Source organism: Protomyctophum bolini (assembly GCF_963924005.1).
Source record: "Protomyctophum bolini genome assembly, chromosome: 18".
Taxonomy (NCBI): Eukaryota; Metazoa; Chordata; class Actinopteri; order Myctophiformes; family Myctophidae; genus Protomyctophum; species Protomyctophum bolini.
In genome coordinates, this window is record NC_137879.1 from 15,871,263 (window position 1) to 15,943,351 (window position 72,089).

General features: G+C 40.7%; 2 long non-coding RNA genes across 2 annotated transcripts; both read left to right on the forward strand.

Moving 5' to 3' along the window:
• Positions 1-14,143: 14,143 nt before the first annotated feature.
• Positions 14,144-14,721, forward strand: LOC308332836. Its single transcript, XR_013965753.1, has 3 exons — positions 14,144-14,197; positions 14,351-14,505; positions 14,644-14,721. It is a non-coding gene; the product is annotated as an uncharacterized lncRNA (long non-coding RNA).
• A 9,986-nt stretch (positions 14,722-24,707) lies between these two features.
• Positions 24,708-25,285, forward strand: LOC308332782. The gene is made up of 3 exons (XR_013965743.1): positions 24,708-24,761; positions 24,915-25,069; positions 25,208-25,285. It is a non-coding gene; the product is annotated as an uncharacterized lncRNA (long non-coding RNA).
• The last annotated feature ends 46,804 nt before the right edge of the window (positions 25,286-72,089 follow it).

Below are 72,089 nucleotides of genomic sequence, written 5' to 3' on the forward strand. Positions count from 1 at the left end.
GGTAAGAATTGTCGACTCAACCGATAATAGCTCACAGTGTTGTTCTTTAATGACCTGTTTAATGGTATTTTTTCTTCCTTGTTATTCATTATATATCATGGCCTGCGTTGATATTGATATGAAAGTTTTATTTTTACAGTGGTTTTGCCGCCAACTCAAGCACCCACTACAGCAGCACCTTTAACAACAATCACCACAGATTCACCAGCAGGTACAATTTCATCAAAGCAAATTGAAACTGTACTTCCAATGTATAAAACTATAGGTTACTTTAGTAACCCCAGTTATTTAAACGACTGAGCGAGGTGAATCGCCCTATGGGGAGTGCCATCTCTGGCATGAACACACAGAATTAAACCATATACTTCACGAACAATTTCATTGGTCGGGACTTCTACCCGCCCATGGCATGATCACCCCTCCCACCGGGGTGATGACGTTCCTCTCATGCCACACGGGTCATTCCATGTTAACCAGATTGGCTTCTGCTTAGTTAAGTCAGAAGGGTAGTCTTTCGGGCGATTCACCTCGCTCAGTCGTTTAAATAACTGGGGTTACTAAAGTAACCTATAGTTATTTTAAACTCCTTCACTCAGTGAATCGCCCTATGGGGAAATATAAACTCCCGTATAGCTACCTACCAGTTGAACAAGTCCCAACCAACGTCACAGGCTTTTTACCTGTGACGGCCAACCCAACCCACCTCTTACCTGGAAGCGACGTCTAAAACGGCATGAGCCATTGCAGACGGCACCACATCCAAGTTATAGTACGTGGCGAAAGTCGAAGGGGACGACCAGCTCGCCGCCGTACAAACATCCTGAATGGGGACACCCTTAGCGAGCGCCCAGGATGCAGACATACCCCTAGTAGAGTGAGCCCTCAAGCCCCCTGGGGGCTCCACTCCTCTCTCGGCATATGCCAAACGAATGGCTTCCACAATCCACTGTGAAAGTCTTACCTTCGTTATCGGTTTTCCCTTACTTTGGGAACCCCATGACACGAACAATTGATCCCCATTCCTGAAAGGAGCAGTTCTGTCCACATAGTGTCTCAGCGCTCTGACCGGGCATAGGCAATTCAACCTCCTCTCCTCCACAGAGGAGAAAGGTGGCGGGTGAAATGCCATCAGATCGACCGGGGCGCAGCCAGAGGGGAAATTCTTAGGCAAGAACGCGAGGCTCGGCCTAATAGAGACTCTAGAGTCGTTCCCGCTGAATCTCATGCAGCTCGGGTTGACCGAAAGCGCATGTATGTCGCTGGCTCGCTTCGCAGTCGTCAAAGCGACCAGCAGAGCAGTCTTTAGTGTGAGGAACTTCAAGTCCACTGTCCCCAGTGGCTCGAAGGGGCCCTGTGAAAGGGCGTCCAGTACCAGAGTCAGGTCCCATGACGGGACCAGAGATCTGGAAACTGGACAGGCTCGCCTAACGCCCGCCATGAAACGACGGACTAGCAGGTTCTCACCTACTGTCTTGCCGTCTACCCCCACGTGGTACGCCGAAATGGCCGCCAGGTTGACCTTCACAGAGGATTGGCCTAGACCTCTGTCCAGGAATTCCTGCAAAAAGGTCAGAATGTGCCTCACCGAAGCCTGAAACGGGATAACCCGTACAGGTCTGGCCGCACACCAACGTTCGAACACGGTCCAGGCCGTGTTGTATCGTTGTCTAGTAGACGGGGCTCTCGCCCCTAGAATCGTCGTGATGACGTTCGGGGGCAGGCCTTCGGCATCCAGGTTCAGCCCCTCACGGGCCAGACCCAGAGGTCCAGGTCCTGTGGACGTGGATGGAAGATCTCCTGCCCCGCTTGGGTGAGCAGGTCCCTCCGCAGCGGGAGCTGCCAGGGCTGGTCGTACAGGAGTGGGACTATGTCCGACCTCCAAGACCCCCAAGCCGGGGCCACCAGTAGCATGCATAGGCCCTGAGTCCTCACCCTGGCCAGGGCGGGGGGGATCAGGGGCAGAGGAGGGAATGCGTAAAGCAGGCCCCTCGGCCAAGGGTGCGCCAACGCATCCATGCCCAGAGACGGGGACCCTGTCAGGGAGAAGAAGTACTGACACTTCGTGTTCTCTTCCGACGCGAACAGGTCCGCCACCGGCGTGCCGTATCTGGCCCATATCTGAGCTGCTACTTCCTTGTGCAGCGACCACTCGTGGTAGCGGAGTGGGCCTCTGGACAACAGGTCGGCTCCTGTGTTCAGGAGTCCTGGGACATGGCAGGCCGTGATCGACAGCAGATGCTCGTGGCACCATGTCAGTAGCCTGTGTGCCAACGTGTGCAGGCGCAGGGATTTGAGCCCTCCCTGCTTGTTGATATAGCACATTGTCGTGGTGTTGTCGGTTCGAACCAGAACGTGACACCCCTGGATAAGCGGTTTGAAGTGCCGCAGGGCAAGGAAGACCGCCAGGAGCTCCAGATAGTTGATGTGTGCACGCCTCATGGCTCCGTGCCACACTCCTCTGGCCGTCCTGCCGTCGTGGGTGGCCCCCCACCCCGACATGCTGGCGTCCGTGGTGACGATCTTCCTGGTAAGGGTCTGTCCCAGGGGAACACCCTCCACCAGGACACCTCTGTTCGACCACCACTTCAGGGCGAGTACACAGCCTGCAGATACCGTCACTCGCCGTGACAGGCACCTGGTGGGCACACCTAGGGACCTTATCCATCTCTGGAAAGGTCTCATGTATAGCCTGCCCAGCCGTACTAGGGAGATGGCCGACGCCATGAGCCCGGCCATCCTTAGGCAGGTTCGGAAGGGGACCCTCTGTCCCGTCCTGAACAGCGTCACGCACTGTAGGAAAGCGTCCATCCTCGCTTGGCTCAGTCGAGCCGTGTAGGAGACTGAATCCAGTGCTATGCCTATGAAGTCTATCGACCTTGTGGGGACCAGAACACTCTTCTCGTGATTGATGGTGAACCCCAGGGAGGTCATGTGGAGCACCACTTGAGTGGTGTTCCGCATCGCCTCTCGTGCAGAGTCTGCGCTTAGTAGCCAATCGTCGATGTAGCTCGCTACGCGGAGACCCAGACGCCGCAGCGGGGCAATCGCTGCCTCGGTGCATTTCACAAAGACCCTGGGGCTCAGGGACATCCCAAAGGGGAGGACAGTGTACTCGTACACTCTCCCCTTGAAACCGAACCTCAGGAATTTCCTGTGAGGTGGGTAAATGGGAATATGAAAATAGGCGTCTTTCAGGTCTATCGACGTGAACCAGTCGTTCGGACGTATGGAACGTACGAGGGACTTGGCCGTCAGCATTTTGAAGTTGAAGGTCTTGAGGTACCGATTGAGAGCCCGTAGGTCCAGTATCGGACGTAGCCCCCCCCCTTTTTTCTTGACCAGGAAGTAGCGGGAGTAAAAACCGCTGCGACTCTGAGTCAATGGTACCTCTCTGACGGCCTTCTTCTCCAGCAGGGACTGAATCTCTGTCTGGAGCACTTCTGCCGCCTGCCCACGAGCTTCGGAGAAGAGGACTTCTGCGAAAGCGGGTGGTCTCATAGCAAACTGGAGCCTGTAGCCCTTCGCTATGGTGCGTAGGACCCAGGGGGATGCCCCGCACAGTTCCCACTGCGGTCGGCATCGAGCCAGAGGGTTCTCTGTGGCCATGGGAGCCTCCACTGTGGCAGTGGAGCTCCCTGGACGAGAGAAAAATTGGGCATGACCCGTCCGGCTCGTGACGAGTGTGCCCGTCGAAACGGGTGCACTCGGCACCGGAAATAGGTCCCGTCTCATTGTGTCGGGAAACCCAGGGGTTTCCCTCCACAGCGAGCTCATGCCCCCCCGATATTGTTGTTGTTTGTGTTTTTTGGGCAAAGCCTTTATTACAGAAACATGACAAAGTGCATTTGAAAAACAGGGTGCATTTATGTGAACAATATCTGCGGTCTCCGTGGAGAGCCTCATCCGCTTCAGGGGCGGCCCGAGTGTGAGGTCCGAGACCACTACATCTTGGCGGAAGCCCGGAGCGTGAGGGGGGCTGGAGAGACGTCTGGTCGCGTCCCTCCGAGGCCAGGCGTCGGTCACTTGCGCGACCCAGAGCCGCGGCCCCGTCCGCGCTTGGTGGCGGCTGGAGGGCCGTCACGGCTGTGATCACGGTCCTCACGCTTGTGGGGGCGTGATTTGTTGCGGCCTGGGGGGGGCTTGGAAGAGCCCTGTGAGGCGTCCTTGACCTGACGGGGCTTGAAGCTGGCGCGGTCGCCCGGTTTCCCGGGCGGACGCTGAGGCTGGCGTGGAGGTTGGCGTGGCGGAGGCTGACGTTTAGGCGGCTGCTGGATGTCCCTGAAAGCGTCAACCTTCTTCTGACTGTCCGCCAGGAGAGTCAAGACCTCCATGTAGCCCTCGAAGAGGCCTCCCGGTAGGATGGCCAGCTTCTGGAGCTTGCCCCTTACTTCGTCCTGCAGGTCAGGTGAAGCGTTGAGCCATCTCTCGCGCTCCTGTAAGATGGAGGACGTCATGGCCCTCCCCACCTGCTGTGTGACAGTACGGTTGAGGAGTACAGACTCATTGTGCAGGCGGCGGATCTCCGCCATCTGCTCTGCGTTGGGAGTATCTCCCACCTGCAGAAGCAGTGCCGTCATGGACCCCTGCAGTAGCGCTCCTGCGTTAAGGTGCTTGCCGGCACAGGCAAGGCTGGTAAACGCCTTCTCGTTGAGCAGGGAGGCGTCCCTGTCGATCTTGAGGGGTAGAGTAGGGGCCTTGGTCAGCGGGGTGATGCGGGGCGCGTTCGGGTTGAGCAGGAACGCGGCCAGGGTCCTGTCCATGACCGGCATCCCGGACAAAGCCACGGAGGCCATGTGCTCTGTCTCGAGAGACAGGCCTTCACGGCTCCGAGGCATCGGAACGGGTTTCAGCGGTTCTTCCCACTGGGCTGTAAAGAAGGATTTAAAACCCTTAGCCAGGGGGAGGACGGTACGAGGAGTAGGTTCTGGACCGTCTTCCACCACACCCTGCCACTCATCGTCCTCATCCACTGTGGGCAGAAACTCTGCCGGCCAGGCGCGGTCGCACCTGATGCTTGCCACCTTGTAGATGGTGAGGAGGGAGGACTCATCCCTCGGCAGGGGAGGAGCATTGACTGCTCTGGCTCGACCCTGGAAGCCTCCTGGGGCAGCCTGGTCTCCGTCCGTGAAGGTCACACGGAGGGGGGAGGACGCAAGGCGGGCAGACAGGTTGTCTGCACGGTAGTTGCCCTCGTAGTCCGGCTCCGGGGAGTCATCATCGTACTCGTAGACGGTCTGCTCGTACACGGCTTCATCGAGAACCCTGTAATCCGAAGGGGAGCCCTGGAAGGGGAAGTCCAGGGGATCCACGTCGTCCATGTCGTCGGCCCACTCGTCGTGCCGTCGTTGCAGGGAAGCCTCATAGTCAGGATAGTAGCTGGGCCTGTCTGCAGTGTAAGGTGCAGCAGGGTGGCGGAGCATCGGGGGGGGTCGCTGACCTGCTGTCGGTGGGGGCCGGGCCTGTCTCACGGCAGGCTGCGGCGCCGCACCAAAAGGGTTAACGAAGGAGGCCGGAGCCCGTTTTTCAGCGGGCTTAGGTACCTTCTTAGCCGGAGCGTAGTCGTGCCCATCCCCCTGGTTCCAGGTGCAGGCTGCTGCCGGTCTGGTGACGGTGGATGTAGGCTTAGGACGAGCCCCCGTATTGGGGCGCTGGTCCAGAGTGGAGAATTGTGTTCTCAGATCAAAACCTGGGTCGTCCAAGTTGGCATCGCGCTGGGCGATGCGGGCCTCGACCCGCTGAAGACGCCGCTGCTTCCGTCGGAAGGAAAGGGGAAGACAGCATGGACAGAAGCCCGGAGCAAGGATGGCCTGGCGAAGATGTTCGGGGCCCAGGCAGAAGGCACAGCTTGTGTGGAGGTCATCTACAGCCAGAAGGTTGGAGCATGACCTGTGGAGACAGACCCTCTGTGGAGTAGCTGCTATGCTGCTAGCCTTGGTGCTAGTGGATGCCAGGTTCTTGTCAGTATCCATGTTAACTAGAGTGGAGTTTACACAAACACTCAAGATAGCAGAGAAAACCAATTTTTTGAAAATTTCCAAAAAAAAATTCAAATTACTAGAACCCGGGTTACTTTCGTAACTTTCGGGGAAAGTACTACAACCAGAGTTACTTCAGTGACTACTAGAAAGTGGTCACTATCCGCGGGTCGTCACGTGGGTCAAGTGGGTTATTGTTTACACTAATAAACCCAGTGGTGAGGCCTCGTCTTTCGGCGATGGCCTGGAAGATGCACTCCGGTCTTTACCGCGGGAGCGTGTAAAAAGTCGGAGGCGGAGAGTAGCCTCGGCGGCGAGTAAACTAACGTCTTTCGGCGGCAAGTAAACAAGGTCGGGCCGCGTCGGCGATGTGTATCCAGCGGCGCGGAGCGTAGCGGCGAGTTAGCTAGTGTCTTTCGGCGTCAAGCTAACAAGGCAGGGCCGCGTCTAAGGCTCGTTGTGTATGCGAGTGCAAGCTAGCAGACAGCCCGGTCTTACGGCGCGGGAGGAGGCTAACGTTGTGTACTAGCGAGGCTAAGTGGCGTCTCTCGGCGCTGCACCACCGAGCTAAGGCTAGCCGAGGAGGGCCGCTAGCTAGAGCTAACGACCGGAGGAGGAAGCTGGCTAGCAGGCTAACAACTCTACACTGCACAAGACCTTTGTTACGCTTCTCAGCGGCCGGTAAACACTTACGTGGTCTTTTGCAAGAGACGTTTCGTCGTGAAGAGGGCTACCGGAGGGTTTGCAGAACACTGTGAATCTCTTGGTACAAGCCGATGGCCCGTCTTGGTGAGATACGGTTTCAACAGGTAAATACAAACAGGTAGCGTGGCTTAACGTGCGTTCAGCAAGCAGAAGACAATCGGAATGACCCGTGTGGCATGAGAGGAACGTCATCACCCCGGTGGGAGGGGTGATCATGCCATGGGCGGGTAGAAGTCCCGACCAATGAAATTGTTCGTGAAGTATATGGTTTAATTCTGTGTGTTCATGCCAGAGATGGCACTCCCCATAGGGCGATTCACTGAGTGAAGGAGTTTAAAATAACATCTAATGAATTAACTGGATTATTATAATAAAATAATTGAATGTTCCTATCTGTGTGCCCAGGTATTGCAATCACAACAGAAAGTGAAGGCATTCGTTCAACCACACCTGTTCCAGAGCCAGATTCTACAACTGCAGATATTTCTAGTCCCACAAGAAGTACGGCACCAAAAGTCTTTCTCTGGTTTATTTTATGTACTGATCTGAAACGTCTGAACATATTTTAAGTGCTTATTTGAATTTCATCAAATCTTGTATCTGTGGAGTCTGTGTCTGTAACAAAATATGTGATAAGAAATGGTTCCATTAGAATACTAATTGAATTTTCCTATCTGTGTCCCCAGGTATTGCAGTCACAACAGAAAGAGAAGGCACTCGTACAACCACACCAGTTTCAGAGACAGATTCTACAACCGCAGTTACTAGACTTCCTACTCATCCCACAACAAGAAGTACGGCATCAGAAGTTTATCTACATTTTATTTTAAAGATTAAATCTAGAATTGTAGAGGCATTTTCATATTGTACATGTGAGTCCAGGTATTGCAACCACAACAGTCTATGCTGGTCCCACAATAACAAGTACGGCAAACGTTTATCCCTATTTTTATTTTAAGTTTTATGTGCTGGTTCAAAGACCAGAAAGTCCATGTCTGGCTACAGCCTGTAAATTTGTCAGTGAGTATGTTACAGACCATTAGAGAGAGGGTCAGGGCAGGTGCTCAAAAGTCAAAATATAAAGTAAAACAGCATAACCTGTTGAAATATGCTCACTTTGGCTGTGGACGGCTACATTTCAAGGTCTGGTTTTGTGCTAGGAGTGTCAGGATCTCTAACTAGAGCAGGCGTCTTCATGTTTTTCTGACCAAGGACCCTTTAGCTGAGAGAGAGATGAAGCAGGGACCCTCACTACATAATATTGTATCAAATTGTGTTGCAGATTAAACATTGTATAGGTAACTTCATTGACAACACTGTGTTCGTGTTGTGTAAATTAATGTTTTATTGATTGTTTGTTTACACAATATTTTCCATTTACAGTATATGTTGGATTCATGTATGTGTAGCCTCATGTGCCTGTAACAAAATAGGATATCAACATTGTTCAATAGTAATTGAATGTCTCAATCTGTGTGCCCAGGTATTGAAATCACAACAAAAAGAGAAGACATTCGTTCAACCACACCAGTTCCAGAGCCAGATTCTACAACCGCAGATATTACTCATCCCACAAGAAGTACGGCAGCAAAAGTTTATCTCTAGTTTTATTTAAGTACTGATCTAATAGGCCTGATCTTATTTTAAGTCTTTATCTGAATTACATAAACTCTTGTTGTGCAGTCTGTGTCTGTAACAAAATAGATATAATTTTTTCAATTAGAATAAAATAATTGAATGTTCCTATCTGTGTGCCCAGGTATTGCAATCACAACAGAAAGTGAAGGCATTCGTTCAACCACACCTGTTCCAGAGCCAGATTCTACAACTGCAGATATTTCTAGTCCCACAAGAAGTACGGCACCAAAAGTCTTTCTCTAGTTTATTTTATGTACTGATCTGAAACGTCTGAACATATTTTAAGTGCTTATTTGAATTTCATCAAATCTTATATCTGTGGAGTCTGTGTCTTTAACAAAATATGTGATAAGAAATGGTTCAATTAGAATACTAATTGAATTTTCCTATCTGTGTCCCCAGGTATTGCAGTCACAACAGAAAGAGAAGGCACTCGTACAACCACACCAGTTTCAGAGACAGATTCTACAACCGCAGTTACTAGACTTCCTACTCATCCCACAACAAGAAGTACGGCATCAGAAGTTTATCTACATTTTATTTTAAAGATTAAATCTAGAATTGTAGAGGCATTTTCATATTGTACATGTGAGTCCAGGTATTGCAACCACAACAGTCTCTGCTGGTCCCACAATAACAAGTACGGCAAACGTTTATCCCTATTTTTATTTTAAGTTTTATGTGCTGGTTCAAAGACCAGAAAGTCCATGTCTGACTACAGCCTGTAAATTTGTCAGTGAGTATGTTACAGACCATTAGAGAGAGGGTCAGGGCAGGTGCTCAAAAGTCAAAATATAAAGTAAAACAGCATAACCTGTTGAAATATGCTCACTTTGGCTGTGGACGGCTACATTTCAAGGTCTGGTTTTGTGCTAGGAGTGTCAGGATCTCTAACTAGAGCAGGCGTCTTCATGTTTTTCTGACCAAGGACCCTTTAGCTGAGAGAGAGATGAAGCAGGGACCCTCACTACATAATATTGTATTAAATTGTGTTGCAGATTAAACATTGTATAGGTAACTTCATTGACAACACTGTGTTCGTGTTGTGTAAATTAATGTTTTATTGATTGTTTGTTTACACAATATTTTCCATTTACAGTATATGTTGGATTCATGTACGTGTAGCCTCATGTGCCTGTAACAAAATAGGATATCAACATTGTTCAATAGTAATTGAATGTCTCAATCTGTGTGCCCAGGTATTGAAATCACAACAAAAAGAGAAGACATTCGTTCAACCACACCAGTTCCAGAGCCAGATTCTACAACCGCAGATATTACTCATCCCACAAGAAGTACGGCAGCAAAAGTTTATCTCTAGTTTTATTTAAGTACTGATCTAATAGGCCTGATCTTATTTTAAGTCTTTATCTGAATTACATAAACTCTTGTTGTGCAGTCTGTGTCTGTAACAAAATAGATATAATTTTTTCAATTAGAATAAAATAATTGAATGTTCCTATCTGTGTGCCCAGGTATTGCAATCACAACAGAAAGTGAAGGCATTCGTTCAACCACACCTGTTCCAGAGCCAGATTCTACAACTGCAGATATTTCTAGTCCCACAAGAAGTACGGCACCAAAAGTCTTTCTCTAGTTTATTTTATGTACTGATCTGAAACGTCTGAACATATTTTAAGTGCTTATTTGAATTTCATCAAATCTTATATCTGTGGAGTCTGTGTCTTTAACAAAATATGTGATAAGAAATGGTTCAATTAGAATACTAATTGAATTTTCCTATCTGTGTCCCCAGGTATTGCAGTCACAACAGAAAGAGAAGGCACTCGTACAACCACACCAGTTTCAGAGACAGATTCTACAACCGCAGTTACTAGACTTCCTACTCATCCCACAACAAGAAGTACGGCATCAGAAGTTTATCTACATTTTATTTTAAAGATTAAATCTAGAATTGTAGAGGCATTTTCATATTGTACATGTGAGTCCAGGTATTGCAACCACAACAGTCTATGCTGGTCCCACAATAACAAGTACGGCAAACGTTTATCCCTATTTTTATTTTAAGTTTTATGTGCTGGTTCAAAGACCAGAAAGTCCATGTCTGACTACAGCCTGTAAATTTGTCAGTGAGTATGTTACAGACCATTAGAGAGAGGGTCAGGGCAGGTGCTCAAATGTCAAAATATAAAGTAAAACAGCATAACCTGTTGAAATATGCTCACTTTGGCTGTGGACGGCTACATTTCAAGGTCTGGTTTTGTGCTAGGAGTGTCAGGATCTCTAACTAGAGCAGGCGTCTTCATGTTTTTCTGACCAAGGACCCTTTAGCTGAGAGAGAGATGAAGCAGGGACCCTCACTACATATTGTATCAAATTGTGTTGCAGATTAAACATTGTATAGGTAACTTCATTGACAACACTGTGTTCGTGTTGTGTAAATTAATGTTTTATTGATTGTTTGTTTACACAATATTTTCCATTTACAGTATATGTTGGATTCATGTACGTGTAGCCTCATGTGCCTGTAACAAAATAGGATATCAACATTGTTCAATAGTAATTGAATGTCTCAATCTGTGTGCCCAGGTATTGAAATCACAACAAAAAGAGAAGACATTCGTTCAACCACACCAGTTCCAGAGCCAGATTCTACAACCGCAGATATTACTCATCCCACAAGAAGTACGGCAGCAAAAGTTTATCTCTAGTTTTATTTAAGTACTGATCTAATAGGCCTGATCTTATTTTAAGTCTTATAAAGCTTCTGAGTTGTAAATACTTAAAGAAGTGTGTACGGGGTAAATTGTATTTAGCAGCTAGTTCATCAAAAGAGAATAGATTCCCCTTTTTGTCAAAAACATCCTTCCATTGTTTAATCCCTTGCTTGGCCCATATCTTGAAGCCCCCATCCGCCCTTATTTTAAGTCTTTATCTGAATTACATAAACTCTTGTTGTGCAGTCTGTGTCTGTAACAAAATAGATATAATTTTTTCAATGAATAAAATAATTGAATGTTCCTATCTGTGTGCCCAGGTATTGCAATCACAACAGAAAGTGAAGGCATTCGTTCAACCACACCTGTTCCAGAGCCAGATTCTACAACTGCAGATATTTCTAGTCCCACAAGAAGTACGGCACCAAAAGTCTTTCTCTAGTTTATTTTATGTATTGATCTGAAACGTCTGAACATATTTTAAGTGCTTATTTGAATTTCATCAAATCTTATATCTGTGGAGTCTGTGTCTGTAACAAAATATGTGATAAAAAATGGTTAAATTAGAATACTAATTTAATTTTCCTATCAGTGTCCCCAGGTATTGCAGTCACAACAGAAAGAGAAGGCACTCGTACAACCACACCAGTTTCAGAGACAGATTCTACAACCGCAGTTACTAGACTTCCTACTCATCCCACAACAAGAAGTATGGCATCAGAAGTTTATCTACATTTTATTTTAAAGATGAAATCTTGAATTTTAGAGGCATTTTCATACTGTACATGTGTGTCCGGGTATTGCAACAACAACAGTCTCTGCTGGTCCCACAATAACAAGTATGACAAACGTTTATCCCTACTTTTATTTTAAGTTTTATGTGCTGGTTCAAAGACCAGAAAGTCCATGTCTGACTACAGCCTGTACATTTGTCAGTGAGTATTTTATAGACCATTAGAGAGAGGGTCAGGGCAGGTGTTCAAAATATAAAGTAAAACAGCATAACCTGTTGAAATATGCTCACTTTGGCTGTGGACGGCTACATATCAAGGTCTGGTTTTGTTCTAGGAGTGTCAGGATTTCTAACTAGAGCAGGCGTCTTCATGTTTTTCTGACCAAGGACCCTTTAGCTGAGAGAGAGATGAAGCAGGGTCGCAGGGACCCTCACTACATATTGTATCAAATTGTGTTGCAGATTAAACATTGTATAGGTAACTTCATTGACAGCACTGTGTTCGTGTTGTGTAAATTAATGTTTTATTGATTGTTTGTTTACACAATCTTTTCCATTTACAGTATATGTTGGATTCATGTACGTGTTGCCTCATGTGCCTGTAACAAAATAGGATGTCAACATTGTTCAATAGTAATTGAATTTATCAATCTGTGTGCCCAGGTATTGAAATCACAACAAAAAGAGAAGACATTCGTTCAACCACACCAGTTCCAGAGCCAGATTCTACAACCGCAGATATTACTCATCCCACAAGAAGTACGGCAGCAAATGTTTATCTGTAGTTTTATTTAAGTACTGATCTAATAGGCCTGATCTTATTTTAAGTCTTTATCTGAATTACATAAACTCTTGTTTTGGAGTCTGTGTCTGTAACAAAATAGATATTCTTTTTTCAATTAGAATAAAATAATTCAATGTTCCTATCTGTGTGCCCAGGTATTGCAATCACAACAGAAAGTGAAGGCATTCGTTCAACCACACCTGTCCCAGAGCCAGATTCTACAACTGCAGATATTTCTAGTCCCACAAGAAGTACGGCACCAAAAGTCTTTCTCTAGTTTATTTTATGCACTCATCTGAAACGTCTGATCATATTTTAAGTGCTTATTTGAATGTCATCAAATCTTGTATATGTGGAGTCTGTGTCTGTAACAAAATATGTGATAAAAATGGTTCAATTAGAATACTAATTGAATTTTCCTATCTGTGTCCCCAGGTATTGCGGTCACAACAGAAAGAGAAGGCACTCGTACAACCACACCAGTTTCAGAGACAGATTCTACAACCGCAGTTACTAGACTTCCTACTCATCCCACAACAACAAGTACGGCATCAGAAGTTTATCTACATTTTATTTTAAAGATTAAATCTAGAATTGTAGAGGCATTTTCATACTGTACATGTGTGTCCAGGTATTGCAACCACAACAGTCTCTGCTGGTACCACAATAACAAGTACGGCAAACGTTTATCCCTACTTTTATTTTAAGTTTTATGTGCTGGTTCAAAGACCAGAAAGTCCATGTCTGACTACAGCCTGTAAATTTGTCAGTGAGTATTTTATACACAATTAGAGAGAAGGTCAGGGCAGGTGCTCAAAATATAAAGTAAAACAGCATAACCTGTTGAAATATGCTCACTTTGGCTGTGGACGGCTAAATTTCAAGGTCTGGTTTTGTGCTAGGAGTGTCAGGATTTCTAACTAGAGCAGGCGTCTTCATGTTTTTCTGACCAAGGACCCTTTAGCTGAGAGAGAGATGAAGCAGGGACCCTCACATATTGTATCAAATTGTGTTTCAGATTAATCATTGTATAGGTAACTTCATTGACAACACTGTGTTTGTGTGTGTAAATGTTTTATTGATTGTTTGTTTCTACCCATTGTGCTTCATCTGTAGTTACAACACCTGCACCACCAATAGAGCCAAAGGTCTTGTTAGAATTCAAAATAACGCAAACCTTCACAAAAGACCTTGAAAACACATCCTCAGTCGCATTCCAGAACTTAGCAACCGAAGTAGCTTCAGTGGTAAGTACCATTATGATGATCCAACACCTACCAATACATTCTCCATAACTTCAGCGATTCCTCCTATCATGCATATTACTATTATATTGATCTCTGGCAAATGTATAATTATGATCATTAAAAATAACCATACTTTATGGAAATGTTTTGCTTTAATTGTAAAATTACCAAATAACTAAACAAGTTCAAATTAAATGATTTTTAACAAATGACTGCCTCCACCTTTCAAAATGTTCTCTAGAACATTGTTATTAATTAATCAAATCTATTAATCATGAACGATGAAATTAACTAGGTGGGATACTAAGTTTTTTTTTTACAGTTCCTGTGTAATTTTTTTTGTAATAATTTCAATGACTGAATTTCTGTTTACAGATGGACATCGTCTATAACGCAAAGTTTTCTAATTTCAATCGCACTGTTATAACCGGCTTCAGGTATGCACCAATGGAGTTATACTGTATTAAGTATATATGTTTTTAGTACATAAATATTAACGTATCATTGATTTGTACCTTTAATGTACCATAACATTTGGTAATTATTATAACATAAATGTTATAATTAATAATAATGAATCATTTTTACAGCTCGGGATCAGTAAATGTGGAGGCTGAATTAATATTCAACCAAGAGGAAAATGCAACTACACCAGATGCCTCTTCTGTGGCTAGTACTCTTGTTGAGGCTGCATCCAGCTCTAATTTCTCCCTTCCTGTGAACACGTCAACTATTGTTGTCACGGGTAAGAATTGTCGACTCAACCGATAATAGCTCAAAGTGTTGTTCTTTAATGACCTGTTTAATGGTATTTTTTCTTCCTTGTTATTAATTATATATCATGGCCTGCGTTGATATTGATATGAAAGTTTTATTTTTACAGTGGTTTTGCCGCCAACTCAAGCACCCACTACAGCAGCACCTTTAACAACAATCACCACAGATTCACCAGCAGGTACAATTTCATCAAAGCAAATTGAAACTGTACTTCCAATGTATAAAACATCTAATGAATTAACTGGATTATTATAATAAAATAATTGAATGTTCCTATCTGTGTGCCCAGGTATTGCAATCACAACAGAAAGTGAAGGCATTCGTTCAACCACACCTGTTCCAGAGCCAGATTCTACAACTGCAGATATTTCTAGTCCCACAAGAAGTACGGCACCAAAAGTCTTTCTCTGGTTTATTTTATGTACTGATCTGAAACGTCTGAACATATTTTAAGTGCTTATTTGAATTTCATCAAATCTTGTATCTGTGGAGTCTGTGTCTGTAACAAAATATGTGATAAGAAATGGTTCAATTAGAATACTAATTGAATTTTCCTATCTGTGTCCCCAGGTATTGCAGTCACAACAGAAAGAGAAGGCACTCGTACAACCACACCAGTTTCAGAGACAGATTCTACAACCGCAGTTACTAGACTTCCTACTCATCCCACAACAAGAAGTACGGCATCAGAAGTTTATCTACATTTTATTTTAAAGATTAAATCTAGAATTGTAGAGGCATTTTCATATTGTACATGTGAGTCCAGGTATTGCAACCACAACAGTCTATGCTGGTCCCACAATAACAAGTACGGCAAACGTTTATCCCTATTTTTATTTTAAGTTTTATGTGCTGGTTCAAAGACCAGAAAGTCCATGTCTGACTACAGCCTGTAAATTTGTCAGTGAGTATGTTACAGACCATTAGAGAGAGGGTCAGGACAGGTGCTCAAAAGTCAAAATATAAAGTAAAACAGCATAACCTGTTGAAATATGCTCACTTTGGCTGTGGACGGCTACATTTCAAGGTCTGGTTTTGTGCTAGGAGTGTCAGGATCTCTAACTAGAGCAGGCGTCTTCATGTTTTTCTGACCAAGGACCCTTTAGCTGAGAGAGAGATGAAGCAGGGACCCTCACTACATAATATTGTATCAAATTGTGTTGCAGATTAAACATTGTATAGGTAACTTCATTGACAACACTGTGTTCGTGTTGTGTAAATTAATGTTTTATTGATTGTTTGTTTACACAATATTTTCCATTTACAGTATATGTTGGATTCATGTACGTGTAGCCTCATGTGCCTGTAACAAAATAGGATATCAACATTGTTCAATAGTAATTGAATGTCTCAATCTGTGTGCCCAGGTATTGAAATCACAACAAAAAGAGAAGACATTCGTTCAACCACACCAGTTCCAGAGCCAGATTCTACAACCGCAGATATTACTCATCCCACAAGAAGTACGGCAGCAAAAGTTTATCTCTAGTTTTATTTAAGTACTGATCTAATAGGCCTGATCTTATTTTAAGTCTTTATCTGAATTACATAAACTCTTGTTGTGCAGTCTGTGTCTGTAACAAAATAGATATAATTTTTTCAATTAGAATAAAATAATTGAATGTTCCTATCTGTGTGCCCAGGTATTGCAATCACAACAGAAAGTGAAGGCATTCGTTCAACCACACCTGTTCCAGAGCCAGATTCTACAACTGCAGATATTTCTAGTCCCACAAGAAGTACGGCACCAAAAGTCTTTCTCTAGTTTATTTTATGTACTGATCTGAAACGTCTGAACATGTTTTAAGTGCTTTTTTGAATTTCATCAAATCTTATATCTGTGGAGTCTGTGTCTTTAACAAAATATGTGATAAGAAATGGTTCAATTAGAATACTAATTGAATTTTCCTATCTGTGTCCCCAGGTATTGCAGTCACAACAGAAAGAGAAGGCACTCGTACAACCACACCAGTTTCAGAGACAGATTCTACAACCGCAGTTACTAGACTTCCTACTCATCCCACAACAAGAAGTACGGCATCAGAAGTTTATCTACATTTTATTTTAAAGATTAAATCTAGAATTGTAGAGGCATTTTCATATTGTACATGTGAGTCCAGGTATTGCAACCATAACAGTCTATGCTGGTCCCACAATAACAAGTACGGCAAACGTTTATCCCTATTTTTATTTTAAGTTTTATGTGCTGGTTCAAAGACCAGAAAGTCAATTTCTGACTACAGCCTGTAAATTTGTCAGTGAGTATGTTACAGACCATTAGAGAGAGGGTCAGGGCAGGTGCTCAAAAGTCAAAATATAAAGTAAAACAGCATAACCTGTTGAAATATGCTCACTTTGGCTGTGGACGGCTACATTTCAAGGTCTGGTTTTGTGCTAGGAGTGTCAGGATCTCTAACTAGAGCAGGCGTCTTCATGTTTTTCTGACCAAGGACCCTTTAGCTGAGAGAGAGATGAAGCAGGGACCCTCACTACATAATATTGTATTAAATTGTGTTGCAGATTAAACATTGTATAGGTAACTTCATTGACAACACTGTGTTCGTGTTGTGTAAATTAATGTTTTATTGATTGTTTGTTTACACAATATTTTCCATTTACAGTATATGTTGGATTCTTGTACGTGTAGCCTCATGTGCCTGTTACAAAATAGGATATCAACATTGTTCAATAGTAATTTAATGTCTCAATCTGTGTGCCCAGGTATTGAAATCACAACAAAAAGAGAAGACATTCGTTCAACCACACCAGTTCCAGAGCCAGATTCTACAACCGCAGATATTACTCATCCCACAAGAAGTACGGCAGCAAAAGTTTATCTCTAGTTTTATTTAAGTACTGATCTAATAGGCCTGATCTTATTTTAAGTCTTTATCTGAATTACATAAACTCTTGTTGTGCAGTCTGTGTCTGTAACAAAATAGATATAATTTTTTCAATTAGAATAAAATAATTGAATGTTCCTATCTGTGTGCCCAGGTATTGCAATCACAACAGAAAGTGAAGGCATTCGTTCAACCACACCTGTTCCAGAGCCAGATTCTACAACTGCAGATATTTCTAGTCCCACAAGAAGTACGGCACCAAAAGTCTTTCTCTAGTTTATTTTATGTATTGATCTGAAACGTCTGAACATATTTTAAGTGCTTATTTGAATTTCATCAAATCTTATATCTGTGGAGTCTGTGTCTGTAACAAAATATGTGATAAAAAATGGTTAAATTAGAATACTAATTTAATTTTCCTATCAGTGTCCCCAGGTATTGCAGTCACAACAGAAAGAGAAGGCACTCGTACAACCACACCAGTTTCAGAGACAGATTCTACAACCGCAGTTACTAGACTTCCTACTCATCCCACAACAAGAAGTATGGCATCAGAAGTTTATCTACATTTTATTTTAAAGATGAAATCTTGAATTTTAGAGGCATTTTCATACTGTACATGTGTGTCCGGGTATTGCAACAACAACAGTCTCTGCTGGTCCCACAATAACAAGTATGACAAACGTTTATCTGACAAACGTTTATCCCTACTTTTATTTTAAGTTTTATGTGCTGGTTCAAAGACCAGAAAGTCCATGTCTGACTACAGCCTGTACATTTGTCAGTGAGTATTTTATAGACCATTAGAGAGAGGGTCAGGGCAGGTGTTCAAAATATAAAGTAAAACAGCATAACCTGTTGAAATATGCTCACTTTGGCTGTGGACGGCTACATATCAAGGTCTGGTTTTGTTCTAGGAGTGTCAGGATTTCTAACTAGAGCAGGCGTCTTCATGTTTTTCTGACCAAGGACCCTTTAGCTGAGAGAGAGATGAAGCAGGGACCCTCACTACATATTGTATCAAATTGTGTTGCAGATTAAACATTGTATAGGTAACTTCATTGACAGCACTGTGTTCGTGTTGTGTAAATTAATGTTTTATTGATTGTTTGTTTACACAATCTTTTCCATTTACAGTATATGTTGGATTCATGTACGTGTATAGCCTCATGTGCCTGTAACAAAATAGGATGTCAACATTGTTCAATAGTAATTGAATTTATCAATCTGTGTGCCCAGGTATTGAAATCACAACAAAAAGAGAAGACATTCGTTCAACCACACCAGTTCCAGAGCCAGATTCTACAACCGCAGATATTACTCATCCCACAAGAAGTACGGCAGCAAATGTTTATCTGTAGTTTTATTTAAGTACTGATCTAATAGGCCTGATCTTATTTTAAGTCTTTATCTGAATTACATAAACTCTTGTTGTGCAGTCTGTGTCTGTAACAAAATAGATATAATTTTTTCAATTAGAATAAAATAATTGAATGTTCCTATCTGTGTGCCCAGGTATTGCAATCACAACAGAAAGTGAAGGCATTCGTTCAACCACACCTGTTCCAGAGCCAGATTCTACAACTGCAGATATTTCTAGTCCCACAAGAAGTACGGCACCAAAAGTCTTTCTCTAGTTTATTTTATCTACTGATCTGAAACGTCTGAACATATTTTAAGTGCTTTTTTGAATTTCATCAAATCTTATATCTGTGGAGTCTGTGTCTTTAACAAAATATGTGATAAGAAATGGTTCAATTAGAATACTAATTGAATTTTCCTATCTGTGTCCCCAGGTATTGCAGTCACAACAGAAAGAGAAGGCACTCGTACAACCACACCAGTTTCAGAGACAGATTCTACAACCGCAGTTACTAGACTTCCTACTCATCCCACAACAAGAAGTACGGCATCAGAAGTTTATCTACATTTTATTTTAAAGATTAAATCTAGAATTGTAGAGGCATTTTCATATTGTACATGTGAGTCCAGGTATTGCAACCATAACAGTCTATGCTGGTCCCACAATAACAAGTACGGCAAACGTTTATCCCTATTTTTATTTTAAGTTTTATGTGCTGGTTTAAGACCAGAAAGTCCATTTCTGACTACAGCCTGTAAATTTGTCAGTGAGTATGTTACAGACCATTAGAGAGAGGGTCAGGGCAGGTGCTCAAAAGTCAAAATATAAAGTAAAACAGCATAACCTGTTGAAATATGCTCACTTTGGCTGTGGACGGCTACATTTCAAGGTCTGGTTTTGTGCTAGGAGTGTCAGGATCTCTAACTAGAGCAGGCGTCTTCATGTTTTTCTGACCAAGGACCCTTTAGCTGAGAGAGAGATGAAGCAGGGACCCTCACTACATAATATTGTATTAAATTGTGTTGCAGATTAAACATTGTATAGGTAACTTCATTGACAACACTGTGTTCGTGTTGTGTAAATTAATGTTTTATTGATTGTTTGTTTACACAATATTTTCCATTTACAGTATATGTTGGATTCTTGTACGTGTAGCCTCATGTGCCTGTAACAAAATAGGATATCAACATTGTTCAATAGTAATTTAATGTCTCAATCTGTGTGCCCAGGTATTGAAATCACAACAAAAAGAGAAGACATTCGTTCAACCACACCAGTTCCAGAGCCAGATTCTACAACCGCAGATATTACTCATCCCACAAGAAGTACGGCAGCAAAAGTTTATCTCTAGTTTTATTTAAGTACTGATCTAATAGGCCTGATCTTATTTTAAGTCTTTATCTGAATTACATAAACTCTTGTTGTGCAGTCTGTGTCTGTAACAAAATAGATATAATTTTTTCAATTAGAATAAAATAATTGAATGTTCCTATCTGTGTGCCCAGGTATTGCAATCACAACAGAAAGTGAAGGCATTCGTTCAACCACACCTGTTCCAGAGCCAGATTCTACAACTGCAGATATTTCTAGTCCCACAAGAAGTACGGCACCAAAAGTCTTTCTCTAGTTTATTTTATGTATTGATCTGAAACGTCTGAACATATTTTAAGTGCTTATTTGAATTTCATCAAATCTTATATCTGTGGAGTCTGTGTCTGTAACAAAATATGTGATAAAAAAATGGTTAAATTAGAATACTAATTTAATTTTCCTATCAGTGTCCCCAGGTATTGCAGTCACAACAGAAAGAGAAGGCACTCGTACAACCACACCAGTTTCAGAGACAGATTCTACAACCGCAGTTACTAGACTTCCTACTCATCCCACAACAAGAAGTATGGCATCAGAAGTTTATCTACATTTTATTTTAAAGATGAAATCTTGAATTTTAGAGGCATTTTCATACTGTACATGTGTGTCCGGGTATTGCAACAACAACAGTCTCTGCTGGTCCCACAATAACAAGTATGACAAACGTTTATCCCTACTTTTATTTTAAGTTTTATGTGCTGGTTCAAAGACCAGAAAGTCCATGTCTGACTACAGCCTGTACATTTGTCAGTGAGTATTTTATAGACCATTAGAGAGAGGGTCAGGGCAGGTGTTCAAAATATAAAGTAAAACAGCATAACCTGTTGAAATATGCTCACTTTGGCTGTGGACGGCTACATATCAAGGTCTGGTTTTGTTCTAGGAGTGTCAGGATTTCTAACTAGAGCAGGCGTCTTCATGTTTTTCTGACCAAGGACCCTTTAGCTGAGAGAGAGATGAAGCAGGGACCCTCACTACATATTGTATCAAATTGTGTTGCAGATTAAACATTGTATAGGTAACTTCATTGACAGCACTGTGTTCGTGTTGTGTAAATTAATGTTTTATTGATTGTTTGTTTACACAATCTTTTCCATTTACAGTATATGTTGGATTCATGTACGTGTTGCCTCATGTGCCTGTAACAAAATAGGATGTCAACATTGTTCAATAGTAATTGAATTTATCAATCTGTGTGCCCAGGTATTGAAATCACAACAAAAAGAGAAGACATTCGTTCAACCACACCAGTTCCAGAGCCAGATTCTACAACCGCAGATATTACTCATCCCACAAGAAGTACGGCAGCAAATGTTTATCTGTAGTTTTATTTAAGTACTGATCTAATAGGCCTGATCTTATTTTAAGTCTTTATCTGAATTACATAAACTCTTGTTGTGCAGTCTGTGTCTGTAACAAAATAGATATAATTTTTTCAATTAGAATAAAATAATTGAATGTTCCTATCTGTGTGCCCAGGTATTGCAATCACAACAGAAAGTGAAGGCATTCGTTCAACCACACCTGTTCCAGAGCCAGATTCTACAACTGCAGATATTTCTAGTCCCACAAGAAGTACGGCACCAAAAGTCTTTCTCTAGTTTATTTTATGTACTGATCTGAAACGTCTGAACATATTTTAAGTGCTTTTTTGAATTTCATCAAATCTTATATCTGTGGAGTCTGTGTCTTTAACAAAATATGTGATAAGAAATGGTTCAATTAGAATACTAATTGAATTTTCCTATCTGTGTCCCCAGGTATTGCAGTCACAACAGAAAGAGAAGGCACTCGTACAACCACACCAGTTTCAGAGACAGATTCTACAACCGCAGTTACTAGACTTCCTACTCATCCCACAACAAGAAGTACGGCATCAGAAGTTTATCTACATTTTATTTTAAAGATTAAATCTAGAATTGTAGAGGCATTTTCATATTGTACATGTGAGTCCAGGTATTGCAACCATAACAGTCTATGCTGGTCCCACAATAACAAGTACGGCAAACGTTTATCCCTATTTTTATTTTAAGTTTTATGTGCTGGTTCAAAGACCAGAAAGTCCATTTCTGACTACAGCCTGTAAATTTGTCAGTGAGTATGTTACAGACCATTAGAGAGAGGGTCAGGGCAGGTGCTCAAAAGTCAAAATATAAAGTAAAACAGCATAACCTGTTGAAATATGCTCACTTTGGCTGTGGACGGCTACATTTCAAGGTCTGGTTTTGTGCTAGGAGTGTCAGGATCTCTAACTAGAGCAGGCGTCTTCATGTTTTTCTGACCAAGGACCCTTTAGCTGAGAGAGAGATGAAGCAGGGACCCTCACTACATAATATTGTATTAAATTGTGTTGCAGATTAAACATTGTATAGGTAACTTCATTGACAACACTGTGTTCGTGTTGTGTAAAATAATGTTTTATTGATTGTTTGTTTACACAATATTTTCCATTTACAGTATATGTTGGATTCATGTACGTGTATAGCCTCATGTGCCTGTAACAAAATAGGATATCAACATTGTTCAATAGTAATTGAATGTCTCAATCTGTGTGCCCAGGTATTGAAATCACAACAAAAAGAGAAGACATTCGTTCAACCACACCAGTTCCAGAGCCAGATTCTACAACCGCAGATATTACTCATCCCACAAGAAGTACGGCAGCAAAAGTTTATCTCTAGTTTTATTTAAGTACTGATCTAATAGGCCTGATCTTATTTTAAGTCTTTATCTGAATTACATAAACTCTTGTTGTGCAGTCTGTGTCTGTAACAAAATAGATATAATTTTTTCAATTAGAATAAAATAATTGAATGTTCCTATCTGTGTGCCCAGGTATTGCAATCACAACAGAAAGTGAAGGCATTCGTTCAACCACACCTGTTCCAGAGCCAGATTCTACAACTGCAGATATTTCTAGTCCCACAAGAAGTACGGCACCAAAAGTCTTTCTCTAGTTTATTTTATGTATTGATCTGAAACGTCTGAACATATTTTAAGTGCTTATTTGAATTTCATCAAATCTTATATCTGTGGAGTCTGTGTCTGTAACAAAATATGTGATAAAAAATGGTTAAATTAGAATACTAATTTAATTTTCCTATCAGTGTCCCCAGGTATTGCAGTCACAACAGAAAGAGAAGGCACTCGTACAACCACACCTGTCCCAGAGCCAGATTCTACAACTGCAGATATTTCTAGTCCCACAAGAAGTACGGCACCAAAAGTCTTTCTCTAGTTTATTTTATGCACTCATCTGAAACGTCTGATCATATTTTAAGTGCTTATTTGAATGTCATCAAATCTTGTATATGTGGAGTCTGTGTCTGTAACAAAATATGTGATAAAAATGGTTCAGTTAGAATACTAATTGAATTTTCCTATCTGTGTCCCCAGGTATTGCGGTCACAACAGAAAGAGAAGGCACTCGTACAACCACACCAGTTTCAGAGACAGATTCTACAACCGCAGTTACTAGACTTCCTACTCATCCCACAACAACAAGTACGGCATCAGAAGTTTATCTACATTTTATTTTAAAGATTAAATCTAGAATTGTAGAGGCATTTTCATACTGTACATGTGTGTCCAGGTATTGCAACCACAACAGTCTCTGCTGGTACCACAATAACAAGTACGGCAAACGTTTATCCCTACTTTTATTTTAAGTTTTATGTGCTGGTTCAAAGACCAGAAAGTCCATGTCTGACTACAGCCTGTAAATTTGTCAGTGAGTATTTTATACACAATTAGAGAGAGGGTCAGGGCAGGTGCTCAAAATATAAAGTAAAACAGCATAACCTGTTGAAATATGCTCACTTTGGCTGTGGACGGCTAAATTTCAAGGTCTGGTTTTGTGCTAGGAGTGTCAGGATTTCTAACTAGAGCAGGCGTCTTCATGTTTTTCTGACCAAGGACCCTTTAGCTGAGAGAGAGATGAAGCAGGGACCCTCACATATTGTATCAAATTGTGTTTCAGATTAAACATTGTATAGGTAACTTCATTGACAACACTGTGTTTGTGTGTGTAAATGTTTTATTGATTGTTTGTTTCTACCCATTGTGCTTCATCTGTAGTTACAACACCTGCACCACCAATAGAGCCAAAGGTCTTGTTAAAATTCAAAATAACGCAAACCTTCACAAAAGACCTTGAAAACACATCCTCAGTCGCATTCCAGAACTTAGCAACCGAAGTAGCTTCAGTGGTAAGTACCATTATGATGATCCAACACCTACCAATACATTCTCCATAACTTCAGCGATTCCTCCTATCATGCATATTACTATTATATTGATCTCTGGCAAATGTATAATTATGATCATTAAAAATAACCATACTTTATGGAAATGTTTTGCTTTAATTGTAAAATTACCAAATAACTAAACAAAAGTTCAAATTAAAAGATTTTTAACAAATGACTGCCTCCACCTTTCAAAATGTTCTCTAGAACATTGTTATTAATTAATCAAATCTATTAATCATGAACGATGAAATTAACTAGGTGGTTAACTAAGTTTTTTTTTTACAGTTCCTGTGTAATTTTTTTTGTAATAATTTCAATGACTGAATTTCTGTTTACAGATGGACATCGTCTATAACGCAAAGTTTTCTTATTTCAATCGCACTGTTATAACCGGCTTCAGGTATGCACCAATGGAGTTATACTGTATTAAGTATATATGTTTTTAGTACATAAATATTAACGTATCATTGATTTGTACCTTTAATGTACCATAACATTTGGTAATTATTATAACATAAATGTTATAATTAATAATAATGAATCATTTTTACAGCTCGGGATCAGTAAATGTGGAGGCTGAATTAATATTCAACCAAGAGGAAAATGCAACTACACCAGATGCCTCTTCTGTGGCTAGTACTCTTGTTGAGGCTGCATCCAGCTCTAATTTCTCCCTTCCTGTGAACACGTCAACTATTGTTGTCACGGGTAAGAATTGTCGACTCAACCGATAATAGCTCACAGTGTTGTTCTTTAATGACCTGTTTAATGGTATTTTTTCTTCCTTGTTATTAATTATATATCATGGCCTGCGTTGATATTGATATGAAAGTTTTATTTTTACAGTGGTTTTGCCGCCAACTCAAGCACCCACTACAGCAGCACCTTTAACAACAATCACCACAGATTCACCAGCAGGTACAATTTCATCAAAGCAAATTGAAACTGTACTTCCAATGTATAAAACATCTAATTAATTAACTGGATTATTATAATAAAATAATTGAATGTTCCTATCTGTGTGCCCAGGTATTGCAATCACAACAGAAAGTGAAGGCATTCGTTCAACCACACCTGTTCCAGAGCCAGATTCTACAACTGCAGATATTTCTAGTCCCACAAGAAGTACGGCACCAAAAGTTTTTCTCTAGTTTAATTTATGTACTGATCTGAAACGTTAAGTGCTTACTTGAATTTCATCAAATCTTATATCTGTGGAGTCTGTGTCTGTAACAAAATATGTGATAAGAAATGGTTCAATTAGAATACTAATTGAATTTTCCTATCTGTGTCCCCAGGTATTGCAGTCACAACAGAAAGAGAAGGCACTCGTACAACCACACTAGTTTCAGAGACAGATTCTACAACCGCAGTTACTAGACTTCCTACTCATCCCACAACAAGAAGTACGGCATCAGAAGTTTATCTACATTTTATTTTAAAGATTAAATCTAGAATTGTAGAGGCATTTTCATATTGTACATGTGAGTCCAAGTATTGCAACCACAACAGTCTATGCTGGTCCCACAAAAACAAGTACGGCAAACGTTTATCCCTATTTTTATTTTAAGTTTTATGTGCTGGTTCAAAGACCAGAAAGTCCATGTCTGACTACAGCCTGTAAATTTGTCAGTGAGTATGTTACAGACCTTTAGAGAGAGGGTCAGGGCAGGTGCTCAAAAGTCAAAATATAAAGTAAAACAGCATAACCTGTTGAAATATGCTCACTTTGGCTTTGAACGGCTACATTTCAAGGTCTGGTTTTGTGCTAGGAGTGTCAGGATTTCTAACTAGAGCAGGCGTCTTCATGTTTTTCTGACCAAGACCCTTTAGCTGAGAGAGAGATGAAGCAGGGACCCTCACTACATATTGTATCAAATTGTGTTGCAGATTAAACATTGTATAGGTAACTTCATTGACAACACTGTGTTCGTGTTGTGTAAATTAATGTTTTTTTGATTGTTTGTTTACACAATATTTTCCATTTACAGTATATGTTGGATTCATGTACGTGTAGCCTCATGTGCCTGTAACAAAATAGGATATCAACATTGTTCAATAGTAATTGAATGTCTCAATCTGTGTGCCCAGGTATTGAAATCACAACAAAAAGAGAAGACATTCGTTCAACCACACCAGTTCCAGAGCCAGATTCTACAACCGCAGATATTACTCATCCCACAAGAAGTACGGCAGCAAAAGTTTATCTCTAGTTTTATTTAAGTACTGATCTAATAGGCCTGATCTTATTTTAAGTCTTTATCTGAATTACATAAACTCTTGTTGTGCAGTCTGTGTCTGTAACAAAATAGATATAATTTTTTCAATTAGAATAACATAATTGAATGTTCCTATCTGTGTGCCCAGGTATTGCAATCACAACAGAAAGTGAAGGCATTCGTTCAACCACACCTGTTCCAGAGCCAGATTCTACAACTGCAGATATTTCTAGTCCCACAAGAAGTACGGCACCAAAAGTCTTTCTCTGGTTTATTTTATGTACTGATCTGAAACGTCTGAACATATTTTAAGTGCTTATTTGAATTTCATCAAATCTTGTATCTGTGGAGTCTGTGTCTGTAACAAAATATGTGATAAGAAATGGTTCAATTAGAATACTAATTGAATTTTCCTATCTGTGTCCCCAGGTATTGCAGTCACAACAGAAAGAGAAGGCACTCGTACAACCACACCAGTTTCAGAGACAGATTCTACAACCGCAGTTACTAGACTTCCTACTCATCCCACAACAAGAAGTACGGCATCAGAAGTTTATCTACATTTTATTTTAAAGATTAAATCTAGAATTGTAGAGGCATTTTCATTATTGTACATGTGAGTCCAGGTATTGCAACCACAACAGTCTATGCTGGTCCCACAATAACAAGTACGGCAAACGTTTATCCCTATTTTTATTTTAAGTTTTATGTGCTGGTTCAAAGACCAGAAAGTCCATGTCTGACTACAGCCTGTAAATTTGTCAGTGAGTATGTTACAGACCATTAGAGAGAGGGTCAGTGCAGGTGCTCAAAAGTCAAAATATAAAGTAAAACAGCATAACCTGTTGAAATATGCTCACTTTGGCTGTGGACGGCTACATTTCAAGGTCTGGTTTTGTGCTAGGAGTGTCAGGATTTCTAACTAGAGCAGGCGTCTTCATGTTTTTCTGACCAAGGACCCTTTAGCTGAGAGAGAGATGAAGCAGGGACCCTCACTACATATTGTATCAAATTGTTTTGCAGATTAAACATTGTATAGGTAACTTCATTGACAACACTGTGTTCGTGTTGTGTAAATTAATGTTTTATTGATTGTTTGTTTACACAATATTTTCCATTTACAGTATATGTTGGATTCATGTACGTGTAGCCTCATGTGCCTGTAACAAAATAGGATATCAACATTGTTCAATAGTAATTGAATGTCTCAATCTGTGTGCCCAGGTATTGAAATCACAACAAAAAGAGAAGACATTCGTTCAACCACACCAGTTCCAGAGCCAGATTCTACAACCGCAGATATTACTCATCCCACAAGAAGTACGGCAGCAAAAGTTTATCTCTAGTTTTATTTAAGTACTGATCTAATAGGCCTGATCTTATTTTAAGTCTTTATCTGAATTACATAAACTCTTGTTGTGCACTATGTGTCTGTAACAAAATAGATATAATTTTTTCAATTAGAATAAAATAATTGAATTTTCCTACCTGTGTGCCCAGGTATTGCAATCACAACAGAAAGTGAAGGCATTCGTTCAACCACACCTGTTCCAGAGCCAGATTCTACAACTGCAGATATTTCTAGTCCCACAAGAAGTACGGCACCAAAAGTCTTTCTCTAGTTTATTTTATGTACTGATCTGAAACGTCTGAAAATATTTTAAGTGCTTATTTGAATTTCATCAAATCTTATATCTATGGAGTCTGTGTCTGTAACAAAATATGTGATAAGAAATGGTTCAATTAGAATACTAATTGAATTTTCCTATCTGTGTCCCCAGGTATTGCAGTCACAACAGAAAGAGAAGGCACTCGTACAACCACACCAGTTTCAGAGACAGATTCTACAACCGCAGTTACTAGACTTCCTACTCATCCCACAACAAGAAGTACGGCATCAGAAGTTTATCTACATTTTATTTTAAAGATTAAATCTAGAATTGTAGAGGCATTTTCATATTGTACATGTGAGTCCAGGTATTGCAACCACAACAGTCTATGCTGGTCGCACAATAACAAGTACGGCAAACGTTTATCCCTATTTTTATTTTAAGTTTTATGTGCTGGTTCAAAGACCAGAAAGTCCATGTCTGACTACAGCCTGTAAATTTGTCAGTGAGTATGTTACAGACCATTAGAGAGAGGGTCAGGGCAGGTGCTCAAAAGTCAAAATATAAAGTAAAACAGCATAACCTGTTGAAATATGCTCACTTTGGCTGTGGACGGCTACATTTCAAGGTCTGGTTTTGTGCTAGGAGTGTCAGGATTTCTAACTAGAGCAGTCCTCTTCATGTTTTTCTGACCAATGACCCTTTAGCTGAGAGAGAGATGAAGCAGGGACCCTCACTACATATTGTATCAAATTGTGTTGCAGATTAAACATTGTATAGGTAACTTCATTGACAACACTGTGTTCGTGTTATGTAAATTAATGTTTTATTGATTGTTTGTTTACACAATCTTTTCCATTTACAGTACATGTTGGATTCATGTACGTGTAGCCTCATGTGCCTGTAACAAAATAGTATATCAACATTGTTCAATAGTAATTGAATTTCTCAATCTGTGTACCCAGGTATTGAAATCACAACAAAAAGAGAAGACATTCGTTCAACCACACCAGTTCCAGAGCCAGATTCTACAACCGCAGATATTACTCATCCCACAAGAAGTACGGCAGCAAAAGTTTATCTCTAGTTTTATTTAAGGACTGATCAAATAGGCCTGATCTTATTTTAAGTCTTTATCTGAATTACATAAACTCTTGTTGTGGAGTCTGTGTCTGTAACAAAATAGATATAATTTTTTCAATTAGAATAAAATAATTGAATGTTCCTATCTTTCTGCCCAGGTATTGCAATCACAACAGAAAGTGAAGGCATTCGTTCAACCACACCTGTTCCAGAGCCAGATTCTACAACTGCAGATATTTCTAGTCCCACAAGAAGTACGGCACCAAAAGTCTTTCTCTAGTTTATTTTATGTACTGATCTGAAACGTCTGATCATATTTTAAGTGCTTATTTGAATTTCATCAAATCTTGTATCTGTGGAGTTATTGTCTGTAACAAAATATGTGATAATAAATGGTTCAATTAGAATACCAATTGAATTTTCCTATCTGTGTCCCCAGGTATTGCAGTCACATCAGAAAGAGAAGGAACTCGTACAACCACACCAGTTTCAGAGACAGATTCTACAACCGCAGTTACTAGACTTCCTACTCATCCCACAACAAGAAGTACGGCATCAGAAGTTTATCTACATTTTATTTTAAAGATTAAATCTAGAATTGTAGAGGCATTTTCATACCGTACATGTGAGTCCAGGTATTGCAACCACAACAGTCTCTGCTGGTCCCACAATAACAAGTACGGCAAACGTTTATCCCTACTTTTATTTTAAGTTTTATGTGCTGGTTCAAAGACCAGAAAGTCCATGTCTGACAACAGCCTGTAAATTTGTCAGTGAGTATTTTATAGACCATTAGAGAGAGGGTCAGTGCAGGTGCTCAAAATATAAAGTAAAACAGCATAACCTGTTGAAATATGCTCACTTTGGCTGTGGACGGCTACATTTCAAGGTCTGGTTTTGTGCTAGGAGTGTCAGGATTTCTAACTAGAGCAGGCGTCTTCATGTTTTTCTGACCAAGGACCCTTTAGCTGAGAGAGAGATGAAGCAGGGACCCTCACTACATATTGTATCAAATTGTGTTGCAGATTAAACATTGTATAGGTAACTTCATTGACAACACTGTGTTCGTGTTGTGTAAATTAATGTTTTATTGATTGTTTGTTTACACAATATTTTCCATTTACAGTATATGTTGGATTCATGTACGTGTAGCCTCATGTGCCTGTAACAAAATAGGATATCAACATTGTTCAATAGTAATTGAATGTCTCAATCTGTGTGCCCAGGTATTGAAATCACAACAAAAAGAGAAGACATTCGTTCAACCACACCAGTTCCAGAGCCAGATTCTACAACCGCAGATATTACTCATCCCACAAGAAGTACGGCAGCAAAAGTTTATCTCTAGTTTTATTTAAGTACTGATCTAATAGGCCTGATCTTATTTTAAGTCTTTATCTGAATTACATAAACTCTTGTTGTGGAGTCTGTGTCTGTAACAAAATAGATATAATTTTTTCAATTAGAATAAAATAATTGAATGTTCCTATCTGTGTGCCCAGGTATTGCAATCACAACAGAAAGTGAAGGCATTCGTTCAACCACACCTGTTCCAGAGCCAGATTCTACAACTGCAGATATTTCTAGTCCCACAAGAAGTACGGCACCAAAAGTCTTTCTCTAGTTTATTTTATTTACTGATCTGAAACGTCTGATCATATTTTAAGTGCTTATTTGAATTGCATCAAATCGTGTATCTGTGGAGTCTGTGTCTGTAACAAAATATGTGATAAGAAATGGTTCAATTAGAATACTAATTGAATTTTCCTATCTGTGTCCCCAGGTATTGCAGTCACAACAGAAAGAGAAGGCACTCGTACAACCACACCAGTTTCAGAGACAGATTCTACAACCGCAGTTACTAGACTTCCTACTCATCCCACAACAAGAAGTACGGCATCAGAAGTTTATCTACATTTTATTTTAAAGATTAAATCTAGAATTGTAGAGGCATTTTCATACTGTACATGTGAGTCCAGGTATTGCAACCACAACAGTCTCTGCTGGTCCCACAATAACAAGTACGGCAAACGTTTATCCCTACTTTTATTTTAAGTTTCATGTGCTGGTTCAAAGACCAGAAAGTCCATGTCTGACTACAGCCTGTAAATTTGTCAGTGAGTATTTTATAGACCATCAGAGAGAGGGTCAGGGCAGGTGCTCAAAATATAAAGTAAAACAGCATAACTTGTTAAAATATGCTCACTTTGGCTGTGGACGGCTACATTTCAAGGTCTGGTTTTGTGCCAGGAGTGTCAGGATTTCTAACTAGAGCAGGCGTCTTCATGTTTTTCTGACCAAGGACCCTTTAGCTGAGAGAGAGATGAAGCAGGGACCCTCACTACATATTGTATCAAATTGTGTTGCAGATTAAACATTGTATAGGTAACTTCATTGACAACACTGTGTTCGTGTTGTGTAAATTAATGTTTTATTGATTGTTTGTTTACACAATATTTTCCATTTACAGTATATGTTGGATTCATGTACGTGTAGCCTCATGTGCCTGTAACAAAATAGGATATCAACATTGTTCAATAGTAATTGAATTTCTCAATCTGTGTGCCCAGGTTTTGAAATCACAACAAAAAGAGAAGACATTCGTTCAACCACACCAGTTCCAGAGCCAGATTCTACAACCGCAGATATTACTCATCCCACAAGAAGTACGGCAGCAAAGTTTATCTCTAGTTTTATTTAAGTACTGATCTAATAGGCCTGATCTTTTTTTAAGTCTTTATCTGAATTACATAAACTCTTGTTGTGTAGTCTGTGTCTGTAACAAAATAGATATAATTTTTTCAATTAGAATAAAATAATTGAATGTTCCTATCTGTGTGCCCAGGTATTGCAATCACAACAGAAAGTGAAGGCATTCGTTCAACCACACCTGTTCCAGAGCCAGATTCTACAACTGCAGATATTTCTAGTCCCACAAGAAGTACGGCACCAAAAGTCTTTCTCTAGTTTTTTTTATTTACTGATCTGAAACGTCTGATCATATTTTAAGTGCTTATTTGAATTGCATCAAATCGTGTATCTGTGGAGTCTGTGTCTGTAACAAAATATGTGATAAGAAATGGTTCAATTAGAATACTAATTGAATTTTCCTATCTGTGTCCCCAGGTATTGCAGTCACAACAGAAAGAGAAGGAACTCGTACAACCACACCAGTTTCAGAGACAGATTCTACAACCGCAGTTACTAGACTTCCTACTCATCCCACAACAAGAAGTACGGCATCAGAAGTTTATCTACATTTTATTTTAAAGATTAAATCTAGAATTGTAGAGGCATTTTCATACTGTACATGTGAGTCCAGGTATTGCAACAACAACAGTCTCTGCTGGTCCCACAATAACAAGTATGACAAACGTTTATCCCTACTTTTATTTTAAGTTTCATGTGCTGGTTCAAAGACCAGAAAGTCCATGTCTGACTACAGCCTGTAAATTTGTCAGTGAGTATGTTATAGACCATTAGAGAGAGGGTCAGGGCAGGTGCTCAAAATATAAAGTAAAACAGCATAACCTGTTGAAATATGCTCACTTTGGCTGTGGACGGCTACATTTCAAGGTCTGGTTTTGTGCTAGGAGTGTCAGGATTTCTAACTAGAGCAGGCGTCTTCATGTTTTTCTGACCAAGGACCCTTTAGCTGAGAGAGATGAAGCAGGGACCCTCACATATTGTATCAAATTGTGTTGCACATTAAACATTGTATAGGTAACTTCATTGACAACACTGTGTTCGTCTTATGTAAATTAATGTTTTATTGATTGTTTGTTTACACAATCTTTTCCATTTACAGTACATGTTGGATTCATGTACGTGTAGCCTCATGTGCCTGTTACAAAATAGTATATCAACATTGTTCAATAGTAATTGAATTTCTCAATCTGTGTGCCCAGGTATTGAAATCACAACAAAAACAGAAGACATTCGTTCAACCACACCAGTTCCAGAGCCAGATTCTACAACCGCAGATATTACTCATCCCACAAGAAGTACGGCAGCAAAAGTTTATCTCTAGTTTTATTTAAGTACTGATCTAATAGGCCTGATCTTATTTTAAGTCTTTATCTGAATTACATAAACTCTTGTTGTGGAGTCTGTGTCTGTAACAAAATAGATATAATTTTTTCAATTAGAATAAAATAATTGAATGTTCCTATCTGTGTGCCCAGGTATTGCAATCACAACAGAAAGTGAAGGCATTCGTTCAACCACACCTGTTCCAGAGCCAGATTCTACAACTGCAGATATTTCTAGTCCCACAAGAAGTACGGCACCAAAATTCTTTCTCAAGTTTATTTTATGTACTGATCTGAAACGTCTGATCATATTTTAAGTGCTTATTTGAATTTCATCAAATCTTGTATCTGTGGAGTCTGTGTCTGTAACAAAATATGTGATAAGAAATGGTTCAATTAGAATACTAATTGAATTTTCCTATCTGTGTCCCCAGGTATTGCAGTGACAACAGAAAGAGAAGGCACTCGTACAACCACAGCAGTTTCAGAGACAGATTCTACAACCGCAGTTACTAGACTTCCTACTCATCCCACAACAAGAAGTACGGCATCAGAAGTTTATCTACATTTTATTTTAAAGATTAAATCTAGAATTGTAGAGGCATTTTCATACTGTACATGTGAGTCCAGGTATTGCAACCACAACAGTCTCTGCTGGTCCCACAATAACAAGTATGACAAACGTTTATCCCTACTTTTATTTTAAGTTTCATGTGCTGGTTCAAAGACCAGAAAGTCCATGTCTGACTACAGCCTGTAAATTTGTCAGTGAGTATTTTATAGACCATTAGAGAGAGGGTCAGGGCAGGTGCTCAAAATATAAAGTAAAACAGCATAACTTGTTAAAATATGCTCACTTTGGCTGTGGACGGCTACATTTCAAGGTCTGGTTTTGTGCCAGGAGTGTCAGGATTTCTAACTAGAGCAGGCGTCTTCATGTTTTTCTGACCAAGGACCCTTTAGCTGAGAGAGAGATGAAGCAGGGACCCTCACTACATATTGTATCAAATTGTGTTGCAGATTAAACATTGTATAGGTAACTTCATTGACAACACTGTGTTCGTGTTGTGTAAATTAATGTTTTATTGATTGTTTGTTTACACAATATTTTCCATTTACAGTATATGTTGGATTCATGTACGTGTAGCCTCATGTGCCTGTAACAAAATAGGATATCAACATTGTTCAATAGTAATTGAATGTCTCAATCTGTGTGTCCAGGTATTGAGATCACAACAAAAAGAGAAGACATTCGTTCAACCACACCAGTTCCAGAGCCAGATTCTACAACTGCAGATATTTCTAGTCCCACAAGAAGTACGGCACCAAAAGTCTTTCTCTAGTTTATTTTATGTACTGATCTGAAACGTCTGATCATATTTTAAGTGCTTATTTTAATTTCATCAAATCTTGTATCTGTGGAGTCTGTGTCTGTAACAAAATATGTGATAAGAAATGGTTCAATTAGAATACTAATTGAATTTTCCTATCTGTGTCCCCAGGTATTGCAGTCACAACAGAAAGAGAAGGCACTCGTCCAACCACAGGTCCTAGCCTTACTACTCGTCCTACAACAAGAGGTACGGCATCAATCGTTTATCTACTTTTTAATTTTAAGTACTGTCTGATCTGAATGTCCTGATCTTATGCTATGTCCTTATATGAAAGACATTCATTCTTGTTTATTTAACTGTGCAGTCTGTTTATGTAGAAAAAGTAGGAGAGCAAAATGTCAATTAGAATACTAGCCTACAGTTTTTTTTTCTTTTTCTCAGAAGTATATAAGGAGTCTCTTCAAACACAATCCAAAACTTGAATATTTGTAATTAGGTAATTCATAGGGATATTGCCTTGTTTCTGTACATCCTAGGTCCACTCTACCCTAAAGGTGGAACCAAAGTGGTCAGAGTGAATGATGGGAGCTCTCCGGCCATTCGCCTAGAACGACCTTTTGTCTACTTTGGACGTAGATATGATCAGATATACGTATGTATACAATTTTACTTATGGCAAATGTTTACAGCTGATTAGCAATCAAAGCAACTTCCTGTAACCAAAGGTTGCAGGTGCAGTACAGTATAAAATCCTGCTTTATGAATTATGTGAAGAATATTACGGCCATGTAAAATTTGTTTTGTCAACTTATTTGTTTTCAGGTTAACACCAATGGACACCTTACCTTTAACAATCCATTGCGTGAGAATCAACCTCACAAGTTCCCAGCATTTGGGCCTATAGATCTAATTGCTCCATTCTGGACAGATTTGGACAACAGAAGAGGTGGTAAAATCACATATAACCAATACACCCATGGCAGTATCCTTATTCAGGCTACACAAGACATTAAGCGGTACTTTCCAGGCCTGGGTTTCTCTGCCCAGTGGGTGTTTGTTGCGACGTGGCATGATGTGCCATACTATAGATCCAGACCAGTAAGATCGATAGTACCGGTAAGTCTTTTTTTTCCTACTCTTTTCAAAAGTCATCCTCCTGTATCAATGGTGCATTGTTTTTTGTTTTGTTTAATGTATGAGTTAAATAGTATTTATTTGTATTTGTTTTTTTCAGTCTGCCATTGTCCATAGAGACCTTACATCAGTAAGTATTTATTTTGCATTGTCTAAGTAAAACAAACATCCTCCTCCTGTATCAATTTGGTGCTTTGTTTGTTTTTGTTCAATGTAATTGCATGCCAGTTACTTAGTATTTATTTGTTTTAATTTTCAGACTTTCCAAGCAGTGTTGATCTTTGGAGACCGGTTCACATTTGTATTGATGAACTATTTCAAAATAGCCTCAACTTCTCTAAACATACAGGTGAGAACATTTAAAAATGTTGAATAATAACAAACGTATCTGCTTTGACAGATGCTAGCAGAAACACATAATACCACGTAATACACATTTTGTCTTGTGCACTAGAGACATACATGCATGCACGTGTGCAAAACTTCTACACATTGACATTTCCTTGTGTTTTTCCAGGCTGGCTATGACACGATCAACTCCACACATCATTTCACCATTGGATCATCCTTCCCCAATCAAATCAGCGACTATTTAAATTTACACAGAGGCAGCAATGTAAATGTCACTGGCCGTTGGGCTTTTCGCGTTGATGGTGGATCCAGTGGATCCAGTGGCTGCACTTTTGATGGTAAAAACACACAAATACAACATTCAGATGAAAGTGGTCTTATTTGCACAAATAGATTACCTGAAACAATGTATCCATGCTCTTGGCAGTTGGCATGGTTGTGCCTTCAACTCAACATCAGGTAGATGACCGGGTTGTTACAGACAGCCATGATCTAATGAGCTCTCAAAACATCTAACTATACTGTGTACACAACGCCAAATAGCCCAAGATCTGCAAGTAGTAAACATGTATTTTCAGTTTGTTTATTAAACCACGAATAATGTGTTATAAAATACAACTTCAGGGAGATACACACACACAGGCACAACAATAATAATAATACCATATAAAAAATGGACAAACAATTGGCCAAATTGTCAAATATTACCTAAGAAAGAGCCATAACTTATAGCCAATCTATATGTTCATGTGAGCCTGTAGATCAGCTATTTTCACAATATTTAGCTGTGGTATCGAGTCAAACCAAATGTAATGCCTCAACTCCTACAATTCCAAGTGCTTGTCAGAGTGGGGGGTTCCCCATTTCAATTATGATTATTTTGGGGTGTCGCAGCCTGAAAAGATTGATAATAACTGGTGTTGAGGACCCCCAATATATCTTAGGCCTTGTATAGACAGCTGGCTTCCAGCCACGTTGTAAAACTATGTGATGTTGACAAAATCTTTGAGTTCAAGTTCAGGCCACTAAATACATTGGCTTTTTATAGTGCCACCATGAGGCCCATTTCAAAATTATTCAGAGGTTGAATTCCTTGGCCCACCGCTAGCATTGGCCACAACTACTTTGACACTGATAAGGGTAGTAATTTGAGAGATTAGTCACACAGAGAAAACAAACAGGCAAACTTTTATAATAATCATAATTCCAGCCCTGCCTTTGACACGGAATACCCATCTACCCAAAAGAACGGTGTCTGTTACAGTACCTGAGTGGCTTCATCCTGACCTTTTGATTTGTCGTCAAGGTTTCCCTGTCCAGTTGGGTGACTCCTTCTGGAGTGACAGCGCTTGCCATCAGTTGTGCAACTGCACCTCAGAGGGCCTGCAGTGCCACAACCAATCCTGTGCCCTCTCCCAAATCTGCTTTGGTGATGCTTTCCAGTTCTCCTGCAAGACAGCACCGACACAGACACAGACAAAGACCTGCACTGTGTGGGGGGACCCCCACTATCTCACCTTTGATGGTGCACTGGCTCATTTCCAGGGCACATGCTCTTACATCATCAGTGAGAGTGTGAATCGTAATGCCACTGAAACTGGTTTCAGAGTGGTCGCGACTAACAATCACCGTGGCAGCAATCGCGTTTCATTTGTGTCAGCAGTGGACATATACCTGTCAAATCAACAAGAGACAGCCCATGTCAGGATTGGAGCCAACAGGATAGTGAAGGTAAATGCATTGTTAAGGTGAACTAATCCAACCCATCTAATTTTGCTACAATCTAATAGGCAAAACAGCAACACAGCTGCAGATGCAGCAAATAAATAATGGGCTTTGAATTTAGTATTGTATTATTATTAATTGTAATTGTATTAGTTGCAGCTGTGTCAGTTTACCAAGGTCAACCTAGTATTTTAGATGATTTGTTTTGCCTCCGATTGCAGAAAAGTTGTGAATTATATAATATTCATTCTCTTTCTCTATATTCCAGGTTAACAACAGTGATGTGTCTCTCCCTGCCACTGTGGGCAGTCTAGCTAAGGTGGAAAGTGATGGATCTTATGTAGTGGTCGATGCCAGCAATGTGATTGTCCAGTTTGATGGCCGGAGCACTCTGTTGGTCATAGTGGGTCAGAGCCACCGCAACAGAGTTGTTGGCATGTGTGGTAACTTCAATGGTGACCCTGCAGATGACAAAGCCTTGCCCGACGGCACAGTGGCACAGAATGACAATGATTTTGGTGATGGCTGGAAGTCTCCAACCAGCCGTTCTGGGTGAGCCAATGAAATATTTAATATTTTTATGTTAATAATGCATATTCGTCATGAGAAAAACCTTGAAAATAAAAGATCCAGAATGACTTTTGCCTTTGTAAATGTAAGAGTTCAACAAAAACAATACAAAACAATTGTATGTAAAAAGTGTCTTTAGAATCGCCGCAAGTATGTAATTAATTAGCCGAAGTATAAATTGTCCATTAAGCTAATTTATACTTTGTCATACAAACTACAAAATTATAGATTTTCAGCTGAGAACCGGCATGTATTGTGTTACAGTCGCATGAGCGATGTGGCCATACAGAAAGAATATGACTTAAGAGCCTGAACCTCCCCATGTCCTGTCCTTGATAGATGTGGGGCCACAGATGACAGACCTATAGAGGAGAACTGTCGCCTCAGAGAGGAGTACTCACAGCTTTGTAGCATCATCACCAACACTACTGGCCCGTTCAGCACCTGCCACCTGCACTCGGACCCTCAGCCATTCTTCACTTCCTGTGTCTATGACCTCTGCCTCTACTCGACGGCCAATGGCATGCTGTGTTCTGCTGTCTCGTCCTATGAGACAACCTGCACAGTCTTGGGGTTGGAAATCCCTCAGTGGCGTGCTAATTTGCAGTGTGGTACGTTCAGTAGACACTGTATTTATGATTAGCCAAGATAACACGAAGACAAGGCGAATGTTTGAAAAAACACATGTGTAGCCAGCCACTTGTCATAGTTGTGTTAAATTGTGAAGTTATTTTATGACCCCAGCGGAGACAGACCCCTGTGAGGAACTGGACTGTGTCGAGCATGAGTGGTGTGGGGAGCAGGATGGAATCTACGGCTGCTTCTGTGATGAGAACCACCATCGCCGCAACAACGAGAGCTATGGTAAAGTACAGGTCACACTGAACAACTATGATGAAACTGGTCCGTCTTTCAATATATAATAGGTTAACAGTTCTTTTTCTTTAAATGTTTTTCTTGTGGTTTTCACCTTTATTTTATATTTTTTATGGAGGGATAGACAGTAGGCTGACAGGAAATGGGGAGAGATGGGGGGGTGACATGCAATAAAGGCCGTCTGGATTGGGAGTCGAACCCACGGCACACTGCCATGAGACTGGATTACCAGCCAAGGTGCCTGGACCGCTGAGCCACGGCCCAGGCCAGGTTAACAGTTAATTACATGAATGCAGTTGCTTTGACAGTGGAATGGTTGGCGTCCGAATCATAGTTATCCTTATTGGTGTATTGCATTATGTACTGAATATTCTTATCTCTCTTCCATAGATTCATTTGTCTCCTGTGCCAGTAGTGCAGGCAACATGTCCCTGTCCCGCTGCCAGTTGTTTGAAGCTGGCTTCTATCCCAAGGATCTCCACCTCAAGGACTCATCCTGCAAAGGGACTGTCCAGGATGGAAGGCTGGTGTTCCACTTTGATAACAATGCCGAGCAGTGTGGGACAGTTCTCTCGGTAAAAATGTCCAAAGCCTAGAATGATTTTGTTACAGAACTGCTACAAATATCAACATACGTAACGTAGTAGATACCTGTATACAGAAACAATATTCTTTATATAGCTTGAATCCTATATACAGTGTAATAGGATTCCAGTTGTATAAAGAATATTGTTTATTTTTAATAGTTAGTACCGGTACATGGACTTTATATCACTTTATGGAATTGTGTTTTTTCGGCCAAACATAATGGATGTTCTGTATACAAAATCTATAAAGCATCTATTGAACACATCTATTGAAATTAACCTAATAATAAATAACTGCAATTGCTAATTCTTGCTTTGTCGGATGACCCTTTTGACAAGTATAGCCAGATACAGTAAGTGTCGGCCGGACACTTTTAAGTATAAATTTAGCATTTACATACCTAATACTATTTTGTAATCCCATCTGACAGAGCAATGGGACCTACTTCAAGTACGAGAATGTCATCCAGGGTGAGTTTGACACCACTGATATTGACATCATCAGTCGCCAGAGGACCGTCCAGATGCCTTTCAGATGCGAGTACCCTCTGACCCAGTCTCTGTCTATGGATGTCGGCATTAACCCCATTGAGAGGTGAGAGCCTCACATGCCATTGCCCCTTCCAATAACTCATTCCACTTGACTACAACCCCCTTATTTCCCATAAATCCTGCTATTAGAAGATGGCAAGCTATTGTAGTGGTTATCCTATCCTGTATAGACATGGTCACACAATTACTACTTTCCCTTTTTGTATATTATATTGTTTGAGTCTTAAATAGAAATGGTAATAGCAAATAATTCAATCTTATGTTTCACGTAATGTCACGCCTCCTTGTTTGTTTTTTCTATAGCATTGTGACCAAGAGACTTCCATCGGGGATGGGCCGTTATCAAATGAGAATGGTCCCATTCTTGGACGCCGGCTACCGCATCCCCTACACTGGTGAAAGTAACATGGAAGTGGAATTAGACCAGAGGATGTACATCGAGGTGCGATCGCAGGGTATTGACAAACGACAGATCGCCACTGTTCTGGACTCCTGCTGGGCCACGCCTGTCAGCAACGCCAACTATGCTGTCCGTTGGGATCTCCTTGTTAGCGAGTAAGAGAGATATTTTGTGATTTGAAGTGATGAGTATTAACACTGGAAACTGAACCCTGCATAACCGTAATTATTCAGTGTTAGCTTCACTCTTGAGACTATTTATACATATCCATTGGCATTTTTTTAACAATGGTCTTCCCTGTGGTCCAGGTGTCCTAATGAAGAGGACACTACAGTAGAACTGGACATGAATGGTGTCTCCGACGTGGCACGTTTCTCCTTCAGGATGTTCACCTTCACCAACTTCTCCACCATCTACCTGCACTGCCAGATCCACTTGTGTGTGCTTGGCAGAGACGACTGCACTGCTGTATGTATTGTGTGTGTGTGTGTGTGTGTGTGTGTGTGTGTGTGTGTGTGTGTGTGTGTGTGTGTGTGTGTGTGGGGGGGGGGGGATAACATTCAATATTATGTACTGTGTATGGTTCAGTGACACACATGAAATTAACATTGGCTTCAAATAACCATCAACAATAGGATTAAATGGAATTATGATATAATGTAATGCAATTATGTTTCCCCTAAACTCATGACTGCTTCTCTGGCCGGACTCAGGCTAAACTAAATAGAATTATTATGTTTAGGGGAAAACTAAAGGGTCCTTAATATTGCCCTTGCCCTATTTGTATCCACAGAACCACTCTCTATTCTGTTATTTTAGTAAGTGGCTCATTCGTATGGCAAAGTATTCAGTAAATTGGGGGAAAAAGTGTCTTTGTGCAAGTGTTCTTAATTAGTGTGCTTAATGTAAATTAATGTAAATCGCTCTAGATTAATAGTGTCTGCTAAATGCCTAAATTGTATCAGCTGTGTCTCAAATATAAATGTCACTTTCCTGCAGCATTGCTACCCTGGCTACCAAAAAAGAAAACGCAGGGACGTTTCCTATGACATTGCAGGCATCTCCGTTGGACCATTAACCTGGACAATACAGAGTGGAGGTACAGTTATATTTTTATGGCGCATTTGGTCATTTCCATAAACCCAGAGATAGCAATACAGCAGTGGTTGGGGCATACCAGGGGGGCAGTCAGACAGATATTTCGTGAAGCCACTAAGGAAATCGGGACTTCCTGAAAGTTCATATAATGGGCTGTTGTGGCGCTGTCATTGGGCCCAAAAAAACCCATAGCTCCATAGAGGCCCATGTATTTGGGCCCAACTTCACCTAGACTGTATTACCTTAATAAACATGGTCATGAATACTTTCTGCTTCCAGTCACTAGTTTAAAGTCTCATTTCTCATGTCATAATATTCTTTTTGGAAAATTATGGTCCCATTTATTAAAAAGATTACCATAACCGTTGTCTGGGCCAGCCAATGGCGAGCTGGGCCCAAACGGAGCCAGCCAATGGCCAGCTGGGCCCAAACGGATCTCGAAATATGGCGACTTACAGTGCAAGGAATTACAGGCTTCATTTTACGTCCATGTTAGACCCGGGGAACGCTTTGTCCATATTTTTTACAGTCTATGGGGCACACACACACACACACACACACACACACACACACACACACGCATATATACCCCCAAAAGCTGCCATACAGTATATAAAGTAATATTACTATTGAATATAAATTCCATATACTGTGTCTGATTTGATAATAATTTAGTTTTTCCGTTTCCAGTTGCACGGCCGGTTAGGTCTGTGATAGAGGTTCCTCGTCTCCAAGGCTCCCACTCCACAAGTCTCCACAAGTTGTCATCCCTGCTGATCCTGCTGGTCACTTTACTGACTGTTGCAACCCTGTCTTAAGAAGAGAACCCAGGCTGCGTGTCTTCCCCCCATCTCTCTCCCTCTTTCCTGTCAACCTACTGTACATCTATCAATAAAGGCAAAAAAGCCCCAAAAATATCTTAAAAAAAGAAGACAACACACAAACGCACGCATGCACGCAAACACAAGATCCTCATATCAGTACATCTGAGAATATATAAATGATTTCATATTTTGTCATAGACATTCAACTTTCCATTAATTTTGTAATCCAAATAATCTAGAGGTATGTAACTAGACATTTCAGCCTTCCACTGGGTCAGTGTTGTATGTTGTAAGTACAAATATAATAAAATTAAGTACAGATGATATTTTTAAATCATTCCATTACGGTAATTTTCAAACCTTCCTTGATGGATGCCGTTAAATTTACATTTTTATTTTGGGAGTAAATGTGAAATGAAATTGTTTGATGATTATGATGAAGAAAAGTTGTGATTATTCTCTAATTACAGCATGCAAGTAGCTATGACTATACATGTAATTGCTTCATGAAGGAAAATCAACAGTAGGGGGCAGAATTGCTCCTACTGGTTATGACTTCATACTATGATGATGATAATGATGCATCTGCTCAATGCATTTTAAGTGATTATTTTTACTTAGCAAATGTATAAATGTTTATCAATAATCATAATGTAAAAGACACCTTCATTTTGGGGGATTTCTTTCCCCTTCTGAACACAAGTGAATTCTTCAGTGTGAATAATAAATTGCCTTTTAACCACATATACCCTAGCACAGTGATACTCAACCTCAGGCCCGCGGGCCACATCAGGCCCGCGGGACCATTATGACTGGCCCACCAATGAAAATATAAAAAAAAGAAGAAAAGAAAATCTGGAAAATGAAATAAAAATAAATAAATCTGAATGAAGTTATCTTTAATTACATTATTATAAGTAATACTATTAGAGTTGTACTATTACTCGAACGAAAATAAAAGCTTGGGGGGGGGGGAGATGCAATGCAAATGAAAGACATATACTGTGTATCCCTATTCCCTGACATAATTTTATAGCTAAACGGACAGAATTCTATTTTATTTGAATGATGAAACCCAGCTGCCATTAATAGTTGGAAATGGAAATTGTAATTGCGGAAATGGTGGAAATGGAAATTGCGGAAATTGCGAAAATTGTGGAAATGGAAATTGCGGAAATGGAAATTGAGGAAATTGCGGAAATGGTAATTATTTTACTCAGTCAGCCATATCACTACTCATTTTTTTTCATGAAAAAGGTCATAGCTGGGTAATCTATTTTCAGGCAAATTGTGTTTATTGTATTTTATTTTACTCAGCCATAACAATTTATTTTCTGTTAACCAACTTGCTGGCTGGCAGGCAGGCAGACAGCTACTCATAGACAGGCAGACAGACAGACAGCTACTCATGGAGAATTGGACAGGCAGGCAATCAGACAGCTACTCCTAGACAGGCAGACAGACAGCTACTCATGGAGAATTGGACAGGCAGGCAGACAGCTACTCATGGACAATTGGACAGGCAGGAAGGCAGACAGCTACTCATAGACAGACAGACAGCTACTCATGGACAATTGGACAGGCAGGAAGGCAGACAGCTACTCATAGACAGACAGACAGCTACTCATAGACAATTGGGCAGGCAGGCAGACAGCTACTCATAGACAGACAGACAGCTACTCATGGACAATTGGACAGGCAGGAAGGCAGACAGACAGACAGCTACTCATAGACAGGCAGGCAGACAGCTACTCATAGACAGGCAGACAGTAAGACAGCTACTCATTGACAGACAGACAAATAACTACTCATGGACAGACAGACAGACAGACAGGCAGGCAGGCAGGCAAAGAGCTACTCATGTTATGTTATTATGTTATTATAACAGCTACTCATGTTATGTGCAATAATTTGTGCAGTTATGGAAACAGCTCTTTGTGTTTATGCAAGAAAATGTAACACATTTATTTATTTACATATTGTGTGCATGCACATTGTACTTTGATACATTTTGCGAAAATAAAGCAATTGAAAGAGAGAAGTTATCAAGTATCATTAATGTCGTAATTTTATCTACTGGCCCCTGGCCCCTTGCCATTTTTGTAATGTGGCCCACAGGTAAATCTATTTGAGTATCCCTGCCCTAGCATGTCATAGCCTAATTAAATGAAAATATGTTTGCTTAAAATAGGTAAACATTACACGAAAATAGCTGATCTACAAGCTCACAAGAAAGTGACACATTGAGCTTGGGGAGATTAGCGAAGAGAGATTGCGATTGTATAGATCAGAAAAACGGGGTCAGGGGTGAGGGTATATACCCAGTCAACAATATATAAGGTTTTAAGTGATTAATGATATTCATTCATTACTTTGTATTTTTTTGTCGAGCACTTAACAGAAGGAAATTACATATGTATGGGGGGGGGGGGAATCTAAACACTCATTCAAAAACAACAAGGGATGGGAGGATATAAGATTGTTATTTTTTATTGCTGTCCTGCTCTGTCTGCATGTGTGACAATAAAACAGGTTATTAAATTACAACATAACTAATTGAACCATGTGCATGCTTGGTTTGTTTATCACTAAAAAAGATGTTCACATTGTTGTGATATGATTTATAACAGCCACTAGATGGAAATGATGATGACTGTGCCATAGCTATATCAAGGCCACATCTACAAACATTTCTAGATCTTAGAATAGGATGTATGTTGTATGACCTGTATACTACCAAACCCTATCAGTTCAAATAAAGTTACATATCAAGAACCAAGTTTCTTCATTGAGATACAGAAACATTACATGGTACCAGGAGTGGTCACGGAAAGTGTGAAGCCGCCAGACGCAGTGAATTGGACTAATAATGTGGACTATGAGTAGCCTACCTTCAAACAGCGTTTCATGCTGTACGTACCTGATGGCTGCTGATAAAAAGTCTGAGGCAAGGAGGATTGCACTGCTTCTGACTGTCGCTGGACAACAAGCTGTGGAAGTATACAACACCTTTAGAAGTTTGATGAACACTTCACCAAAGAAAAATGAAAACTTTGAAAGGTATGTGTATCGCTCCAGAATGCCTGCTGAAAGTTTTGATGTGTTTCTGACGGATTTAAAGCTAAAAGCGAGAACATGCAACTTTAAAGGTGCATTATTCTATGATACGAGATCAGCTTGTGTTTGGCATACAAGATTCAAAATTGGGGGAGAGGTTACTGCAGCTATAACCAAACTCATTATTAAGCATTATGATGAGAATATGCTCCAGGCTCCACCTGAGCGTGTTCTGGTGGAAGTGAGACAAAAGAAAAACGTGGGGTTTAAATGCTTAACACACACTTGAGCTGAATGACGTATGGATGCAGATACATTCCTAATGACCTTCAGAAGATAATTGTCTCATGCAGAGGTAAACCCTTTGAACTCCACTCTGACTGTGGAACTAATTACAAAGCAGGTTGTGAAATGCCTCATTTCGGTGGAAACTGGGAACGAGAGATCAAATCAATAATAGCCTACAAATATTCTGTGTTCTTCTAGGAAACCAACCAACAACAGAAACATGCAGTCTTACACACAGTCCTGATACAAGTAGAATGCAATCTGAATTGAAACAAAAAAAGCAATAAGAATTGTCCACAATGCTGAGTAGGCTACTACAGTATATGAGCCAACCAATACATTATTTATAAAATCAAACGGTCTTAAATTCAGAGAACTAGTAGACTTTAAAATCGCTCAACTGATGTACAAAATCAATAATCACATGCTCCCAGACTGCATCCAGGGCCGGGGATGTTTCATATAAGACAAACAGGATACAATCTCAGAGGTACATGCATTTATTCAAAAACCAGTGTAAGCGCCTTTTTGAGTCTCCTAATTGTGGCCAATGATGTCCACTGAGGGGTGTGGTCAAGTTCAGGTTGCCATAGTTACAGGGAGGGTATTTAACCCTGTCCCTAATGAATTGCAGGTGTTGTTGATAGGAGGCAAACTGTTTTCTGACTGTGCAGACAGGGACTGTTGCATTCACCACGTTTGACTGTTTGTTACTTATGTTATTTGCCTTCAAAGTATAGGATTTTGTAAGGAAAATAAATATAATTTAATATCCACTCTACGAACATTCTGGACCTCAGTTCTTTCAGCACACGTCTAAACTTCCTCATCCGTCAGCAGCCAGTAGCACCTAATACAGGGATTTAGGCGCTACATTTAGTCAGAAAACAGCCTCGGTTCCACGCTGGTTGTCTATTGGGAGGCAACTGGCAAGGGGAACCACCGGGGTCGTTTGGATTGGACTGGACAGTGGACACAGTACACACAGACAGGGCGTGTGTGTTTGGCGTGGAGTGGACGGATCTGCGGTGGGGAGCCAGCAGTGAGTGATCATCTACAAGCAGCTGCTGTTTGGGAGGTGGTCGGTTTTAACCCGGAGCTACAGGGGCGCTCACCGGGGGACGTCGGCAGCAACACCGCAGCAGCAGCCAGCCCAGCACCAGCATTAGTGATCGGGACCGGACCGCACGGAGCTCGCATCTCTTCAAAACTGACGGGCAAGACTGTAACATGGATGACTGGTTGGATGATGAACCTCCACTAAATATTCAGAAAATAATTGACTACCATAGACAAAGGTATTTTGAAGCCAATCGGGACGGGTGGTTGTATGGCCCAAATTGCCATGATGATGATGATGTCATCCTCATATTTGATAGTGAGAAGAATTGTGTTGCTTCTCATGACTGTGACAAAGACAATGGGGCTGAGGCTCTGAGTCTGAGCACACATGTGGAGGAGGAGCTCGCTCACCAGGCTGGGGCACCGAGGCCACAGGAGATGCAGGCAGAGCAAGATGCCATGATCAGCTGTAGCTTGGCTGAAGAATCAACTGCCAGAAAAGTGGTGAAAGGGCCACTTAGTGCAGGAAGGCCATTCTTCTCTCCAACTCGAGCTCCAGCAGAAAGGCCATCCTTCTCTCCAGCTCCAGCCAAGGCCAAGAAGGCAGCAGCTCCACAACCCAAAAAGGTCAAGAGCCTGGTAGCAAAAGACACTCTGATCCAGACCGCGGCTAAAGGGCCCAAGAAGATGAAGGCCAAGAAGCCTGTTGCCAAGAAGATGGCAGCTACAGGCTCAAAAGAGAGAAAGAGAGGAAAATGGCAGAGCAAGAGAAAGAAAAGATGGCAGAGCTCAAGAAAGGGGAGAAAAAGAAGATGGGAGAGCTCAAGAAAGAAACGGATAAAAGCAGAATATGCCTGAGTTTAAGCAGATCTCTGACATTCAGCCCCTCTCTAAAATCTGCTTGTGTCTATTTGAGTTGAGTTTTGAAATGAATATGATTTATTGCTTAAAATGTTGTATTTTGTTTTGTTCATTGCATTTTGGGTTTTAATGGCTCTTTGTATTTTTTGTTTTGAATTGCTCTGTTTTCACACCAGTAGCAATTGGGGGTGGGTGTGTAAGCGCCTTTTTGAGTCTCCTAATTGTGGCCAATGATGTCCACTGAGGGGTGTGGTCAAGTTCAGGTTGCCATAGTTACAGGGAGGGTATTTAACCCTGTCCCTAATGAATTGCAGGTGTTGTTGATAGGAGGCAAACTGTTTTCTGACTGTGCAGACAGGGACTGTTGCATTCACCACGTTTGACTGTTTGTTACTTATGTTATTTGCCTTCAAAGTATAGGATTTTGTAAGGAAAATAAATATAATTTAATATCCACTCTACGAACATTCTGGACCTCAGTTCTTTCAGCACACGTCTAAACTTCCTCATCCGTCAGCAGCCAGTAGCACCTAATACAGGGATTTAGGCGCTACAACCAGAACTAATGGCAAACAAAGATCTTTAACATTCACAGGAGTAACATTATGGAACAGCCTCAATAAAGAAGTAAAATTAAGCAGCTCATTACATTTATTTAAAAAAAAACCTCTTAAAAACAATATGATAGACAGTATAAAGTGGATTGATATCATAAAAGTATAACCAAAATACTCCTTCCTCCTTTATGTTTATTACTATTATCATCATCATTATCATTACCATTATCATTATTATTATAATTTCTGTTGTCCTTCTCCGTTTTGTTTGTTTGTTTGTATGTTTTTGTTTTTGTTTTTGTTTTTGTTTTTGTTTTTGTTTTGTTTTTGTCTTGTCTTGTCTTGTCTTGTCTTGTCTTGTTTTGTTTTTCTCTGTTTTGTTGTTTTTTCTTTGTTTTGTTGTATTTATTTTTCCTTTTTATAGCTATTTTGAATATTAAAAGGGCTGGCACTATACGCTGAGGCTTCTGCCAAACACTCCCTTTTGGTAAAAAAAAAAAAAAAAGAAACCTGCCTGACTCAATCTATAGAGGGTATGCGCGTAATGCACATCATCAAACCCGGAAGTTATGCAGGAATGCCTATACTGAGTGGCAAAAAACTACTTTCTGGCCTTGACAACCCATGCATCCAAACAAAAAAGTCCTATCTGATTGCATTAAACAACATTAAACAATGTTAAACTCACTTTGTCTGTTGCTTTGCCACTCAATTCACTTTAAGCATGCGTTCAAGTTCAAGTGAACTCCTTGGCAAAAGAAGATGGCGTCACAGTCAGATCTCGGCTGATCAGTTTTGGTCAGCCCTTTATTCGATTCTACCTGCCAAACCTTCAAGCCAGGCACAAATAAATGGGAGACTGACGAGGTGTTGGATTCAGTGTGACACTGTCACATAAATGTGTGAAGAAATTAAGAATGTATATGTATTTCCTGTCCTGGTATTGTCACGGTCCGTGACATGTGTTATGTTTTGCTAGTGTCTTGTTCTTAGTTTTGGTTTTACTTTACACTTGTGTGCTTTTATTTTGCAGTCTGTTAGTGTTTCCTGTGTTGCTCGTGTTACCTGTGTTGTCTCACCAGTACCCTGATTACCCTAGTGTTTCCACCCTGTCTTGTTAGTCCTTTTAGCCAATCATTGTGATAATTATATGTTTCACCTGTGTCTGTGTATTTATACTCCCCTGGTTTTGTCTTTTCCTTTGTCAGATCATTGTTTTATGTCACTTGTGTTTGCTCCTAGTGAATTCCCAGGTTATTTATAGTTCTTGTTTTGCCTCGTGTTCCTGCTGTTTTTGGATTTTGGTAATAAACCTTCTGCAATTCCACTACTTTGCCTCTCTGCCTCTGTCCTGCACTTGGGTCCGAAAACCTCCTGCCTCGTATCGTGACAGACTGCAAAATAAAAGCACACAAGTGTAAAGTAAAACCAAAACTAAGAACAAGACACTAGCAAAACATAACACATGTCACGGACCGTGACAGGTATGAGTATTGAAAGAAAGTGAAACATAACATACTGGGTGATAACAAGGGAATATTGGTTAATATATGATTGAATATTTAACCCAGAAATGTAGTGTATGGAAAATGTTTTGTTTTGTGTAGTTAAACAATGATCATTCATTTTCTGTTGACAAGGTTTGATAATAGGGGGAGCTGTGGGGAAAAGGCATGTTAGCAATAGTTCCAGGAACATCTATAAAAATATACAGGAAGTGAGGTGGTGGTTTGTCAAAGAGACTCCTTTAAAGCCAATACTAAACCATAATCAGACAGAAATTGATAAACCACAGAGTAGTGGGGCCGGAAAACATTGAGATCTGGAAGAAGAAACGTTTGGTCAAGGAACATTTCTGAGGGTTTTGCTCTGAATCCCTTCAGAGCTTTTGGACAAAGGGGAACCTGCTGTGGCCTCCTGACTTGAAGGTTGGGTGAGGAATATACTTTATTCCCTTTTTAAGGAATGCATTGCCTTTTTATTTGATGACTTCATGGATATTAAGTATTAAGAGTAAGTAAGTAAGAGAGATTCACACTTTTTGTGGCATAGCAGGAGAATGAATTTAACTCCTTGTTTGAGCCAAATCTTGAAAGTGGAGCTCCCTCTGGTTTTTTTATTGTAGAATTCATTGACGTTTTTGAATGGTAGTTAAGACAAGTGCATTGGCGTCAATGAGTAATGTATCTTGAAGACCATGCCCATTGCAAATTGCGGTATTCTGACCCCTTAAGCTCTACCCTGAGCAACCCCACCCTAGCAAAATGAGCAGTGTAAATAAGTTGTAGATGTAAAGCCAAGCAATGTTTTGTGCCTTGTTTTTAAGGTCTTTGTGGTGCTATAGCTTAGGCGCATGCTTAGTCGAAGTGACATTGGATGCTCAAAGTATTCTTACTGAGTGACCAGTGAGGAGTTCCTGTACAAAAATCTTGTTCTTTGGTTGACTTTTTAGATTTTATTTGGAGCAAATGAGCTTAATGAGTTCTTCATGCGGTTTGAGACTGATGCTGTCAGAGAATGCTGGGATGTATTAAATGCTCTACTTATAATGATGTCGGGATAACAATAGACCCAGGTTCTGTAACTAAGTTGTTTAAATCTATGCAGACCAACAAGGCAACAGGCCCGGATGGAATGTGTGCTTTTAAAAAAACAAAACATGCAGAGGAATTAACTCCTGCATGGCAGCGTCAATTTCAGTTATCCTTGGACACCCATACTGTGCCAGAAATCTGGAATCGGAAACTAGTGATGCGATTTCCACACTAACACACCGTGTATTGAAGCACTTAGAGGGAGCAAAAACATGTGCAAGACTTCTCTTTGTTGATTTTAGCTCAGCCTTTAAACGATCCATCCAGTCATTCTTCTTCGTAAGTTATCTGAGATGAAGGTGAATCCAGTTCTGATTAGATGGTATTTCTCCTTTCTATCTAACAGGCCACAACAGGTGAGATTTAATTTGGCGCTCTTTGGCAGTAAGCAGTACGGGGCCCCCCCAGGGGACAGTTAGTTCCTCCCTTTTATTTACCCTATACACAAATGACTGTGTCAGCTCAGAGCTCACAGCCCAATCAGTGTGTTGTCAAGTTCTCTGACGACACTGTTATCCTTAGTTTACTCACAAGTGAAGGTAACACCAGTAGCCATACAACTGGAGTGGACAGGTTTGTAACCTGGGGCCTATTTCACGAAACTTGGATTAGAGATTAAGCCGGGCTTTAACACATATCCTGTTTTAATATATCCTGGATCAGTGCTTAACCGGTTTCATGAAAGCTGGTTGATCTTGCCAGATTAACTTAACCAGTTAACCTGGATATGTTGAGGCTTGATTCGGTTTCATGAAAGGGATGCTACAACAGCCAGGTTTAACCTAATCCTGATGTCTTTACTGTTCATTAAGCAGTCAAACTGATCACAAACCAATGATGTTTTCCAGATTTATTCAATTATTATGGGTTTATGTTGCCTTTTTTGTATCGGTCTGCATTAAAGGACTAATTTAAGCACTATATAAAATCAAATAACCAAAATATATAGGCTGCACAACATCATGACAGCTTGTGAGCTTGTAGATCAGCTGCTTTTGGTGAATGTTCCCCATGAATAGGTTTGCTGTCGTGCAAGTGCACGGTTAAGAAGAATTTTTTTTTTTTATTATTTTTTGTAAAAGTGAAAACCACTAAATATTACCATTACTCATTGTTTTACAACATATTACCATTATAACGTTTCACCCATAGTCATACATACTTACACCTAGAAACCCCATTCAAACCTATTTAGGTTCATCCTACGGTGGACATGTGTGCCTGAAAAGGAATCTTTGAAATGTTTCATAGTTTTAGAAATATAGTGCTTTCAAATTTGAGACATTTATAGGCTCAAATTATGATGGAATAATACATTCTGAAAATCGGTATTGCCATGCCATGCAATCGTGACACTACAGTGCATTCAGACAGATAGACAGACAGACAGACAGACAGACAGACTTAATGTAACATTTCATGGCGCACAATACATGTAGATTAGTAGGATATAATTCCATACCGTACCGAATCCGGAGCGCACTCGCCTATTAGTTTGGCGTTTGCATTGCACAAATGAGCTCAGTGCGCTATTTCGAGAAAGTGCCCTTAAAGTTTAAGCTCATTTGGAACTATAGCTCACCCTCCACAACTCGGGGCTATAGGTTCACTGAATTATATATTTATGGACTTCGACTATAGGCCTATATATATAATATGCTTTACAATTTACGCGTTCAATCTGTCGTCAATATTTTGCCACGCTCTCTCCCTCGCCTTGTTAATGGCGCTTGTATTTCCCTTTTTTTTATTATTTCCTTGGCTTCCTCATAATAGTGTAAGCGAGGCTTGCTGAGCCTGGCTCGCCAAATCCGCCAATTCTGAGCCTCGCTTGGCTTTAGTGGAACGGAATAAACCAGGCTGTAAAGATCAGGATTTAAAAAGCCTCGCTTTGGCCTATATCCTGGATTAGTTAATCCAAGATTCGTGAAATAGGCCCCTGGTGTGATGAACATCACTTACAAGTTAATGTAAGGAAAACTGAGGAGATTGTGGATCCCAGGTCTATAGGTGACCACACCACGATCACCATACATGGTCATGACATCAAACAGGTCACATCCTATAAATATCTAGGAGTACACATTGATTGTGATATAAACTGGCACTCCCATGTGACAAGTATGTGTGCAAAAGTACACTAACGCCTTCATTTTCTACGTAGGCTCAGACTTTTTGGTGTAAGTAGAAACATAATGCTGATCTTCTATAGAGCTAGTATAGAGTCAATTCTAAGGTATGGTATCACCAGTTGGTTTGGAAACCTAACTGTAAAATACAAATCTGAGATCCTTAGATTAGCCAAAATGGCAGGGAAGATCATGGGTACCGTATGTCTACACCTCCGATCACCCCCCAGGTCATCTTTGAGCAGGCCACCATTGGACAGGTTAAGAAAATTGTATTTGACCCCTCCCATGTACTATACCCTGAGTATCGGCTAATGCCATCAGGTAGGAGATACGAGGTCCATGCGTGCAAATACAATAGGTACAAGCATTCCTTTGTCCCTCTGTCAACCACACTCCTCAACAGTGTCCTTATAGAGGGCAGACAGGGTAGGGGTCGAAGGTTATGAGGTGATGTTGTTCTTTTTTTTTTGCACTAGGTATGTTGGTGTGTGTTTTTTTTAATGTTTTATGGGTCACTGTGTGCCTTTGTTGTCTTGTATTGTGTATTGTAAGGCGGGTCCTTGGGGTCCAAGACAAATGTCTTCCTTGGGAGACAAAATATAGAAACCTTGAACCTTGAACCTTGAACCTTGAACCTTGATCTCTTTTAGCCTATCGGCTAATCTTCCAAGAGTCAATCAAAACATTACAGAATACATTAGATTATAAAATTGTAAATACATTACAGAATACACTAATGATAAAAACAAGACACACACACACACACACACACACACACACACACACACACACACACACACACACACACACACACACACACACACACACACACACACACAAGTGGATCTGCCAGTGCAGGGGCCTGTTTCACGAAAGTTGGATTAGAGATTAAACCGGGATTTAACACATATCCTGGCTTAATATATCCTGGATCAGCGATTAACCGGTTTCATGAAAGCTGGTTAATCTTGCCAGATTAATTTAACCAGTTAACGGATATGTTGAGGCTTGATTCGGTTTCATGAAAGTGATGCTACATTAGTTATCATGGAAACAAATGCGAAAAGTGGGAGTGATTGGTGCAGGCAATGATGAGATAACGCATGTTTCTGACAGACAGACAGACAGACAGACAGACATTGTTAGAATTATAGTATGATGATACATAGAGGCATTTCCTTTAATCCACCCGACACTGATCGACATATACGTCACCATCGAAAGCCGTCACTCATGCGTATGAGTAATGACTACTTGTGCTTGATATAGCAGTGGTGTCATATTACATACATGTATAGATGGAGCATTACCTTTAATCCTCCCGACACTAAAATATATCGTCCTTACGTCACCATCGAAAACCAATAACACCCTGGCATTGGGTATTTTAATCCACATCTTTATTACGTCATCATTGAGAGCTAGTTATACCCTGACGTCATTTGCTGGGACGGTGCATACGCATCAAAAGTGGCGCAAAGTAACCACAGTATACCGCTAATCAATTTACAAATTATACATATACATAGAGGCATTTCCTTTAATCCACCCGACACTGATCGACATATACGTCACCATCGAAAGCTGTCACTCATGCGTATGAGTAATGACTACTTGTCCTTGATATAGCAGTGGTATCATATTACATACATGTATAGATGGAGCATTACCTTTAATTCTCCCTCCCGACACTAAAACATATCGTCCTTACGTCACCATCGAAAACCAATTACACCCTGGCATTGGGTCCTTTAATCCACATCTTTATTACGTCATCATTGAGAGCTAATTACTTGTGCAAGCAGAGCGCGCAAGTACTAGTTTCACCCAGGACGATATTCGGTGCATATGCACTGTCCCAGAAAATGACGTAATCACTACTTGTGCCTGATATGGCAGTGGTGCCAGATTACATACATGTATACATCAAATCCGGGGGGGGGGGGGGGGTTTCCCCAGTTGGATGTATCTCGTGGAAGGAACATGTTATTCCAACCAGTTCCTGAATGGATTCCACTCTGATGCGCATGCACTGGCGTCCTGCAGTGTTTGACAGCTGCTCCTCCTAAACCGGACACCTTTTAACTTTTTTTTAGCCCTAATTACTTGCGCAAGCAGAGCGTGCAAGTACGAGTTTCACCCAGGACAATATTCGATGCGTATGCACCGTCCCAGCAAATGACTGCACAATGCCAGGCATTGGGTCCTTTAATACCCTGACGTCATTTTCTGGGACGGTGCATACGCAGTCATTTGCTGGGACGGACGGTGCATACGCATCAAAAGTGGCGCAAAGTAACCACAGTATACCGCTAATCAATTTACAATTTAGCTACCAGGGAATTGAACAGATTTCCTGCGTGACCATATGAACAAGCAATAGCTCTTTACTTTACTCTCTGGAAAGATTGCATCCACTGCCTGGCCAGAGGGCAAACTGGTCTTCATTACATCTGACGCCACAATGGTAGGCACAGACACCCACCACTCCATGCTACCATGTAACCATGAAGAGGCAGAGGCTGACACCAGGATTGATTCACCTGGTTGATGCCCTGGAGCATATAGCTGTTCTATCTGCAAGTTGTGCAGTACTGGGTACTCTCAGCTGATACTGATACAATAAACCTGCCCTAACACATTCCACCAACTCAAGAAGGAGGGGGTGGGCATTAGAGTCAAACAGGTCTGGCTTCTTGTGTGAAAGCCAGACCGCCTCAGCACAAGTGCCCAATAGTTTCCAAAAGTCATCAATTATTAAATTAAATTGAGTCCCATCATTAATACAACAATTTAACAATATTTTCTTCTTCTTAGCCTACAGATTACATGTCATTAAAATGCCTAGCAACCAGGGATTTTTCATCATAATTTATTTCTGTACAGTAATTCAACATTTCAACTGTTTTTGTCTACATACTATACAAACCACAAGGACATTTCAACAAATAAACAAATTCTGTACTTGGTCTGTAATTGATTGATTGGTTGATTTATTAACAGTTTGCAGAATTACAGTACATTTCAAGTACAACTCAATACAAAAACTGGGCCCACCATTTTCATCAAAACATTTAGAAACGTACGAATATACAATTCTATATAGTCAAAACCGGAAATCAGGGGAAAAGGAAAAGAAACGTATACAGTGAGGGGGAAAAGGGGTGGGTGGGGGATTCAGATTTTACGGGGGCCGGTTTCGAATTGCAGCCGTCCGTAGGTGCCCTTTTTTATTTTTTATAACTTTAAAGATTTTCAGTTTTTGTAGACAAACAACCCCACATATACCCCACCCTCCCCGGTTCCATCACAAAACAAAACAACAACAACAACAACAAAAAACAACAATAGAATAAAATAAACGGGTAGTAAATGATATAAATAATAAATGAATGAAATAAATACAGTAAAATAAAATTTGCCTTTTACTAGATTAAGGGGCTACACAGTGAACCAAATTACATGTAGGAAAACACTTAGGACACATCATCAAAAGACAGTGAATCAGAAAACAGTGAAAGGGTGAATTCAAGGAAAGGGGACCAAGCCTTTACAAATTTCTGGCGAGATTTGTACCTGTTGTATCTGAGCTTCTCCAATGGTATAAAGGATAGAACATCCTTGACCCAACTTGTAAATGTTGGAGGTTTATCAGATTTCCAATTGCGGAGAATAAGTCTCCTCGCTATGAGTGAAGCAAAAGCTATGAAATTGGCTTGGGGAGATTGGTGCATCGTCGTTGGGAACTCCAAATATAGCAGTTATCGGGTTGGGCGCAATTGGCATATGACAGATGGTTGAGAAAGCATCAAAAATACAATTTCAATTCAATTCAATGCAATTTATTTAGGGCTTATGGTAGGGGAAATAGCCAATAAGGAGCTTTTGCACAAAATAACACCTGGACCTCTTTGGTGGGAACGTAACAACTACAAAGAAAGGTAAGAAAGCCTATTGTATGGAATTCTCCTTTAACCAGTTCGTGACGACGTGGACTGATGATTATCTTTTGCTGGATTAACAATTTAACATTATTTTTTACTGGTTTAACAAGACTGGTTTAACTGGTTTTGTTGGACTGTTATTGGACTGCTATTATAAAATCAGCTCAGTGGCTCCATGACTGCAGTGCTGACTCAACACAATACAGGTGACTGCTCTATTATCTATTAGATCATGTATGCATTCTTGTTGTTCTTGTAGCAAGTGTTATTGTTGTTATTATTATTATTATTATTATTATTATTATTATTACTACCACTACTACTACTATTATTATTATTGTCAACGTTTTTGGTCTTGTTCTTGTTGTTGCCACATAGATATATTTAAATATAAATCATATAAATCTATGTATCCATCAAAGCTGTAGCATTACCTTCAACCCATAGCACTTAAATGTAGGGTAAGGGATATTTTAGGGTAAAACAAAAAGCTTTTTTTCCCTTAAATCATCAAAGTTCTATTCTGATTGTAATCATTGTGGGTATCTACATCTTAACTTTTCAGGTGGTTTATCAGCTTCAATTTGACTTTCCAATTTCCTTCAAAGTTCATTTCTTTGAGTCATCACTTCCAATTTCAGTCGTTAATCCTGCATCCTGTATGAGTTTTCTCTCCTTATTGGAAATGCATTTTCTCTTTAGAGCTGGACAGACAGGGGCGACATCTGTTAGTGAACAAACACCCGTAATTTCCGGACTATAAGCCGCACCTTTTTACCCATGATTTGAACCCTGCGGCTTATACAACGGTGCGGCTTATCTATGGATTTTTACAGCCAACGCAGAGCCATCTAAGGCTCTGAGGTAACGTAACGGCCACTAGAGGGCCTTCTAAATCCATCTATGGCCGGTACATGCATGCAAACTGGCTTTGCAGCTGCCGTTCTGATTGGCCAAAATTCACAACAGCTGTTGTCAAAGTTACAAGTCTACACTGCCTCTGCTATTTTCGTTGTGCGCAGCTAGACCTTTCTATGGAGCAGCAATGCATAGCATTAGCATGTTACATTACTTTGGAATGGAGACTAGTTATATAGGCACGGAAGAGAGGCCAGCGCTGGTTGGAAAACGATTGGATGTTATTCATACAAGCCTAAATGTTCACATCAAGTTAAAACCACAGTTCCTTTGGTCTTTATAATGGCTAGGTTATTTAATATTACATGCTAGCCATTGCTAGGCTTGCTAGCTAGCAGGCTACAGTGATCACTTCACTCCGTTGCGCCATTGACTGTCAGTGAGGAGGGACTGTGTCTTGAATGCTGCCACTGCAGCCCACAGAGTGGCGGTGACGGCAAAATCCACGGCTTGTATATGATAATGAAAACAATCAGCCAGGATGAATGGATGTAGGTAGGTTGGAGAAGTAGTCGATCTCTATACTCTTTAAAATTAAGAAATAATAACATGACACAGAGACGGTCACTGCTTAATTAAATTAATTTAGGACCTTCCTTCTAGCAGTTAATTTAGTTTTATTAAACACATTTCTCCTGATTTCTCCTGATTTAGCCCATTTTTTGTAATGGCACAGAGTGAACTTAACAATGATACATTAATATGATAATACCTTTTATATAATCAGTATAATAGTGGGGCGAGATGGAAAAGGGGCTACCAAAACCTTTACATAATGGTAATTAAACATTAAAACACCTGCGGCTTATAGTCCGGTGCGGCTTGTATACGGACATATTTGGGATTTCCCCTAAATTTGGCTGGTGCGGTTTATAATCAGGTGCGCCATATAGTCCGGAAATTACGGTATAGCGATGATTCTTATCAGAATATAGAGCAATTTAACACTTGTCCTGCTTCATCTCTCTCAGGTAAAGCGTCCTTGACCAGAGAGACTCCTGACCAATAGACTATTGGATCTACTAACAAAAATATATATTCAAATAATTTGACCACTTCACGTGTTGTGAACAGGCTGGTGAATAGGCTTGGAATTCGGGCCAATCATGTTGCCTGTGTTGCTTTTAGGGATAATAAGTAAGTACATTATTGACTGTTCTGGAAATGTAACTCAATTCTGTGGCTATTCGTATATTTTCTTTTCATTTCTTATAATTATTTCCCTTTATGTTGCAGGTATGTTGGCGTCTGGAGGTATGGTGGCGTCTGGTAAGTTGAAATCTATACCAGAACTTATAATTTATATATATTTTTATTTTTGAATAAAGACTGAGCCCTCGCACGGCAGTGGACTTTTCAGACTTAGGTCGCATTCTCACCAGAGAGCTTTGCTGCGATTAAAACGAATCCTGCTGCGCATTTTCAGAAAGTGCGCTTCGTTTGGCAGGTGTGAAGGCTCTTTCGAATCCTAATGCACAGCAAAGAACCGCATTTTACTCCGAGCAAAAACGGGGGTTTCGCTTCGCTTCCAATCGCGCTTGACTACGATTCGGTGCAGGTGTGAATGCAATCCGCAGCAAATAAAGGAAATGAAGCAAACAATGTGGCGGGTGAGGAGCTGAACACAGTTGGAGACGGAGAAGGCATATTTTACGCAGCGCAAAGATGTCCCGTTACCGTGGATAGACGTGGTCGAATGAGGAGACTGAAGCCCTGATCGAAATGAGGACGTGTACATTAATCAATTGCTTAAGAAAACACATAAAAACACTGCAGTGTAGCCTATTATAGCCTACAGAATATTCTGTTTGTCTGTGCGTGCCATAAACATGGAGTGCTGTCACTGTGTGGGGACTGGGGAGTTATATCAGTGCGCACAGCGCTGTGCCTCCATGCCCAAACGAACAGTGTGTGGCGGCTGCGTGCGTGGAGAGAGAGAGAAAGAGAGAGAGGGGGGGGGGGTCCCAGACGGCACGACACATGCACGTTATGAGTGTAATTTTATCACCATAGATTTCACTGTGTAGGCTAGTTTATGAATGGAACACATTGATAAAGGTCCCCCCTGCTGCGTTTCCAATTGCTGCGAATGACAGTGTGAAGGCAAACCGCAGCAAATTAAATATGCAAGAATCCCAAATTCTCCACCCATACGCATTGAGTCTACCGAAGTATTAGGTGAGAATGTGACCTTAAAGACCTGACCTGCTTGCCTGCACTTTGACTGACCTGGGTTAGCATTATGGTATGAATCATTTGCAGATCAATATTACGTGCAATCTATCACCAGTGAAAAGGGCTCATTGTCATTGTGGTAGGTATGTATATGTACCTATCAAGGATATGGATCAATATATACATACAGGCAGTATATTGGTAGTGGTATGTTATTAATTCAATATAAACGTAAATATAAATATAGGTGCAAGTTTATTGTACAATCTGCTACACCAACCAACCACTTTCAAATTGAACAATTCACTTCCCATTACAGAGCTAGCTTACTTTTTTTTAACACCAATTTGTTGTTTTAAGTTTGTTTTAAGAAGTGAGCAAAAAGACAATCAAGCTTGAGCTCTTATAGGGCAGGTCATTCCAGAGCCGAGGAGCCCTGACAGCAAAGTCTAATTATTGGTCTTTACTCAGTAACAACCAGCAGACTACGCCCTCAGGCTGGAACTGAGACTGCATACAGACGTGTGAAAGTGGTTCATTGGTGTAGAAGATTGTAAATTAAACCTGATCCTACATTTATATTTAATGTACGCACTAAATTAACACTCTGGGTTGTACAGTGTCAATTGTACTGTAAATTCCAATATATATACACGCCTGTATCATGTACAGTATACGTAGGTGGCTTCATGTGAGGTTAGGTTTAGGGTTGGGTCTCGTTGGTTCCTTCCCCTCCATCAGGAGCTCTGGCTGACCAGGGGGAGGCAGTTTAGAGACCAGGATTGTTGTTAGGGTACCTAGCCAAGGGACATGGGGAGAACATGTAAACTCCACACAGAAAAGCCATTTTGCCAACCCCACCTAGGGTAACATAGAGTTAATAGAAACGTCACCGGATTTCTCCTCCCATACACTTGCATTGAGTTGCTCACCCAGTGCATGAGACGTTCTTCCGGGTTGGAACCAGTGCATTCTGGGATTGCTTATGGGCCATACATGAACACGCTGGGCCACCATGTCTTTCGCGCTTCAGTGTTTCTATATATACTCTAAGGTATAGGCACTGATGACGTGGAGGAGAGAACACGCCCCCAGACCAGCGCCCACAGCGTCCCCAACGGGAATCGAACCCAGAACCTTCTGGCTGTATAGCGACTGTGCCACCGTGCCCCCGATGATCCATGCTTTTGAATGTCATTTTCCTAGCACTTTCAATTCCTGTCAGTATAACAGAATGTCCATCATTTCTCCTGTCAGCACAGCAATGGGTCCCCGAGCACCTCCGGGGTCCCCCAGCACCTCCTGGGCCCCCAGGTCCCCCAGCACCTCCTGGGCCCCCAGGTCCCCCAGCACCAGCCTGGGTCCCCGAGCACCTCCGGGGTCCCCCAGCACCTCCTGGGCCCCCAGGTCCCCCAGCACCTCCTGGGCCCCCAGGTCCCCCAGCACCAGCCTGGGTCCCCGAGCACCTCCGGGGTCCCCCAGCACCTCCTGGGCCCCCAGGTCCCCCAGCACCTCCTGGGCCCCCAGGTCCCCCAGCACCAGCCTGGGTCCCCGAGCACCTCCGGGGTCCCCCAGCACCTCCTGGGCCCCCAGGTCCCCCAGCACCTCCTGGGCCCCCAGGTCCCCCAGCACCAGCCTGGGTCCCCGAGCACCTCCGGGGTCCCCCAGCACCTCCTGGGCCCCCAGGTCCCCCAGCACCTCCTGGGCCCCCAGGTCCCCCAGCACCAGCCTGGGTCCCCGAGCACCTCCGGGGTCCCCCAGCACCTCCTGGGCCCCCAGGTCCCCCAGCACCAGCCTGGGTCCCCGAGCACCTCCGGGGTCCCCCAGCACCTCCTGGGCCCCCAGGTCCCCCAGCACCTCCTGGGCCCCCAGGTCCCCCAGCACCAGCCTGGGTCCCCGAGCACCTCCGGGGTCCCCCAGCACCTCCTGGTCCCCCAGCACCTCCTGGGCCCCCAGGTCCCCCAGCACCAGCCAGTGCCCGGATCCCAGAACCAGACCGCGGTAAGACCATGCATAGAAACTATTGTATTCCATACACAAATGTATTACATTAATGGGATTTCCTTACACACATGGTCCTCACTAATGTTCATTATAATATGGTACCATTTTTGTCTACTCTGTTTGTGTCTCAGAGGAGGGTTGTGGACAGTTCAGAAACCCTATAGGCGCCTACCAGTGACATCTTTTCTGGGGAATCCAAACTAATATCTGCAGGCTTTCTATTCCTGGAAAGTTATTATTATGCTATAATGGCAACTATTATCGTGTTAATAAAAATCTAAAATTAGAAATCTTGTTTCAAAAAAACGAACTAACGATAATGTCACTGCAGGTTTTGGAAGTGTCCACAGCCCTCCTATTAGACACAAACCAAGTAGAAAAAGATGGTACCATTTCATTTATTTTAACATTAGTGAGGACCAATTATCTGTGAAGTCGTCCTTCTTTCTTCATTTGAGTAGACTGATTTAGCCAGCTTGAGCTCCTCAGGCAAGTAATTCCAGAGCTAAATCTGACAGCAGAGGCAATTTAGTCTTCAGCCTCTACTCAGGAACAATCAGCAGGTTCCTGCCTGAGGACCTCAGCATGCACACAAAGCATGTCATAAATAAGTAAATAAGTCAGCCAATGAAGTTCATTCATCTGTGTTCTACATCTACATCCATAGCCACACCTACAAGCACACCAGGCGCAGAGACATATTCTACAACCTCAGTTTCTACTGGTCCTAGTCCGACAACAGCAAGTACGACAGCAATTGTTTAAGTCAAGACCGATTCTACAAATGTCTTCTAAATGTCTTCATGTTTTTCTGACCAAGGACCCTTTAGCTGAGAGAGAGATGAAGCAAGGACCCTCACTAAATATTGTATCAAATTGTGTTGCAGATTAAACATTGTATAGGTAACTTCATTGACAACACTGTGTTCGTGTTGTGTAAATTAATGTTTTATTGATTGGTTGTCTACACAATCTTTTCCATTTACAGTATATGTTGGATTCATGTACGTGTATAGCCTCATGTGCCTGTAACAAAATAGGATATCAACATTGTTCAATAGTAATTTAATTTCTCAATCTGTGTGCCCAGGTATTGAAATCACAACAATAAGAGAAGACATTCGTTCAACCACACCTGTTCCAGAGCCAGATTCTACAACTGCAGATATTTCTAGTCCCACAAGAAGTACGGCACCAAAAGTTTTTCTCTAGTTTATTTTATGTACTGATCTGAAAGGTCAGGAACAATGATAATTTGTTAAAACCGTCATGTAAAAGAAGCTCTGTCTGTGTATCCTTCTGATTCTAGCAAGGATATATGACACTTCCTTAAGCAATATCATTGCTTTATTACGTGACTACAGTTCTATAAGCTGCAGTTTCAAAACACTCAATTTAATTAACCAACATTTCATTATTTTGATATGATTTTCTGCTTTCATTTGAATCAGTCACCTATGGTATACTAAACTTAAATATTGTGTAATTAGCCTAACCCTCCTTTTTGTACACCCATGGCCTAGTTCTACTGTACCCAAGAAATGGAACCACACTTCCGCGAGAGGATGATTCGAGCTCTTCTGTCATTGCCCTACAACAACCTTTTTTCTATTTTGGACGCATATACAATCAGACATTTGTATGTATATAATTTATGGAATTTGCAGCATTATCTTTTTGTATGGGACAGTATTATTTTTTATTTGTGTATTCAATGATTACAGGTGATTAGAAAATAACTTTCTAACCTACTAGAATTGGGTTGTAAAAAATTATACATGTAGGGCTAATGTATTCCTCTTTTATATAAACGAGGAAATAAAGCCATTAAATGCAGTGATTATGTGATTTGAATGATTTTTGTCAGTTCTAGTCAGTACACTGCACACACTTAAAATAAATAAATAATGTATCTTTGAAGTAAAAAATAGTTCAGCCCCACCTGTCAAATATTTGTTTGTAATGTTTGTTTTATCCACTCATTTGTTAGGTCAACAACAATGGACACCTTACCTTTAATAATCCTTGGAGTTCGTATAGCCCTGAAAGTTTCCCGTATGGGAGGAGAGATGTAATTGCTCTATTCTGGACAGATTTGGACAACAGAGAAAATGGGGAAATCACATATAACCAATACACCAATGGCAGTATCCTTCATCAGGCTACACAAGATATAAATCAATACTTCCCAGGCCTGCGTTTCTCTGCCCGTTTGGTGTTTGTTGCAACATTTTACGAGGTGGCATACTATGACAACTCAGGAGATGTACGTATTTTATTATTATTGTTGTTTTTGTTGTTGTCTCCAACAGGCAATATGGCTGAAGGAGAATATGTTAATTTCACTCCTGTCTGTCCGCATGTGTCCATCCAAGTGTGTCTGTGACCAGATAATCTGCAGCACTGCCAGCCTGATTGCCCTGAAACTTTGCACACACACACTCGGCCAAGGAAGAACCCCCAAATCAAATCTTCCAAATCGGCCTCATGGTGGCGCTATAACAGCCCACTTCACGTTTTGGCCTTTACTCTTGAGGTCATAATCCACAAATGAATCCCTGGATTCCTTGGATTGTGACAACTCAACATAGAAGCCCCATGGCTAACTCATAAATTATTTACATTTTCTGTACGCACACGCACACACACACACACACACACAAATCATAATCTGGGCAGATTTAATGGTAAAGTACAAATTAATGACAAATTTACTTAACAAAATATGAGATAAATGGTATTTATCTTTTTCTTTTCTTTTTTCAGCGCACAACATTCCAAGCGGTGTTGATCTCTGGAAATCAGTACTCATTTGTACTGATGAATTATGAAACTATAGCCTCAACTTCTCACGATGTACAGGTAGAACAATAAAGAAAATATATATTTTTTTACTTATCTGCTTTCACAGCTGCTGTCAGCAACACACGAGTGCATAGTTCAGAATCTGTGGGCACAATAGTGATAATATTCACTTGTACAAAACTTCAACCAATTAAAATGTGTATGTGAATTCCCAGGCTGGCTATGACACGATCGACTCCACACACCATTGCACCATTCCTGGATCATCCTATTACAATGGCCCTGACAGCTCCTCAAATTTACGTAACGGCGGCAGTAATGTTGGCGTCGCTGGTCGTTGGGCTTTTCGTGTTGACCATGGAGAGCTTGGAGGCTGTACGTTTAATGGTAAGACAACACAAATACAATCACAGGCTACGTTCTGCCCAAATCTGAAAGCAGTAAGATTGCCATTCACAGAATGCACAGTTCTGTTGGTAAATGGTTAAGGGGGCTTTACAATGTGCTTTATATTCACACATTTAAACATTCACACACACACTGACAACGTACCTTCATACACATGGTCCTCACTAATGTTCATTATAATATGGTACCATTTTTGTCTACTCTGTTTGTGTCTCAGAGGAGGGTTGTGGACAGTTCAGAAACCCTATAGGCGCCTACCGGTGACATCTTTGCTGGGGAATCCAAACTAATATCTGCAGGCTTTCTATTCCTGGAAAGTTATTATTATGCTATAATGGCAACTATTATCGTGTTAATAAAAATCTAAAATTAGAAATCTTGTTTAAAAAAAACGAACTAACGATAATGTCACTGCAGGTTTCGGAAGTGTCCACAGCCCTCCTATTAGACACAAACCAAGTAGAAAAAGATGGTACCATTTCATTTATTTTAACATTAGTGAGGACCAATTATCTGTGAAGTCGTCCTTCTTTCTTCATTTGAGTAGACTGATTTAGCCAGCTTGAGCTCCTCAGGCAAGTAATTCCAGAGCTAAATCTGACAGCAGAGGCAATTTAGTCTTCAGCCTCTACTCGGGAACAATCAGCAGGTTCCTGCCTGAGGACCTCAGCATGCACACAAAGCATGTCATAAATAAGTAAATAAGTCAGCCAATGAAGTTCATTCATCTGTGTTCTACATCTACATCCATAGCCACACCTACAAGCACACCAGGCGCAGAGACATATTCTACAACCTCAGTTTCTACTGGTCCTAGTCCGACAACAGCAAGTACGACAGCAATTGTTTAAGTCAAGACCGATTCTACAAATGTCTTCTAAATGTCTTCATGTTTTTCTGACCAAGGACCCTTTAGCTGAGAGAGAGATGAAGCAAGGACCCTCACTAAATATTGTATCAAATTGTGTTGCAGATTAAACATTGTATAGGTAACTTCATTGACAACACTGTGTTCGTGTTGTGTAAATTAATGTTTTATTGATTGGTTGTCTACACAATCTTTTCCATTTACAGTATATGTTGGATTCATGTACGTGTATAGCCTCATGTGCCTGTAACAAAATAGGATATCAACATTGTTCAATAGTAATTGAATTTCTCAATCTGTGTGCCCAGGTATTGAAATCACAACAATAAGAGAAGACATTCGTTCAACCACACCTGTTCCAGAGCCAGATTCTACAACTGCAGATATTTCTAGTCCCACAAGAAGTACGGCACCAAAAGTTTTTCTCTAGTTTATTTTATGTACTGATCTGAAAGGTCAGGAACAATGATAATTTGTTAAAACCGTCATGTAAAAGAAGCTCTGTCTGTGTATCCTTCTGATTCTAGCAAGGATATATGACACTTCCTTAAGCAATATCATTGCTTTATTACGTGACTACAGTTCTATAAGCTGCAGTTTCAAAACACTCAATTTAATTAACCAACATTTCATTATTTTGATATGATTTTCTGCTTTCATTTGAATCAGTCACCTATGGTATACTAAACTTAAATATTGTGTAATTAGCCTAACCCTCCTTTTTGTACACCCATGGCCTAGTTCTACTGTACCCAAGAAATGGAACCACACTTCCGCGAGAGGATGATTCGAGCTCTTCTGTCATTGCCCTACAACAACCTTTTTTCTATTTTGGACGCATATACAATCAGACATTTGTATGTATATAATTTATGGAATTTGCAGCATTATCTTTTTGTATGGGACAGTATTATTTTTTATTTGTGTATTCAATGATTACAGGTGATTAGAAAATAACTTTCTAACCTACTAGAATTGGGTTGTAAAAAATTATACATGTAGGGCTAATGTATTCCTCTTTTATATAAACGAGGAAATAAAGCCATTAAATGCAGTGATTATGTGATTTGAATGATTTTTGTCAGTTCTAGTCAGTACACTGCACACACTTAAAATAAATAAATAATGTATCTTTGAAGTAAAAAATAGTTCAGCCCCACCTGTCAAATATTTGTTTGTAATGTTTGTTTTATCCACTCATTTGTTAGGTCAACAACAATGGACACCTTACCTTTAATAATCCTTGGAGTTCGTATAGCCCTGAAAGTTTCCCGTATGGGAGGAGAGATGTAATTGCTCTATTCTGGACAGATTTGGACAACAGAGAAAATGGGGAAATCACATATAACCAATACACCAATGGCAGTATCCTTCATCAGGCTACACAAGATATAAATCAATACTTCCCAGGCCTGCGTTTCTCTGCCCGTTTGGTGTTTGTTGCAACATTTTACGAGGTGGCATACTATGACAACTCAGGAGATGTACGTATTTTATTATTATTGTTGTTTTTGTTGTTGTCTCCAACAGGCAATATGGCTGAAGGAGAATATGTTAATTTCACTCCTGTCTGTCCGCATGTGTCCATCCAAGTGTGTCTGTGACCAGATAATCTGCAGCAAAGGGGCACGGTGGCACAGTTGGTAGTGCTGTCGCCTCACAGCTAGAAGGTCCTGGGTTCGATTCCCGCTCGGGGCGCTGTGGGTGCTGGCGGCGTGTTTCCTCCTCCGCGTCATCAGTGCCCATACCCGAAGGTGGGGTTGGCGAAAGGGCCTTTCTGTGTGGAGTTTGCATGTTTTCCCCGTGTCCCCTAGGGTAGATACCCTCACAAAAACATGCAGTAATCCTGGTTTCTAAACTGCCTCCCCCTGGCCAGCCGGGGCGCCTGATGGAGGGGAAAGGAACTGGTTGGAATAACGTGTTCCTTCCACGCGCTACGTCCAACCAGGGAATCTCCCCCCTGTCAGGTGTAAAGGAGCAACTTGGACACTCAAGCATGAAGGAAGCATGAGTTAAGTCTGTTGCTCTCCCCAGGTTGGCGGAGGGTGTGTAGAGCCCAGGATCACATTAGATGATTGACACAGGGGTGAAAATGGGTTACAAAATCGTGGGATAAAATAATATATTTAGATAATCTGCAGCACTGCCAGCCTGATTGCCCTGAAACTTTGCACACACACACTCGGCCAAGGAAGAACCCCCAAATCAAATCTTCCAAATCGGCCTCATGGTGGCGCTATAACAGCCCACTTCACGTTTTGGCCTTTACTCTTGAGGTCATAATCCACAAATGAATCCCTGGATTCCTTGGATTGTGACAACTCAACATAGAAGCCCCATGGCTAACTCATAAATTATTTACATTTTCTGTACGCAAACGCACACACACACACACACACACACACAAATCATAATCTGGGCAGATTTAATGGTAAAGTACAAATTAATGACAAATTTACTTAACAAAATATGAGATAAATGGTATTTATCTTTTTCTTTTCTTTTTTCAGCGCACAACATTCCAAGCGGTGTTGATCTCTGGAAATCAGTACTCATTTGTACTGATGAATTATGAAACTATAGCCTCAACTTCTCACGATGTACAGGTAGAACAATAAAGAAAATATATATTTTTTTACTTATCTGCTTTCACAGCTGCTGTCAGCAACACACGAGTGCATAGTTCAGAATCTGTGGGCACAATAGTGATAATATTCACTTGTACAAAACTTCAACCAATTAAAATGTGTATGTGAATTCCCAGGCTGGCTATGACACGATCGACTCCACACACCATTGCACCATTCCTGGATCATCCTATTACAATGGCCCTGACAGCTCCTCAAATTTACGTAACGGCGGCAGTAATGTTGGCGTCGCTGGTCGTTGGGCTTTTCGTGTTGACCATGGAGAGCTTGGAGGCTGTACGTTTAATGGTAAGACAACACAAATACAATCACAGGCTACGTTCTGCCCAAATCTGAAAGCAGTAAGATTGCCATTCACAGAATGCACAGTTCTGTTGGTAAATGGTTAAGGGGGCTTTACAATGTGCTTTATATTCACACATTTAAACATTCACACACACACTGACAACGTACCTTCATACACATGGTCCTCACTAATGTTCATTATAATATGGTACCATTTTTGTCTACTCTGTTTGTGTCTCAGAGGAGGGTTGTGGACAGTTCAGAAACCCTATAGGCGCCTACCGGTGACATCTTTGCTGGGGAATCCAAACTAATATCTGCAGGCTTTCTATTCCTGGAAAGTTATTATTATGCTATAATGGCAACTATTATCGTGTTAATAAAAATCTAAAATTAGAAATCTTGTTTAAAAAAAACGAACTAACGATAATGTCACTGCAGGTTTCGGAAGTGTCCACAGCCCTCCTATTAGACACAAACCAAGTAGAAAAAGATGGTACCATTTCATTTATTTTAACATTAGTGAGGACCAATTATCTGTGAAGTCGTCCTTCTTTCTTCATTTGAGTAGACTGATTTAGCCAGCTTGAGCTCCTCAGGCAAGTAATTCCAGAGCTAAATCTGACAGCAGAGGCAATTTAGTCTTCAGCCTCTACTCGGGAACAATCAGCAGGTTCCTGCCTGAGGACCTCAGCATGCACACAAAGCATGTCATAAATAAGTAAATAAGTCAGCCAATGAAGTTCATTCATCTGTGTTCTACATCTACATCCATAGCCACACCTACAAGCACACCAGGCGCAGAGACATATTCTACAACCTCAGTTTCTACTGGTCCTAGTCCGACAACAGCAAGTACGACAGCAATTGTTTAAGTCAAGACCGATTCTACAAATGTCTTCTAAATGTCTTCATGTTTTTCTGACCAAGGACCCTTTAGCTGAGAGAGAGATGAAGCAAGGACCCTCACTAAATATTGTATCAAATTGTGTTGCAGATTAAACATTGTATAGGTAACTTCATTGACAACACTGTGTTCGTGTTGTGTAAATTAATGTTTTATTGATTGGTTGTCTACACAATCTTTTCCATTTACAGTATATGTTGGATTCATGTACGTGTATAGCCTCATGTGCCTGTAACAAAATAGGATATCAACATTGTTCAATAGTAATTTAATTTCTCAATCTGTGTGCCCAGGTATTGAAATCACAACAATAAGAGAAGACATTCGTTCAACCACACCTGTTCCAGAGCCAGATTCTACAACTGCAGATATTTCTAGTCCCACAAGAAGTACGGCACCAAAAGTTTTTCTCTAGTTTATTTTATGTACTGATCTGAAAGGTCAGGAACAATGATAATTTGTTAAAACCGTCATGTAAAAGAAGCTCTGTCTGTGTATCCTTCTGATTCTAGCAAGGATATATGACACTTCCTTAAGCAATATCATTGCTTTATTACGTGACTACAGTTCTATAAGCTGCAGTTTCAAAACACTCAATTTAATTAACCAACATTTCATTATTTTGATATGATTTTCTGCTTTCATTTGAATCAGTCACCTATGGTATACTAAACTTAAATATTGTGTAATTAGCCTAACCCTCCTTTTTGTACACCCATGGCCTAGTTCTACTGTACCCAAGAAATGGAACCACACTTCCGCGAGAGGATGATTCGAGCTCTTCTGTCATTGCCCTACAACAACCTTTTTTCTATTTTGGACGCATATACAATCAGACATTTGTATGTATATAATTTATGGAATTTGCAGCATTATCTTTTTGTATGGGACAGTATTATTTTTTATTTGTGTATTCAATGATTACAGGTGATTAGAAAATAACTTTCTAACCTACTAGAATTGGGTTGTAAAAAATTATACATGTAGGGCTAATGTATTCCTCTTTTATATAAACGAGGAAATAAAGCCATTAAATGCAGTGATTATGTGATTTGAATGATTTTTGTCAGTTCTAGTCAGTACACTGCACACACTTAAAATAAATAAATAATGTATCTTTGAAGTAAAAAATAGTTCAGCCCTACCTGTCAAATATTTGTTTGTAATGTTTGTTTTATCCACTCATTTGTTAGGTCAACAACAATGGACACCTTACCTTTAATAATCCTTGGAGTTCGTATAGCCCTGAAAGTTTCCCGTATGGGAGGAGAGATGTAATTGCTCTATTCTGGACAGATTTGGACAACAGAGAAAATGGGGAAATCACATATAACCAATACACCAGTGGCAGTATCCTTCATCAGGCTACACAAGATATAAATCAATACTTCCCAGGCCTGCGTTTCTCTGCCCGTTTGGTGTTTGTTGCAACATTTTACGAGGTGGCATACTATGACAACTCAGGAGATGTACGTATTTTATTATTATTGTTGTTTTTGTTGTCTCCAACAGGCAATATGGCTGAAGGAGAATATGTTAATTTCACTCCTGTCTGTCCGCATGTGTCCATCCAAGTGTGTCTGTGACCAGATAATCTGCAGCACTGCCAGCCTGATTGCCCTGAAACTTTGCACACACACACTCGGCCAAGGAAGAACCCCCAAATCAAATCTTCCAAATCGGCCTCATGGTGGCGCTATAACAGCCCACTTCACGTTTTGGCCTTTACTCTTGAGGTCATAATCCACAAATGAATCCCTGGATTCCTTGGATTGTGACAACTCAACATAGAAGCCCCATGGCTAACTCATAAATTATTTA